Source organism: Haliotis cracherodii, unplaced genomic scaffold (assembly GCF_022045235.1).
Source record: "Haliotis cracherodii isolate W230 unplaced genomic scaffold, xgHalCrac1.p SCAF_18, whole genome shotgun sequence".
NCBI classification, from domain to species: domain Eukaryota; kingdom Metazoa; phylum Mollusca; class Gastropoda; order Lepetellida; family Haliotidae; genus Haliotis; species Haliotis cracherodii.
Window position 1 is genome coordinate 27,947,313 of NW_027266273.1, and position 72,089 is coordinate 28,019,401.

The following is a 72,089-nucleotide window of genomic DNA, read 5'->3' on the forward strand; positions in this document are numbered from 1 at the left end:
ATGGCGAAAAAAAGATATGCACCGAGTAGTACACATGATCCACCGAAAGGGACAACAGAAACCTCAAAGGCTCAATGTTAAGGGGAAAGTTATGAAAAAAACACAAACAACTTACTGTTAAATCTCATTATGAATAAAATCAAATATATTAAGTTTGTTTTTGTAAGTATTAACAACATTTGTGGGATTTTTATAACAAGCTGCTTTTGTCAAAATAGGGTTCATGATAGGTAGAAAAGCGGTGAGACCAAATGTATCAATGCACTCCGATGAAGAAATGTTGATGTTTCTATCCTAAACGATAAATAAATATATGATAGTGAATTTTAGATTGTAGTTAGAATTTCTTTTCATGCTAATAGTTAGTTTGCAATTATTTTAAGAAGAGGCCAACGTTTTCAAAATGTTTCAACACTGCGTGTACTTTGTGATGCATGTTATATATGACACATCTTTAGTAGAACAAAACGTAATTATAACATATGTCAATAAAAAATAATTTATAGAATATTAACAATTCCATTTATGCAAAAGTCGGGCGGCTAATGAATCGTGTCTTTGCAACCCTACATGAGCACCACAGCTGTGTCTAACGGTACTACCTCAAACTGCATGAACCTTACACCTCACTCTAGGGCAATTTTAATATAATTAACGTTTTTTTATGTGTTAATGAGCATAGAAAATGGTTGATAAGGATGATGACTTGAAGATTTTACGTGCGCTTGTCGTCACAATGCGTATTTCGCACACGGACCCACCGGGGTCTTTACTTTATTGTGGTTTGTTGTTTGTTTGTTGTTTAATGCAGTTTGTTTTCTGATTGATGCTTACTTCTTCTAATTTTAGTGCAGATTTAGTTGCTTTGTCGGTGTGTTCGTTACCAAACACACCGACGTGGGCAGGGATCCAAGGCAGGGTCTTTGCCTAGTTTCCGGAGATTGTCGTAGCTTTTATCTGAAGCATTAGTTATTTGACGTCTTTTTGTGTTTTTGTTTTTTATAGCCTGGTGCCCACTTAATGAGTCTGTTTGGATTAGGGTTTCTTGGTGTGTATTTTTTTTCTGGGCGCCGTGTAGGGCCGTTACTTTCCCCAATCGGCTGGGAGATTCATTGGTTATTCAGATTCTTTATTTCTCCACAGACCACCGACGGTGGTACAAGAGTATATATATACAGTGCATAGATATATATAATACGTACATCAAGAAGGCTGTGTGCATTTAGATTTAGCATTCCAAGTGGTAAATACAAATAATACATATTTTGATATTGGTTGTAGAAATAGGCTTTTTAATGAAAACACATTTGACCAAGTTAAATATCTGCTAGAAATAAGTGAAAGTCTTTTGTTATCAAAAGCTTGATACGAAATATATAATGAAATTCATCAGCTATTGTCGGGGAGTTACAGAGTGAACACACACTTTGTTCTCTGGGTACATTATTCCAGCGGCCGGTCTCGACTGGTAAGTTGTGGTTATTAGTGCGAAATTTTAAGAGCGGATAATAAACAGATTTAGGTAGATAGAGATAGTTTTCAAATAATGGCATTTCTTTAAGATGTTTATAATATACTGAACCAAAAAAGAAACGTCACCCCAAGTAACATTGCATGACAAGTTGTCATTTAAATATCTGGGTAATTTTTGTCAAAGTTTCTAAAATTTGACATTACTTTGTCCGGAAAAATGAAATTTGATGATAAAAAAACAAAGCAGATCATAATAAAACCGATCGCCCAAACGCATCACGGCAACGGCCATGGTAACCCGATGCACGCGAGTTCCGTGCAAATTGAAATACACATGCGTTCCCCCATTTCTTGCCCTATAAAAATCCACCCAGATCGCATAACATTCATTCCTTATTGAATTGCTACCACATGCCAAGATTGACAAGAAATCAGCGACACCAAGGCCTTGGACGATTGCAAGCTGGACAAACCGCCCGGCAAGTAGCCAATGCATTTCAAGTCCACGTAAGGACCATATACAGGCTCCAACAACGGTACCAGACCACCAACACTACAGATGACCGACCACGTAGTGGAAGACCAGGGTCACCACCCGATGTCAGGATCGTCAGATTGTGCGACAACATCTTCAAGATCGCCGTGTTACTGCAGCGGAAACTGCTCGACAGACCATGGGGACACACCAGCGACACATTAGTGCGGACACCGTGCGTCGACGATTGACAAGCAGACACCTCCACTGTCACAGGCCACACCGAGGACCCATTCTGACACCACTTCATCGCAACAGTGGGCAGCACAGCACCAGCATTGGCGCCACCAGCAGTGGAGAAGAGACCTCTTCTCAGACGAGAGCCGTTACTGTATCTCAACAGCAGATGGCAGAGAAAGAGTCTGGCGACGCCGTGGGGAACGTTATTTGGATGTTTTTGTTGTTGAGAGGCTCGTGGGGTGGTCAAAGCATCATTGTGTGGGGTGGAATTGGTCTTGCAAAGAGGGTCGACCCTGTGGTCTTCCAGAACATCGGTCCAGGGAGAGGCAATGGTGTCACAGCAGCTCCGCACATTGATCAAGTCTTGAGACCACACGCCATACCTCATTTGACACGTCGCCGCAACTACGAGTTTCAGCATGATAACGCCCGCACTGCGAGAGCAACAAGAAACTTCCTCCAGCAGAACGGAATCAGAACCATGCAGTGACCTGTCCTCAGTCACGACTTAAATCCAATTGAGCACCTGTGGGACGAGATTCAAAGACGGCTGAACGACGTCCGACCAAGGCCGACAACTGCAGCTGAACTGCGTCAGGCGTTCCTCAGAGTGTGGGCTCAAGTGCCTATGGCCTTCATCAACCGCCTCATCCATTCCATGTATCGACGTTGCACGGCAGTCATCAATGCACATGGCGGACACACGAGATACTGACTTGTGATTACATTTTCTCAGAGACTAGTGTTGTGTTTAACTTTAAGAACATTTGACACTTTTATTTCAACCTTGATGATCTGTTTTGCCAAGTTTAATCTTTTTAGTATGTCTCAAAGTATGTTTACAGTGTTTGGACAAATAAGGTTTCTCAAATATCAACCCATGGTGACGTTTCTTTTGAGGTTCAGTATACTGGGTCAGGCCACACGAGCTTAATAAACATTTTAAATTATATAACCAAGGGTGAATATTGGGGAGCCTATAGGATTTTGTTTCTTTGTAGGTTTGTTGATGTGGATGCCGAATCCCGTGTTTTGAGTCCGGATCAGAGGATCCGTCTGTGTATATGTGACACCAATTTGGCCATTTTTCGTGTATGTTTGCCACTGTGGTGGATTTAGCGGTGTTTGGGTCGGTATCTTCATTTAGTTTATTGGAGAAAGATATGTCGATTTAGGGGGTTTGGAGTTTGGGTATGAAAGAATTGTTTGGTGTTGTGTTTAATTTTAAATAATTGAGGTTTTGAGTCGATAGACATATATTTTATTCGGTATTTAAAGACCGAGATTAAAGACCGAGAACACATGGCCCAATGTATAGTTGACATTTTCAGTTTCATTTGTTTAGTCACGTGATATACATGGTAAATAAAAACTAACAGCGAATGTATGTTTCATCAATATGGCTAATGAACAGCCGAGTTCTTGGATCTTATAAGACTGATCATTAACATCTTGTTTTATGCCTATTGTTAAACATCGGAATATACCTCTTTTTTAAGATGTTCATACTTATCACATACTAATAAAACATGATATTCATCCTCAATTTCTCCTAATAGGCAGTTTTTACAGATACCCATTTCAACGTCCTTTTTTCACATCTACGTCTGAGTATTTAAGTAGTTGTGTTGAGAAATTGGTACTAATTGTGGTTATTTTCGAGCTTGTAGTTTTGGGCTTATGTTGTTTTTAAGCATTTGTTGTATTTGTGGGTTATCTTGGGTGGAGGCCCAGTAATAAATTGTAAGTTGTTCTCGGCGTAGATCCAGGGGGATTTCGCCTGTTGAAGTTTGCAGTGATGTGCGCGGTGTGCCCTGGGGTGTGCGCGTGATTAACCTTAGTGCTTGGTATTGATCGAGTTTAGTTTATTGTTTAATGTTGAGTTTAGGGTGTTGTATATTTGGCATCCATAGTCTATTTTGAATCTAATTAGTGATTTGTAAAGTGATAGCTGGGTTTCCTTGGAGGCCCCCAGTTGGAACCTGTCAGGCAGCGTGGTGTGTTGAGATCTTTAGTGCATCTATTTGTTAGGTTTTTAATGTGAGCACCCCAGGTGAGGTGTTCATCAAAGATTAGTCCTAGAAATCTAGTCTGGGTTTGGAAATTTTCGGGATTATTGTTGAGTTTTAGTTTGGGGGTGTTTGCGCATATATTTTATTTGTGTTTCAATACTATCCCTGTAGTTCTTTCGGCATTCAGTGAGATGCCCCATTTATTTGCCCATGTGTGTGTGTGTGTGTGTGTGTGTGTGTGTGTGTGTGTGTGTGTGTGTGTGTTGCTCAGTTTAAGGAGTTTTACATTATATACATGAAGTATGATGTAAAACATATACACTATATAATGACCATCAATCATCATGGAATATAGTAATATTTACTTCCATATCAAGGTCAGTGTGCTGTCAGTCATTTGATAATGGAATTCATCACATATGTCGGATAGTTTACAAAGTCATTTTCTTTCGGTTAGAGTTATTTTTCTCCATTCCCCAGTTTCAATAGGTAGATTATGAGCACCGATTGGGATGCAATCAACCAGCTCATCGAGTCTGACCACTCTCACGACAAGCATGGGTTACTGGGCACTTAGTCCCCACGGGGGATGCTGCGGGTGTTTTGGATGATTACTGCCGACCAGCTGAAGAACCGCCAATACATAAGTTTGCATGATCTAACCAGCTATAAAAAAACATATCCATATAAACAGTCGGGACTGAACGTATTGTGCATGCCAGCCTTATGTCTTATATGCAATACTGTCTTATAGCAGGCTGAAGGCGTGGGTGGGAAATTTAACGCCGCTTTGGGTAGTATTTCGGCCATATCACGACACGTCAGCTTACTGTGGGAGGAGAGTGCTTTGTCGGTTTCATATGCCCCTGCTTGTTTTGGACAGTATATAATGTCACAAAACGCCCCGGATTAATTATAGTAGTTTGAACGCCTCACAGGGGCATACGCTATAAACATTACTAGAGTGACTCAAATCCACACTATACTACAACTACCAAATGACACTAGCAACTCTACTAAACCCCTTAAATAACTTACCAACCTATTAAGCACTAGGCATTTATCTAATGAAAACAGGCCTACACGACCGCATTATAAAAACCCCAACCAAAACACAACAACAAACAAGCTATCAATAAAACATAAATCTATAAAACACACAACCACACAACCTCACAAACTCCTTCACTTTCCCCACCTTATTTGCATTGCATATTTCAAAATTCCTAATTTCCGCCAAAATTAATTAAGCGACCATAAAGCCCCTCCAGGTTGTCTTACCTTTCGGACATACGCTTCTCGACCACATCACTAAATGGCCTGGCGTTAAACTCCAAACTAAGTAAGTAAGCCACGTGAGTGTATGGCCTGGTGTATTACCATTTGCAGTGGAGTCCTGCTAAATGCAGGAACTGGGCGTGAAGGATACTCAACATAGTTTATAGTTCTGTATTTACAAACATGAACTTCATTTTTTAAAATATAATTTGATCCTTATGGCCATCCAGCACTGACTGTTGTTTGGGGCCTTATCATCTTCCCGAGGCAAGGGAGTTAACTGACTACAAAAGTCCTTTCCGTAACCTGCAAGAAGACTCGTCCCCCTATGGATGAATGTTATGTGCGAAAATACGACAAACCAATCAGAATGCGCTGCTTTTAACAGTATTCCAGTCATATTGCGGCGTGTCAGCTTAATGTGTGAGGAAAGCCCGAAGTGATGCAGGTCTCAGACGTTTACCACTTCGGTGAAACCCACGAGCACTGGTATGGTGCTGACAAACCTAGAAAGGTAATCAGGGATTCGAACCCACGATCATAGGTTTCTGGCGTGCCCAAGGGACGCAACTCTGCACAGCGAATCGCGGCGCCTTAGACGACTGGGCCACCCGTACCCCCCCCCCCCCCCCCCCCCCTAGGAAACGGGTGTAAAATATATGTTTCTTGCCTATGGGTGCTTGAATTTTTTTAAAAAAAATCTTAAAACATTTGTCTTCAAATGCAAGATAAATTTCTAGGGAGGACCATTCTACAATATAAACGGAAGTTGAATATTATAACATCCATGTTTTTCAGATTTAACCCGATATGAGAAGAATAGGATGACGTCACTGGACGTTTATTATCACAGTTTTGACAGAGGGATTTTTCATTTAATTTTTTTTTTTCAAACCAAATATGAGACTTGGTTAATTCATAGACCCTCCTTCCCCGGAACAGTGTGTTGACTGCAGGTGCACACAAAAAGTACACACCTTCATGGTAGCCCCATCGTTCCATCTATATGAAGGCGGCCTGTACAGGATGTACCCGGTAGTCTGGACCAGACAACCCAGTGCCTGATGTTGTGTGCAATGATCCACTGTGGGGTACAATGACACATGGTCAACCAGAGTCTGACCACCCGATCCATAAGTCGCCTCTTGTGACCATAGAACTGGTTGCAGTTACAACTGATCTGATCATACAGAAAAACTTTCCTCGATGAACGAAACAAACAAGCTAACTCAAGACATGGCAGTGAAATTTTCATATTTAATAAGCAAAGTCACCTCAAGTCTGTAAGATATCTGTACAAAAATATAACAGACATGTTCAGAATGATGGTTTATGTACATATTACAGTTTGTCAGCACCAAATCAACCCAGGTTTGTAGTAGAACAATAGAAACAAAGTCATCAGCTTGTTGGCAGCCTATTATCAATGCATTTTCTTAAATTATCACAATTGATACATATTTTAAATGTCTTGTTGACAAATCAGGTAACCACAAACTGACAGCCACCTGGTGGCCGTTCTATCTGGCATACTCAGTCATTACCTTTAGTGAATGCATAACTGGTGTTAAAATGTAAATAAATAGAGGTATATATTACATAATTCCCAGGAATATATGGGACAACAGCTGAGATTTCATACAATGGCTAACCGTAGGGATGTGTATTTGAGATTTAAAGTGCATCAGAATATTTTGCGATGTACAAGGCTGTATTGCGATACGTATCATGATATATTGTATCATTCTAAATTTTGACTTCAGAAGCAATCTGATACACTAAAGTATGAATTGACGTTCATAAATGGAACAAAACAAGATTCTTGTACAAAATGATGTTTACTCAGTCAGTAAATATGCAGCCACCGAAGGCATTTGCCAAATATATAACAATAAACACACAATAAAAATTGCTATTTGAAATCACCTGATATATCAAGCGTGACAAAATGATATCATGATACGTATCGTGGAAAGATTGAACCCCAATTTACCAATATTTCGGTAATACCGCATACCCCTAGTTAACAGCAGACAGAAGCCTGCCACTGATGACTGAAGACCTTAAAGTTAATAGAGAAACGTCTCTTGTCATGTCAGACACAGTACTGGAATCATAATAGCACTTTTATGCATAGTGTTCACAGTGCAATCCACCCATCCTAATCTGCCTTGATAAATACAATCTATGTAGATTGTGGCTTACTTGTGTGTATGAAGGAGATACAGAGATTAGTTTAATGATTACACAAGACAAAGATCAAACATTACTTTGAAATATTGAATGAGAATGAAACCCAACCCAAAAGCCCTGTCAGCTGATTTCTAGGATGTTCGTGTGCTGAACATATTGCTGTTTCAGCAAACTATATATTACTGTTAACAAATGACCTGTTCATATATTGAAATATTTCTTAAAATCCTAACCAAAACAACAAATTACAGAATTCATTGAGGAAGTGTAAGATATTGCTGGAGGTAAAATGGAGGTCATGCTTCAGGGTGTTAGCCGCTTCGGGTCACGTGGGAACAACGACGCTTTGCGGATGTTGTCAAGCCCCAAGTATAACATAGTGACCCGCTCCATACCTGGAAGAAAGCAAGAGGCATGAACCAAAACCGCAAGTGTGAGAGATTTGGCCTCAGTCATAAATACATGGTTCGAGGTTGCCAAATTACGACGTGAAGTATTCTATTCCACTACATATCAATAAACTAAAATTTGATTACTTTTATTGGTAGAATTATCTATTACCATGGAAACGGTCTATTGGCTACAACCAATAAAGCTAATAAAAAAAACCAAATGGCACCATGAGATCCTTTTGTTATATAAACACGATAAAGGTAAAGAATGATTTGAATTTCGACAAAAGAATGAAACTTGGAATGGCAGATGATGAGACCATCTCATTAGCATACATCCTGCCGACATTGTGAAGAATAAAGAAAAGTGAATTCTCTCAGGGAGTGTAGCAGTCTATGTCCAACTCACCTATACCCCCTCCGGCATGCGGAGGCGCTCCGTACTTGAATGAGTCGATGTACGCCTTGATCTTCTCAATGTCTGTAGAGACAGAATACAAGTTATGCAATTACTGTTTTTTTTATACAGTTATTACATAGAAGCCAATCCAAACAAGCTCTGAAGCATGTTGTTGAAGGAAGTTGCCTCACCTACACATACTTTATGATCGGTTCAGTTGTAGAATTAGGGCACTAACCACACTGGTGACCCAAGTGAGTAGAGGCTGTGTGCCCGCCCTTTCTGTTCGACATCTTGGGAGTCCACCTGTCTCAGTGACTCGGTTGATGACATGTTACCACAACCCACCTTCCCGAGGCAAGGGAGCTACCTGACTATCAAGTCCAGTTTCCACTGAACTAAGCTGATATTATCGAGTTAGATTTTGGCTGGATTAACGAGTCTATGCCAGGTCCAATCAAAATCGTACAATGAAAGCGGAATCTGGTTCATAAACTGTCATGCAGATTTCGGTGGATTGCAGGATTTGCAAAGCATGTGCACCACCAACTCGTTAACAACAGATATTTTCCAAATCTTTTCATTATATTTTAATCAAGGTGCTCATGTAATTTGATACCTCGCGATGTAAGACAATATATTTATGACTTGACTGGGCGCCGCCATTTTGTTGTAAGCAAATGCAAGTGATACGAGAGATGGAATCATATTGGTCCATAGCAGAGGTATAGAAGGGACATAACTCATAATAGCCACTGGTGGCGCTACGATCAAACCCAGGAATTCCAGCCTAGTTCGCCAAGGGTGGAAACTGGACTTTTAAAGTCAGTTAACTCTCTTGCCTCGGAAAGATGCCATAACACAGCAGCGATGGACACTGCACATGATATCAATCACTGGATTGTTTGGTTCAGGTGGCCGTCACACAGTTGGAATATGGAACATTGGCTCAGTGAGCGTGAAACGAACAGCCCCACCATCATCTGTTGTTGTTTCTGACTTAGTGCGCTTCCCTTCCAAAACCCTGGCTCTGCCTCTGACTAGTACCACATGGGAACGTCTTGTTCATGTCTAAATAATTGTAGACAAAAGAGCAACTGAAATACTGACCTCATGGGTTGTTTGGTTGGAGCCCGAGATCCGAGACTTTTCTTCAGTTTAAGAACCTATGGGGTTTGAATCTAGGACATTATTTTTGAACACTCACTTATTTCATGTTCCTTCGCCCTCTCCAACAGGAAGTCGGGGTCATGGATTCGCTGGGCTCCAGACAGGATCTCCTCCCCACGCATAAACATGTCGTACGAGTTTGACCACTTCTATAAAGGCAAGAGAAGTACTATTACAATGGAGTGTAGTCATTGGACAAAGGTCAAACATAGCACTACATAGGTCAAGAGTTTAACAGTTCTGTCTTTTTTGAACACACACAATATAAGGAGAGCATGCTAGAATGTTAGGGAAGTAACTATGCCTGATGTAAGGGAAGTAATTATGGCTGATGAAAAGGAAGTAACTATGACTGATGAAAGGGAGGTAACTGTGGCTGATGTTAGGGAGGTAACTATGGCTGATGAAAGGGAGGTAACTATGGCTGATGAAAAGGAAGTAACTATGGCTGATGTAAGGGACTTAACTATGGCTGATGTAAGGGAGGTAACTGTGGCTGATGAAAAGGAAGTAACTATGACTGATGTAAGGGAGGTAACTATGGCTGATGAAAAGGAAGTAACCATGACTGATGTAAGGGAAGTAACTGGCTGATGTAAGGGAAGTAAGTATGGCTGATGTAAGGGAAGTAACTATGGCTGATGAAAGGTAGGTAACTATGGCTGATGAAAAGGAGGTAACTATGGCCGATGTAAGGGAAGTAACTATGGCTGATGTAAGGGAAGTAACTATGACTGATGTAAGGGAGGTAACTATGGCTGATGAAAAGGAGGTAACTGTGGCTGATGTAAGGGAGGTAACAATGGCTGATGAAAGGGAGGGAACTATGGCTGATGAAAGGGAGGTAACTATGGCTGATGAAAAGGAGGTAACTATGGCTGATGAAAAGGAGGTAACTGTGGCTGGTGTCAGAGAGGTAACTATGGCTGATGAAAGGGAGGGAACTATGGCTGATGACAGGGAGGGAACTATGGCTGATGAAAGGGAGGTAACTGTGGCTGATTTGGAGATGAGGCAGTTTCCATGCCAGCAAATTCCCAAGGGGTAAAGGGGATGTGTATCAAGTATGAAGACAACCATCTGTCACAGGACATAAATGAAATGAATTAGGTGGCTGCTTTCAGATTCGTTACAGTACAGAAGTCAGAATGTCTGGGGCAACGTCCTTGTCTCACTCACCGTGTCCTCGGGGTCAGGCATGGTGTAGAAGGGCCGCACCGCCAGAGGGAACTTGTCCAGGATGAAGAAGTCAGTGTCGTACTGAAACACATCATACGACTCATTCAGGGAGCACACCAGTTGTCCTTCAGTGCACAATGGCAGTTATACCTCGGTGTACAATGGCAGTTATACCTAACTTGCTTGCTTACGTGCTTGCTTTGGAGATTTAACGTGCGCTTTCCGACTGATGCGTATTTCGCACACGGGCCCGGCCAGGCCATTTAATGTGTTTCCGAAAGGGGCGAGGGTGGTCTGTGCAACCCAAGAGGGGGCTTTAGGGGTTGCTTATATAGAATTTGGGAATTTTGAGATTTGGAATAGATGCCGATGGGGTTGGGGAGGAGAACTAAGGGAGCTGGGTATGGTGGATGATTGTTTGTTTATGTGATTTTGATTTGGTAGGTTATTATGGTTTTAGATGCGTTTTATTAGTTCCGTTTTGATTAAGAATATGCCTAAGGCCTTGAAGTTTTCTAGTTTATTTTGTGGGTTTAGTATTGATTCTAGAGTGAGAGCCTTCTTTAGATTGAGGGTGGTTTGTAATGCGGTTCGATGTGTTAGGTAGTGTGTGCAGTGGATGAGTGCGTGTTCTGGGGTTTCTGGTTGTTTGCAGTGTGGGCAGTTACCTGTAGTGTGTTTTTTAAATTTTTTTAGGTGGTTATTTAGGTTGGTGTGTCCTGTTTGGAGTTAAGTGATTACTCTGTCGATTTTTTTTGATGGATGGAGAATTTTTGGTTTGGTTAGTGGTTTGCTGAGCACTCTTTTGATTTGGCTATTTGAGTTTAGATATAGGTTATGCCATTTTTTTGTGATTTTTTGTTTGTTTACACTTTTAATTTCTGATTTTGAGATGGGTAAGTTTAAGCTTATTTCTGGGATTTTGAGGGATAGTTTAGCTGCTTTATCGGCGTTTTCATTACCGTATATTCCTACGTGGGCGGGTATCCACAAGAAGGTTATTTGTTTGCCTGCCTTAGTAAGGTCGTTGGAGCTTTTAAGTTATACCTTGGTGTACAATGGCAGTTATACCTCCGTGCACATTGGCAATTATACCTCGGTGTACAGTGTCAGTTATACCTCGGTGCACAATGTCAGTTATACCTCGGTGTACCATGGCAGTTATACCTCAGTGCACAATGGCAGTTATACCTCGGTGTACCATGGCAGTTAAACCTCAGTGCACAATGGCAGTTATACCTCGGTGCACAATGGCAGTTATACCTCGGTGCACAATGGCAGTTATACCTCGGTGCACAATGGCAGTTAAACCTCGGTGTACAATGGCAGTTAAACCTCAGTGCACAATGGCAGTTATACCTCGGTGTACAATGGCAGTTATACCTCGGTGTACAATGGCAGTTATACCTCGGTGTACCATGGCAGTTATACCTCGGTGTACAATGGCAGTTATACCTCGGTGTACAATGGCAGTTATACCTCGGTGTACAATGGCAGTTATACCTCGGTGTACAATGGCAGTTAAACCTCAGTGCACAATGGCAGTTATACCTTGGCTTTCACCAGCTTCCCTAGTAACTTCTCATTTGGTGTGCTGAGGTCATCGCCTTCTTCCATGTCCACTCCGACCTCCCGCAACATCTGCACGCCTTCACGGTAGTCGAGGCGTAAACTGGAACATGCAAAATTACCAGGTTAATCTCAAATCAACATGAGGTACTATCTAACACGCAAAGTTTTCAGTTGACAAAGAAATTTATCGCCAAATATTTACTTTTGCAGTTTCCTTCTAAAATGTCATCAATGTACATAATAACAATGTATAGGATTTCCAATATTAACAGACGTGACTACAGTGTCACTCCTTCTTACCTCGGCTCCAAAAACTTGAAAGGCTCGGCAGGAAACTGTTTATGGACAATTTCGATTTCCTCTGCAAAACTACAAGAAATCAAATAGATTAGTTTCTTCCAAACAATGTTACATTATCTGAAGTGTGGGTCAGTCAATCTTTCGCTCTCATCTTCGGGGAGGGGGGGATGAGTAGGATTGATGTGGTACAAGGGAGGTAACTCTGACAGCCAGACAAAGACTTCCAATGATCTGTTTACATAAATATTATTTCAGTTGATACAAGAATTTGTCTGAATACTTCTGTCTCGTTTCGATTCCTGCTTGGTTAGCTCAGGTCATGTGACTTGCAGGGCATGCAGACTTATGTCAGTCTTCGTCTCCCTCTTTTGAAATTATTTTATTCAATGAACGTTTCTAAACACTTGGACCTACTTCTGTTGGAGACCTTTGAATATTGCCACAAATAAATTTCCGATAACATCAAGAACTTCATGGTAGTGGTAGCTGAACGCCATCTCCAGATCCAGACCAACAAACTCAGTCAAGTGGCGATGTGTGTTGGAGTCTTCTGCCCTGAACACTGCAAGACAAAGAACTCAAACTGAAAACATTGCTCTGAAAACAACATCAGTTGAACCTCACCGGGTTGAACTCTGCTGGACAACTCTGCTGGTTTAACTCTACTGGTTCAAGCTCAAGTGGTTGAACTCTACTGGTTCAAGCTCAAGTGGTTGAACTCTACTTGTTCAAGCTCAAGTGGTTTAAATCTACTGGTTTAACTCCGCCTGTTTAAATCTACTTGTTCAAGCTCAAGTGGTTTAAATCTACTGGTTTAAGCTCAAGTGGTTGAACACCACGTCTATATATGGCTATTTGTAGTCATGTGACACCCACCTGCTCCGACAGTGAACACCACGTCTATATATGGCTATTTGTAGTCATGTGACACCCACCTGCTCCGACAGTGAACACCACGTCTATATATGGCTATTTGTAGTCATGTGACACCAACCTGCTCCGACAGTGAACACCACGTCTATATATGGCTATTTGTAGTCATGTGACACCCACCTGCTCCGACAGTGAACACCCCGTCTATATATGGCTATTTGTAGTCATGTGACACCCACCTGCTCCGACAGTGAACACCACGTCTATATATGGCTATTTGTAGTCATGTGACACCCACCTGCTCCGACAGTGAACACCACGTCTATATATGGCTATTTGTAGTTATGTGACACCCACCTGCTCCGACAGTGAACACCACGTCTATATATGGCTATTTGTAGTCATGTGACACCCACCTGCTCCGACAGTGAACACCACGTCTATATATGGCTATTTGTAGTCATGTGACACCCACCTGCTCCGACAGTGAACACCTTATCCATGTCTCCACATATGGCCATCTGCTTGTAGAGTTGCGGGGACTGGGCCAGGTATGCCTTGGTCTTGAAGTAGGTCACCTCAAACACATTGGCCCCGCCTTCTGATGCAGCTGTCAATCAAAGCATCAGTCATAAGTGACAAGTCATTGCTACACATCACAGCACATGACAACAGTATTCCCAGTGAAGACTCACAGATTACAATTATTGCTGGATCAACAAAATATAAATATCACAGATATATAGACCACTAGTTTACTACCAGATCATCGTAACACAAACTAGCCACCCCATCAGTTGTGTCGTAACACAAACTAGCCGCCCCATCAGTTGTGTCGTAACACAAACTAGCCACCCCATCGGTTGTGTCGTAACACAAACTAGGCCGCCCAATCAGTTGTGTCGTAACACAAACTAGGCCGCCCCATCAGTTGTGTCTCAACACAAACTAGGCCGCCCAATCAGTTGTGTCGTAACACAAACTAGTCGCCCCATCAGTTGTGTCGTAACACAAACTAGTCGCCCCATCAGTTGTATCGTAACACAAACTAGGCTGCCCCATCAGTTGTGTCGTAACACAAACTAGGCTGTCCCATCAGTTGTATCGTAACACAAACTAGCCGCCCCATCAGTTGTGTCGTAACACAAACTAGCCACCCCATCGGTTGTGTCGTAACACAAACTAGGCCGCCCTATCAGTTGTGTCGTAACACAAACTAGGCCGCCCCATCAGTTGTGTCGTAACACAAACTAGGCTGCCCCATCAGTTTTGTCGTAACACAAACTAGGCCGCCCCATCAGTTGTGTCGTAACACAAACTAGTCGCCCTATCAGTTGTGTCCTAACACAAACTAGGCCCCCCATCAGATGTGTCGTAACACAAACTAGGCCCCCCATCAGTTGTGTCGTAACACAAACTAGGCCCCCACCAGTTATGTCGTAACACAAACTAGTCGCCCCATCAGTTGTCGTAACACAAACTAGGCCCCCCATCAGATGTGTCGTAACACAAACTAGGCCCCCCATCAGTTGTGTCCTAACACAAACTAGGCCCCCCATCAGATGTGTCGTAACACAAACTAGGCCCCCCATCAGTTGTGTCGTAACACAAACTAGGCCCCCACCAGTTGTGTCGTAACACAAACTAGTCGCCCCATCAGTTGTCGCAACACAAACTAGGCCCCCCATCAGATGTGTCGTAACACAAACTAGGCCCCCCATCAGTTGTGTCGTAACACAAACTAGGCCCCCACCAGTTGTGTCGTAACACAAACTAGTCGCCCCATCAGTTGTCGCAACACAAACTAGGCCCCCCATCAGATGTGTCGTAACACAAACTAGGCCCCCCATCAGTTGTGTCGTAACACAAACTAGTGGCCCCAACAGTTGTGTCGCAACACAAACTAGGCCCCCATCAGTTGTGTCGTAACACAAACTAGGCCCCCCCACCAGTTGTGTCGTAACACAAACTAGTCGCCCCATCAGTTGTGTCGTAACAAACTAGTCGCCCCATCAGTTGTGTCGTAACAAACTAGTCGCCCCATCAGTTGTATCGTAACACAAACTAGGCTGCCCCATCAGTTGTGTCGTAACACAAACTAGGCGCCCCATCAGTTGTGTCGCAACACAAACTAGTCGCCCCATCAGTTGTGTCACAACACAAACTAGGCCCCCCATCAGTTGTGTCGTAACACAAACTAGCTGCCCCATCAGTTGTGTCGTAACACAAACTAGGCGCCCAATCAGTTGTGTCACAATCCAGGTGGACCAATGGTGTTGTTTAATGTGTGAAGTTCAGCTGTTTATTTTTCAGTGAATATTTGCAGTACCTGAAATGATTTTAGGTGTGTGAATCTCTACAAAGCCGATCTGCTCCAGATGTTGCCGGAAGTGTCTACACACGCCCATCTCAACACGGAACAGGGCTTGGTTGGTCTGTGTCCGGAGGTCGATGATGCGGTTGTCGAGACGAGTGTCCTGATTTACACGGGCCAAGTCCTGACGTAACATAGAGTGAGTGAGTGAGTGAGTGAGTGAGTGAGTGAGTGAGTGAGTGAGTGAGTGAGTGAGTGAGTGACACAATGGAAGTTGAAGTTGGAAGTTCAGAAAAGACATCAGACACATCACATCAGACACACCATAAATTTCAAAAGACATCAGTTTGAATCATTATTTTAAAACATACCAGTTAAGTTTGGTGAAGATTTTAGCTTTGCTGACTTCTGTTCACTGATATTGTAGCAGGTGTATATATTTGTCTTTTAGTCTTTTTGTAAATAAATCTATTTCAAGTTTTGTTTCTGTTGAACTTTATTCAACAGAGGTGTGTGTTTGTTTTTTATCCCATCATTCTAAGTCCAGGCCTCAGTGATCAATCACAACCCAAGCTCAACTACATTCTTTGTCCAGCCCTCTGCTGATCAATCACACCCCAAGCGATCCTGTGATTGGCCACATTCAAACTTTACCTTCTTGCTCTGACTAACTCCATATTGCCACCTTCACTATGCACTGCACTGGGAGTATTCATAGATCACCACAAAAGGTTAGTTGATAAATTAACGACTAATATCGGCAATCACAATTACAACTTTTCAAGATAATGACGAAGAATAACCAATACAGGCCATGAGAACTTAAGCATGTCCACATTCCGTCTGTCTGCTTACAACTGTTGTAAGTGACTGTAAAGTGTCAGGATGACCTACCCCTTCTGTGTCGGGTCGTGAGGCATCCTCTATGAGCAGGGGAAGTCTTGGTGCAGCTGAACTTATAACCCACACCTGTGCACAGACAACGGTTTATCGTCAAATACCTGGATCACACACCGACAAAAAATACAGGCGTTTAACGTTATTTGTATTACAATACAGGAAGTGTTGAGGCAAATAAATAAACTTGTTCATGGCTACATGCCACTGGACCTGTGAAGATCCGGGTTAGAATAGGCCTTCAACAACCCATGTTTGCCGTAAGAGGTGATTAATGGGATCGGGTGGTCAAATTCGCTGACTTGGTTGATCCATGTGATTGTATCCCAAATGCGTGGATCGATGCTCATGACATTAATCAATGCATTATCTGGTACAGACCACTGTCATATAGCTGGAATATTGCTGAATGTGGCCTTAAACAACAAACATACAAACATGTCACGGTGGTAAAGGGACACAACACCTCTGGTAATTACCCATCATGCCACACTAAGTTTGACCACCTGAGGAAAGCAACGAGGGAAACAATTCAGCCACGGCAGATCTAGAATGTGCTTTACATGTGTGCTTGAGTACAATCAAACCCACGGCAGATCTAGAATGTGCTTTACATGTGTGCTTGAGTACAATCAAACCCACGGCAGATCTAGAATGTGCTTTACATGTGTGCTTGAGTACAATCAAACCCACGGCAGATCTAGAATGTGCTTTACATGTGTGCTTGAGTACAATCAAACCCATGGCAGATCTAGAATGTGCTTTACATGTGTGCTTGAGTACAATCAAACCCACGGCAGATCTAGAATGTGCTTTACATGTGTGCTTGAGTACAATCAAACCCACGGCAGATCTAGAATGTGCTTTACATGTGTGCTTGAGTACAATCAAACCCACGGCAGATCTAGAATGTACTTTACATGTGTGCTTGAGTACAATCAAACCCACGGCAGATCTAGAATGTGCTTTACATGTGTGCTTGAGTACAATCAAACCCACGGCAGATCTAGAATGTGCTTTACATGTGTGCTGGAGTACAATCAAACCCACAGCAGATCTAGAATGTGCTTTACATGTGTGCTTGAGTACAATCAAACCCACGGCAGATCTAGAATGGGCTTTACATGTGTGCTTGAGTACAATCAAACCCACGGCAGATCTAGAATGTGCTTTACATGTGTGCTGGAGTACAATCAAACCCGGACCTCCCTGATCAGGGAATGCACCACCTACTGTGCTAACCCTTGTTCTGGTTGAGAAAAGAAATATTTTGTTTTACAGACGTACCTGTTCTGCGTGAAGTTCGACATCTTGTTGTGAGCAGGATTCAATCTTCTGTGGGACTGTCCTCACATACCCCTCCACATCGATAATGGATTCCTTGTTGATACTGCAACAGAAGTTTGGTGCCACTAAGATATGGGATTACTGAATAGAAACTGCTAAATAACGAATGTCAACAGATGCTATCATGATTCACTGCAGGCGACTAGTTTCCGTCTTTTGGTACATAAGAGCAGTATCATGTTCACTGGTTCTCACTATGGACCTGTGAAGATCCGGGGTAGAAAAGGTCTTCAGCAACCCATGCTTGCTGTAAAAGGCGACTTTGCTTGTCGTAAGAGGCGACTAACGGGATCGGGTGGTCAGGCTCGCTGACTTGGTTGATGCATGTCATCGATCCCAATTGTGTGGATCGATGCTCATGATGTCAATCACTGGATTGTCTGGTCCAGACTCTATTATTTGCAGACTGCCGTCACATAGCTGGAATATTGCTGAGTGCGGCGTAAAACAACCAACCAACCAACCTATCACCATTCATGACAGGCAACTAGCTTCCGTCTATTAAAGCACCTGAGTATAGCGACACTTTGACTGGTTCTCACTTTGCGATATACTTGACCATCTGTTTGCTGACCTTCTCCCCGACCGACACCAGCGCTTGGACTGTCCATTTCTGTTGTCTGATCACGAAGAAACACGATTTTCCTGAAAAACAGTATTTAGGCAAACTTTTTATTTTCCCGGTTCACAGCAGTCTTAAAAACAAGAAAACAGCATTATCACTATTCCCTCCCATGGGACACATTAGAATTTTATTTGTTCATATAGTATTTTATTTGTTCATATGGTATTTTATTTGTTCATATAGTAGTTTATTTGTTCATATAGCAGTTTATTTGTTCATATAGTAGTTTATTTGTTCATATAGTAGTTTATGTGTTCATATGGTAGTTTATTTGTTCATACAGTAGTTTATATGTTCATATAGTAGTGAATAACATGGAAGTAAATGTCCACTACAAAAAGGAAGAGCCGTATAAAGCCTTTAGAGGCTGTAGGCACTAGGGTCCCTTGTCATCAGAAATAAATAAATAATTATATGTGAAATAAAACACACACAAATGGCCCCTTCTCTGGAAAAAAGTAATTCATGGCACCAATTCTCAAACTCAATCTTGATAAGTATGTCTCAGATAAGCTTGCATACTTTCATTCATGTAACTCAAGTTCTTTTTTATAAAACATGTCCCCATTTCACACAGTAGGCAGTGCTAGGCACTAAGTTGGAAAACAAGGAGCAAGGGCCATAACTCTGTAAAAAAGAAATTAAGACACCTATTTGTTAACTTATTTCAAATCGTGACAAGTAACATCAGTGTGAAAATTTAATTTCTCAGCTTACATGGGTTTTGAGAAAATTTGTCCCCATTGAGAGTTGGATGGACGGACAAGCTCCATTCCTATATTCCCCCACCGCCCCACTTTGTGGCAGGGGATAAGAATCATCTGCAATTATTATTCTGTTCTTAATGTATCCATGTCATGTATGTGTCACATCTTGTAGTCTATTGTGTTCATGTATGTGTTGCCTGTGTGCAGTGTTAGCTACATGTGTCTTGTAGTCTATTGTGTTCATGTATGTGTTGCCTGTGTGCAGTGTTAGCTACACATGTCTCGTAGTCTATTGTGTTCATGTATGTGTTGCCTGTGTGCAGTGTTAGCTACATGTGTCTTGTAGTCTATTGTGTTCATGTATGTGTTGCCTGTGTGCAGTGCTAGCTACATGTGTCTCGTAGTCTATTGTGTTCATGTATGTGTTGCCTGTGTGCAGTGCTAGCTACATGTGTCTTGTAGTCTATTGTGTTCATGTATGTGTTGCCTGTGTGCAGTGCTAGCTACATGTGTCTTGTAGTCTATTGTGTTCATGTATGTGTTGCCTGTGTGCAGTGCTAGCTACATGTGTCTTGTAGTCTATTGTGTTCATGTATGTGTTGCCTGTGTGGAGTGCTAGCTACATGTGTCTCGTAGTCTATTGTGTTCATGTATGTGTTGCCTGTGTGCAGCGCTAGCTACATGTGTCTTGTAGTCTATTGTGTTCATGTATGTGTTGCCTGTGTGCAGTGTTAGCTACATGTGTCTTGTAGTCTATTGTGTTCACGTATGTGTTGCCTGTGTGCAGTGTTAGCTACATGTGTCTTGTAGTCTATTGTGTTCATGTATGTGTTGCCTGTGTGCAGTGTTAGCTACATGTGTCTCGTAGTCTATTGTGTTCACGTATGTGTTGCCTGTGTGCAGTGTTAGCTACATGTGTCTCGTAGTCTATTGTGTTCATGTATGTGTTGCCTGTGTGCAGTGTTAGCTACATGTGTCTTGTAGTCTATTGTGTTCATGTATGTGTTGCCTGTGTGCAGAGCTAGCTACATGTGTCTTGTAGTCTATTGTGTTCATGTATGTGTTGCCTGTGTGCAGCGCTAGGTACATGTGTCTTGTAGTCTATTGTGTTCATGTATGTGTTGCCTGTGTGCAGTGCTAGCTACATGTGTCTCGTAGTCTATTGTGTTCATGTATGTGTTGCCTGTGTGCAGTGCTAGCTACATGTGTCTTGTAGTCTATTGTGTTCATGTATGTGTTGCCTGTGTGCAGTGCTAGCTACATGTGTCTTGTAGTCTATTGTGTTCATGTATGTGTTGCCTGTGTGCAGTGCTAGCTACATGTGTCTTGTAGTCTATTGTGTTCATGTATGTGTTGCCTGTGTGCAGCGCTAGGTACATGTGTCTTGTAGTCTATTGTAATCATGTATGTGTTGCCTGTGTGGAGTGCTAGCTACATGTGTCTTGTAGTCTATTGTGTTCATGTATGTGTTGCCTGTGTGCAGTGCTAGCTACATGTGTCTCGTAGTCTATTGTGTTCATGTATGTGTTGCCTGTGTGCAGTGTTAGCTACACACGTCTAGTAGTCTATTGTGTTCATGTATGTTTGTTTGTTTTTTTCTTCCAGTTTTCTTTTTTGCATAAAAGAAAAAGGTTTAATCTTCACATATCGAACCAAATAATATCCTGACATTTCCTTGAATCAGAAAAATAACTGAGAATGCATTCAGCTAGGTCACGCCCACACAATTGTTCAGTGATCAGTACAGACATATTGATCAGATTCTAGCTGCATGTATCAATTATTGATCAACCTTAACCAGCTGTACAGACAGGTATCCTGTTTGACAAAATCATAACTTTGAAGGAGAATATCAATTAAATAAAATACTTTCAAAACAGCTTAAACATGTTAAAAACCATTCTTCTTCCTGTCAATGTGAGTGAGTGAGTGAGTGAGTGAGTGAAGCAATATCACAGCGTGGGGACACCAGAAGTGGGCTTCGCACATTGTACCCATTACCAGGAATTGAAATATGTGCCCACCTGGAGAAGGTGCTTGGCATACCACAAGGAAACAAGTTTTCACTACCTGCAATATTCCATGTACTTCTTTCCTGCAACTGTTTCTTACCTTTACTTCTACTGGTGTACAGTCGTCCCCTCAACCACACCTTCTGGTCGGCCAGGCCTGGGGTCAACTCACACACTTTCAGTAGCGTCCTGTCTGGTTTGTCGCGAGACTGGATCATGCGGACCTGTCCGTACAGGTCCTTGGCATAGTCCTCCTTCTCCTGCTCCACGGCCTGGGGCTGCCGAACAGAGCACAACAATATTCTATTGTGGATAAACATGTGATAAATAGGGCAACTTTCCAGGGCATAAAAGTGTTGAAGAAATTGTAACGTTTTACAGGGATAACAGCACATTTTAAATATACCGTATTTGACGTAATAAGCACCTAGGGCGCTCTCAAAATTAGAAATAGGGGGCTCTTATTAGAATATAATTTGATGAAAAAAACAACAGAGTTGAAAGATCGTAATTTTCTAGGTTTATGTAGCTGGATCTATGATGTCACAAGTGATGTGTTCATGAGCGTCAGTCAGATCACACAACATACCCGTTCATTCGTTTGTGTATCGAACTAATCTATCTAATATCCATTGAATATGAGTAATTCTTCATATACTGAACAACAAAAGTTCCTGTGACATTGAATGAGATTTAATGCAAAGTTATGTTTTTTACCAAATCTGAAACAATTTCGGTTTGTAACAGATAAAGACTCCAGTAAGTGTTCAAATGGTTTAATTTGCCATACTGACTTCAGAAAATGTGTGATTTCATAAAAAAATATATGAACATGCCAAAATGTCAATTTACAAATCAATAGCGTGTGTGCCCACCTCTGGTTGCGATGCAAGCAACACATCTTCGTCTCATGGAATGGACCAGGCGTCGCACAAAGTTCTGTGGGATAACTGTCCATACCTGCTGGAGCATGTTTTGAAGTTCCTGTGGTACATGTGGTTGACATCGAAGGCGCCAATCCATCTCATCCCACATGTGCCTGGGCCATGATGACGCAAAAACGGTAGAACAACAGGGCCGATGATCTCAACGCGGTAGGGCTCTCCATCTATCACTATCAAACGGGTCCTCTGTCTTGCTGTAATCCCACCCCATACCGTAACGCTGCCACCCCCGAACCGATCTTCTTCCATGACACAATGTTTGACGTAACGTTCACCTTGACGTCGGTACACTCGAATCCGTCCATCGCTGTGGCTGAGGTGAAAACGAGACTCGTCAGTGAATAGAACTTGTCCCCACTGCATGGCCGTCCAGCGTAGACGCTGTCTGCACCACTGTAGACATGCTTGACGGTGGTTTCCTGTTAAAATGGGACGTCTGGCGGGTCTTCTGGTGACAATCCCTGCACATCTGAGGCGATGACATATGGTTTGTGAAGATATTCGTGGAAGGCTAGGGATGCTTCTTGCAGTCACTGCTGGCTGGAATCAATTCTGTAGGTGTGTTGTTCAAATCCAGTTGTCTTGTCAATCATTGGTTACACTTGGCCTGCCACTCCGAGGATGGTCGCTGACTACATTCGTCTGTTGCCAACATTGCCATAAACACCAAACGGTGTTTCTGTGGACGTTAAATAGTCTTGCAACATCACTTTGACTCCTGCTTCAAGCATACCAATGGCTCGCAGGTGCTCATTTTCCGACAGTTGTGGCAATTTGTAATGTGGAATAATTTGTAATTTTGTTGTTTTTCCAAGTGGCTGTTGTAAGAAACGATTCTAAACAATGCATATGGAATCTCGTTAACGCACATGTTTTTATACCCACTCTTGGGTAGTGAAATGTATGGGGCTTGCATAAAAGTCAACTTTTGCATGGAATGCATGCTTTTCTGTAGAAGTTGCGTTTTTGTGACTTGATTCCATACATGTACTACAATATTGAAACTTTACTTGTTTGAAAAAATACACTAAAATATTGGTGTCACTGGAACTTTTGTTGTTGAGTCTATATTAACTCAACATATATGGTATTCACATATCTTTTGTCAGTCAGTACATATGTCAATATGAATGTCCAAGAATGCGCTCAACAAATCAAATAAAACAGTTTTTATCAAACAACCCCAACTGCCCCTTTCCTCAAAACCAACAACCAAACTATACTGTGAGTGAGTGAGTGAGTGAGTTTGGTTTTACCCCACTTTTGGCAATATTCCAGCAATACCACAGCGGATTACACCAGAAATGGTCTTCACACACTGCGCGAAATTGAACTGCGTGACAAGCGATAGTTTTAACCACGAGGTTATCCCACCGTCCCAAACCATTGTCCTGCATTAAATGTAAGTGGGCCGGGACTCACGTTCTGCGCCTGCTCCTGCTGTCTGTGGGCGGCCTTCTTGACGGCCTTCTCTGCATCCTTCTGCTGCTTCTTTAGGGCCTTCTTCGACAGGGGCTTGCCATCGGGGCTGCAGATAACACAAAGCAGTCGTCATTACTAGAAGCTCGGGTCTAACTCTCAAGAAGAAGAACTTAACGATTTGCTGACATAACTTGTAATGCTAAATTGGTTAGCTGGTATGTTGTTTAACTCAGCACACAGCAATATTCCAGCCATATGACGGCGGTCTGCAAATAATCGAGTCTGGACCAGGCAATCCAGTGATTGATATCATGAGCATTGATCCGCGCAATTGGGAAACAATGATATACATCAGCCAAATCAGCAAGCCTGACCAACCGATCCTGTTAGTTGCCTCTTACGACAAATATAGTCACCTTTAACTGCAAACATGGGTTGCTGAAGAGCTATTCTACCCCAGATCTTCACTGGTCGAACTCTCAAGAAGAGTTTCTGACGTAACTGAGGCACAAATGAAAGATTAATTGTGATGCTAAGTTGGTTAGCTGTTATGTGAATATTGAGAAGTGCTTTCTTCTCCTTGGGCAAGTTGGGAGTTCCTTGTTGTGAGTTGAAGGACACTGACAGGAAGTGAGCTGGCTGGCACTCAGGGTTTCAGAGAGGGGCACCAACTGACTTTTCCTTTCTTAACTTGCTAATTTATAATGATTTTTATAGACCTTTTACGTATCCATGATAACCTGTTCATAAATGGTACCATACACATTAACAAAAAAGAAAAAAAAGACTGTTGCCATAGTTACATTGAAATGAGTTCACGTTTTACTGCATATATATCAGAAATATCATTGGTGCCAAACTGAAATCAAGTAAGGGTCAAGTAAACCTAGTGGTTGATAGAATGAGCAACACGCCAGGCCACTTTGGATCCCAGACACAAAGTCTGCCTGGTAACCATGGTAACACTTTATACCATCTAAGCCTATTCACAGTTGTATCTAATACAATCAGCAAGGGTGGTTGGAACTTATCAGCCCTGTGACCACGGTAAAACGTTATACCACCTGAGCCATATCCTAGTTGTAGGTAAAGTAGTTGGAACTAATCTCTCCCACAAAGATCAGTGTGACATCCAGGAACCACTCGCAGTGCGTGATGGCAACATGGTGAACAAGGATGAATTTGTCAAATACTTCCAAGACAGTGCATGGAAACTACAGTGATTTCGTTACTTATCATTGGACGACTAAACCATCATGGTGAACTGCAGAAATACCTGCATCCTTGTCAGTAGGTTTAACTTACTGAGTTGAGTGCAGCCGTATCTTACCTGCCTTTACAAGGATATCACTAGGGCTGGGATGATACACCAACTGTGTAATCCGATAAGTATCACGATACCTTGATCAAGATCCGAAACTTATAGCGATACTTGCGTGTGCACTTATCTGTAGTGCGTAAGCCATCTTTTTCATGAACAGGATTGCCAAATACCTGGCACACTAATGATTAACCGTTAGCAGTGTCAAGTATGGTGCAATGGCTGAAAATATTTACATTTTCACTACTCATTTTCAATAGTAATTAGTGTTTGGTGTAACACTTATTCAAGAAAACATTTAAGGTAAGAATCGATACTTTTTACTTGGTGTGAGACTGTGATCGATACTTGTTTTCAGAAGTAAAAAATTGCGATCCACCGATGTATCGTCCCAGCAGTAGTTACAGCGGTAGAAATTAACATATTTAGTCCACTAGTCCTTATAATTATAATGTATAGGAAAAGCCTTAAAAATGGCAAATTTCTACTATTCCTTATGATACCTTAACTATTGATCAGTTGGGCAAGAACTACAGGACTAGTGCCAATTTCTAACGCTGAGTTACCACTATTGCAGTCTAGAATCTAACCTCACTTGTTGATTGACCATTGTATGTCAATGTAATGTTTTCACTGCTTTCAAGTGCTGCTCTTAATTCTCGACTAAGTGTTGTTTTTCTTCCTGAATCAACCTGATTGACCATGTAATGGAGAAATCATGAGAAACTGTGGATTCTACTCCCAGAATCAACAGATTTGAGTTATTTATCTGATCTAAACCAGGGTATGGTAAAATTGGTTGATATGAAATTTCTCTTAATTTGCATCAATTTTGTAGTCCATATTTATCATCCAACATCATTCTTCCGCTTTTTCAGTTTGTAGACAGTAATAAGCAGTGTCTTACATGTAAAAAGTATTGCTAACAGCTTCAGTAGCAGAGCCATTAGTGATGTCATTTGATTGTGATGTCATGGTTACCAATGACGTCACAATGTTCTGCATTGCTAATCATTGTTTAGTGGTTCCTACACCATGTAATAATTTATAGCAAGTGTGGCAATATATTTCAGGCGGAAAACAATTATTTAGACAGTGTATTGCAAAACTGAGCAACATCAACATGTGTTACTTTGGTGCTACTCTACCACGTACAGTGGCGCCGCATCTACCGTGTCACACTGTTTACACATACAATCTGTAGAGCTTTACGATGACGTCATAATCGTGCTGTGTACTTTTGAACCAAACCTCACAGTGCTTGCTTCATTTTCTCTAAGGATGTCAGTTTGATATATCGTGATATATCTGCCAAAGTAATTTTATAGTATCTCAGGAAAATGGTTTTAGTATTAGAGTGAAAATTAGTATGTGATTGAGAATATTTTTAGGCCACTTTTCGCAACATACCAGCAATATCAGGTGGGGTACACCAGAAATGGCTTCACACATTGTGCCCATGTTGGGAATCGAGCCCGGGTCTTGGCATGAGGAGTGAATGCTCCAACTACAAGGCTGCCTCCAGTGAAAATTACAGTTGGGGTGAATAAAGCAAACATATGCAACTGAAACACGATGTTCACCGATTACCGGATTCTTGACAACGGTATAAGGATCTATACTGAATCGTCGCCCTTTCTGTAAATAAAGACGTTGTTGTCCATAACTTGTGTCTACTTTGTCATCCGTCAACTTCTATGTCATGCCTATCAAACAAGTAATTTGTTTTGTCATTGTGTCATAGTAATATGGAGATAAACCAACTCCATTAATATAGATGCTTTCAACTTTGTGACACCTGTAACTTTTTCACATTGAAAACTTCACGCTGTCACGACTACCAGTGTGCAGATTGCCGTTGATGAGTTGGGTCGATATTGTGGTTTGTTGCCTGTTGCCTTAGATCAGCAGATATCTGGGTTTGATCACAATGATCCTTTGATCAAACTGTTTTTTACATTTCTGGTATGTCCATATTGTGGCTAGGATGCCTTTGAGATATCTCTGTTTTAGATATATTGCAGGGCTTGATTTAAGGAACTTGATTTAAATAGCATCAGGTGCACGTCAACATGAACAGCTAGGTGCATCTGACATAATTTATCAAAGTTGAAATATCGATGTATGAACTAGTCTAAATAAGTACCATCCCAGATCTCTGACCACTGTGTCATGAATTACACATAACACAGCCATTAGTGGTGTAGCATGGTCAATAGAGCTTAATGAAGGTACTCAGTGTGTTTAAATATATTTCTTGTGTGGACAAGTAAGGGTTAGTCAGACACAAATACTGAAATTTATTGACATGCTTTGTTTGTTGTTGAATGCCACATTCAGCTATTTTCCAGCAAAATGATGGCTGTCTGTAAATAATCAGGTCTGGACCAGACAATCCACTGATTGACATCATGAGCATCGATCTACACAATTGGGATACAATGACATGCATCAACAAAGTCAGCGAGCCTGACAACCTGATACTGTTAGTTGCCTCTTACGACAAGCATAGTCGCCACTAGCGGCAAGCATGGGTTGCTGAAGACCTATTATCTACGCAGATCTTCATGGGGGACAAGCATGGGTTTCTGAAGACGTATACTCTACCCAGAACTTCAAAGGTATTTAACATGCCCTTAGCACATCTAGACATAAATAGTTGGTTGCATTTCTCAATAATCGGTTACACTAATTCATGTTTTATACCAATCTAAGCCCTGTTGTGTACGGGCCTGATTGAGTTGATCTGTTTGATGAGCGTTGTGCAACATGGTTGTTTACATCTTAAGCTTCCCTAGCCACGCCCCTGAATGGTAGCACAACTTACAATGTCTGGATCCAGACTAGAATTAGAAATATCCACCAGAGCATGGTGCACAGTTTCCCTTTAAGTTTGTATAAATATTTACAATCTGAGAAAGAAAGGTCATTCTGCGAGGCATGCATCAATTCTACTGAAACAATAAAAATATTACTCTTTTACAAATTTGTTCGAACAACTCCACATGAAGATGTAAAACCTATCAAACAATGTTTTGAAGCACATAAGGAACACATAAATAGACCTGTGCGCTGGCTTCATCACTTTCCAGAAGACACAAAACATTGAATCATGCTTAAATCCCTGGTTGCAACATTGATCAACCTCAAATCAACATAACGAATTCTACCTGTGAAAACATGTTTAACCTACATTGTTTCAGCATCAAGTGTTGTTATATCGACCTAAATTATCAGTTGTCAATTAACATGATTAAGAAGACTAACTTTGATCTAGTTATGTATGTAATGATTTGTTTGTTTGTTTAATACCACACTCAGCAATATTCCATGGTTATGATTGAGGTCTGTAAAAAATCAAGTCTGGACCAGACAATCCAGTGGTTGACATCATGAGCACTGACCCACGCAATTGGGATACGATGACATGTATTAATGAAGTCAGCGAGCCTAACCACCCGATTCCCGGTAGTCACCTCTTACGACAAGCATGGGTTGCTGAAGACCTATTCTACCCCAGATCTTTACAGGTCGTACGTAATGTAATTAGATCTAAGTGTTGATTTACATCTTGGTTAGTGAAATTACACAAAAATATGCTATAAAAAGGACACAAATAAAATGATTAACAGTTGTAATTTAGTTTTGAAGTTAAACTTTATATATATCTAAATTATTTGGTTGACAATGTTTGTGTTCTTACCTAGACATGGTACACAATACAAGCTGCCACTGTTCTATACACTCTTCTATAATGAAATGAACTACCTGTGGTGTGTAATGTTTTATTTATGATGACTTTCACATCATTGCATCATGTCCTCATCACACTTATACATTTGTGATTAGATGATGAAAGTATATCCAGAGCAGTGTAACAAGGTCTAGCCTCACTAAATCACTGTGAGGGCACTCCTCTTGAGCCTCACATATACTGCGATAAACATGACTAGTCAAGCAATAGAGTAGAACAAATGACAAAACATTGCATCAGATTTTCTTTCAAATGCTTTTATCAACTTCAATTATTAAGTTGTTATGCCGATAAATTGAAGGAAAAAATAAATGAAAAAAAGAATTTCTCATGCAACGAAACCAATGGAAATCACAACTATTATAATTAGCCTACATGTCTTGCCATAAAAAAAACCCCAAACAAACCAAGAACATTTTGTCAACAGGTCCTAATTTTAAAGACGTTGTGATCAACTTGGTGATTTGGCATTAAGGTGCTCCCTGGAACCTAAGTCACGAAGGTCCTTGTCCAAATTCGCAGTCAATCAGTCATGATGACAAAAATCAATAAAATACAACAACCCATATACACATCCTTCCCGATTTACGTCAGCACGTGGAGCCGACCGTGGACCCACACCGGTAAACATTGCCAATGGTGGCGAATATACCCTGTCATGTAAATCCAGGTCACAGCATATGTTACACACCTCGACACTGAACGTATTGTTGCACGTTGATTGCATTTTCTTTCACGTTCAACGACAAACATAAATCTAACATACCCTAAAATATCCTCGGTTGGTCTGTCGCTCATTTCGTCTTTCCTCGTCCACGCACTGACTGCGAGCTCTCTGCTATTGACACGATGTCAGTTTCCTCTTTGCACGTTCTCACGCAAAGCGAACTCACCTCGCGCACACAGCACGTGCCTATCCCAGCATTCAGCGCTCAACATGGAGGGAGAAGGAACGGGAAGTCTGGGGCCTCACACATTTCAATGTTTATGCTCCGGAAAACGGTTTTGTTTACAAACAACATTGATGCAGTACTAAAGCTGATATGTCTAAGATGTCGAGGAGAAAACAATCGAAGCCTCAACACATCTCAAGTAAGTGTATTTTGTGTTTATTTATGTTAACCACCGACTTAACCAGTTGGGCGTGAACTATTTTAGCATGCATGCACTCCATTACGCGTGCGCGCGTGACGTGATGGCAGCGTGACACATTCCAGGGATATATGCGTGACTTTGTGAATACCTCAGAGACTAATGACTGCATAAGTAAGCAGTTTTCTTGCCGCTGCATTTCTCTAAAACCTGTCTATTTTGAGCTCAGCGCGAATCGACTCACGTCGAGAGCACGTAGCATGTGCAAGCACGGCTCGCGAGCGGCTGGAAGTGCAAGGCACGTTATCTAGGCTAGCCTGTTCGGGCAGATTTCAGATCATGGCTCGATGCGTGCATTAAACGAAACGTGCTTTCGAGGTCGGGTCGTGGATTGCCGACAGACCTGAGAATTCTGCTCAGCCTGGTTGTATTGGCGACACATTGAGAGTTGACATCTCAGAGAGTAGACCGACTTGGAATTACCGCCTCTGTCGCTGGCTCACTGAGGACTACTGACTGTACAGTAAGTCTTGAAATCTGCCCCTCCCACTCTGTCAGCTGGCGCATTATGTACACACCGGTTTAGTACTGGGCTCTTATATTAATTGATATCAGTGAGGAGAAGTAATACTTTTAGTAAAAAATATTAGAGTAGTTTAGGTCTATCAAGGAAGGGAATTGCCTTGATCAAATTTGATTGATCAAATATACCACTGGAACATTTATTAAATGGCAAGCAGAAGTAGAAATAATCAATAATGTGGTTGTGGATGAACTACTTAGCTGCCAAGTTGACATTATTTATTATAATAATTTGAATACCTGTTCACTGTTTGGGTACATGCACTCAATTTGGGCTTCTATTGTTAAAACTTGAATATGAATATCAGTGAAGAAAGTGTTATACTGTGTTTTACCAGACTGTTGATTATTCATATTGACAAATAATGATCAATATATGATGCAGCAGGCATTGAGCCAGTGAATATTAAATCAGGAATTTATTGAAATAGTATTACATCACAAGTTAATTTCATGAAAATTGCTTTTTGTGTTTTGTATCTCAAACTGGTAGCATGACTTTCGTTTGGTACATCATTGATTTTAGGTAGATTCACATGCTGTCTATAAATAGATACAGCCTAAGTAAACGTGATATGCCTAAGGCAGTGTCTGGCAGGGTACATTTATTATTTGCACAAGAAAGACAATGAATGGGCAACTCCAGTTCCCAATACCTTTAGACAAATGTAGCGGTCCAATGACCAAGTAGGCCCAGTTAGCTGTGTAACAAATACCCATGACATGCAATGCACATGAAAGCTTGGGGTTAATAGGTATGTAACGTAACAATTGATAAAGAAACAGGAAACAACATTGCTCGGTTGGTTGAACAGTAGGCTGTATTGTTCTGTAGGCCCGATACAGTGAGTTGGGAACTGCATGAAGTTACATGTTTTGAAATTTCAAAAAGATAATATGGTCATTATTGAATATTACCTACTTGAGTCTGTGATTTTTCACCTCAGAGCAACTGGTTATGTTTTCTGAAAAATGCCTAAATTCATTAAGTATTAATGGTAATTTCAAAAATGACTCGAGATTGTTGCTACAGTTTTGGATCAGTAGGCTGAATCTGCCACCTGTTGAATAAGTACAGGTTACTGTTGAATGTCTAAGGCCTCGTAATTTGCTGTGCAGAGGTGCGTCCCTATGGCGCACCAGCAGCCTATAATTGTTGGTTCAAATCCGCTTCATCCCGATTATGTTTCTGGGTTTGTCAGCACCGTACCCAGGATGATGAGTTTCACCGAAGTAGTAAACGTCCTAGACCTTCATCAATTCGGGCTTTCCTCCCACATTAAGCTGACACCGTGATATAACTGTAAAACTGTTTAAAGCAGTGTTAAACCAAACTTGCTCACAACTTGGGATAAATTAGCATTTAACATAATTTCCCTTTTAATAGTATTATAAATAATCTTTCTAAAACAGGATTTGCAGTTTTGCTTAAATTCCTGGAGTTTATCTAAAGGTATTGCAACTTGTTGAAGTGTTCATTCATGGGATATGATGTTGATGTCATTTCAACTCAATATTGATGAAGATATTTAAACAATTTTAATGACATGTAATTAGTTGATGAGATAATTCAACACCTTTGAGTATTTGTTGAATACTGTTCTTGATTTCCTCCCCAGTGTAGGATTTACCATGACTAACAAGAGTAGGGTTCTCCACATTTGTGTGTCGCGTAAACTCCTGCCAGTGTTTTGTGTCTCGGCTATTTCTGACTCTTTGGCTGTTAATACTCACCTGGGAACAATTAGGGAGCATGTCAAAAGTTTATTATTATATTAAAGGCTTACTTTGTGAAATTCTTAAACATACTCCCGTCGACGTGGTTGAAGAAACAAACAGAAACTATGGTACTGTTTCACAAAGCTGATTTTCATCTGACAATATGGCTATCAATGCATATAACCATTAACTGCTTTGCTAACTGAATTCAATCTCTAATATAAGACTTAAATATGTAGAAATAAAAGTTGTTAATTTTTTAGCATGTTAAGTTTACATTTCAAGTTGAAGCATATACAAGAATCTTAGTCACTGCCAAAGAATGACAAACTTGTTTACATTGGGGGAAATTAAAAAAAAAAAAGTTAAGTAGAAAACATTTGACGCTCTCATAAACCCTCATTACTGAAGTTTCAGTTATATGCTTGATATATAGGGTGATCACTAGTTGCCTCCCTGGTTTGATGAAAGAATGTCATGCTGATAATTTATTGGGATGTGTTTAATAAATTCTTATACATACTCAAAAGAAGTTAAGGACCGCCTAATTGCCATTACAGATTAACTATAGTGATATGAAAGAATCAGGTGGTACTTATTTTCATTTTGAAAGCATATAATGTAATTGGCCGCTGACAGGGTTTCAGATTGGTTCATTCAAGACCAACTTAATATTTTTTACAAGTTTTGTAAATGTGACGATATAGAAGCATCATGAATATGCCCTAATGCAATTAGTCCCTTGCAAAATCACTGCTGACTGTACTATTGTGAAATAATTTAGTGATTTTGAAATAATTTAGTGCTTTTGAAAAGTAACTATTAAGGGATCTAGTTTATTTCTTAGACAAGAACTGTAATGTGGTGAAACGACTCGAGTGTGTGTGTGTGTGTCTAATGCCTATTTTCAGGATGTGAGGATGGTTGATACTGAGAGAAGAACTAAGTAGCTGACGAGGGCCCGTGTTCTGTAGTGAAGCTGTATTCTTGTCATTCCTAAATGTAACAGCCAATTGAAAAATATTTTGAAGGAAAGGGGCTGACCATTTGGGGGAGGGCGAGGGGCTAGGAGTTTACCCAAAATATTTATTCTTCATATTGTTGGGGGAACAATAAAATTGTCTGCCGCAGAAATTACGTTGTTACCATGGTTACTATGTGTTATAAAATTTAAAAAAAAAATATATTCCTGGTTTTAATATATATTTGCTTTTGATCTTAAATCCCAGTGGTTGTTTTGTGTTAATTTCTGACATGGGGTAACCATGGTAACTGAGTTGTTAAAGCATTGGTATGTGAAGTCCATTTCTGCGTCTCTGCCTTGATGTTGTTGAAAGCAGTGTAGAACCAAACTCACTCTCTCAGTAAGTGAAGACATGACAGGTACTGATCACAATGCTTTCATGGAGAATGCCAGTCGGTTGCCTAGAACCTGTACTTTAACTTGTCATGTGACACTTGTCATTATTTACAGACCGCTGTCATATAGCTGGAATATTGCTGAGTGCGGTGTAAAACAACAAACCAACCAACCAACCTTGTTTGGAATGATCTAGTAGTTATTGGTCAGTGATGTCAAACTGTTCATGTTTTGACTTTATTTGGTTACGTAAACTTCCATTTTCAGGTGTCCCCCAGCTGTGATGTTGCTGGAATATTGCTAAAAGTGGCATAAACATACTCACTCACTCACCACTCAAACTTTGTGTATTGGGGTGACCTAGTGATTGAAGTGAACACCCATCACGCCGAGGTATGCCCATCATGCCCTCATAGATACAAAGTGTGAAGCCCATTTCTGGTTCCCCCCGCTGTGATGTTGCTGGAATATTGCTAAAAGTGGCATAAACATACTCACTCACTCACCACTCAAACTTTGTGTATTGGGGTGACCTAGTGATTGAAGTGAACACCCATCACGCCGATGTATGCCCATCATGCCCTCATAGATACAAAGTGTGAAGCCCATTTCTGGTTCCCCCCGCTGTGATGTTGCTGGAACATTGCTAAAAGCGGCGTAAAACTCCAACTCTTCCCAAGTGGAAAGTGTCATGATTTTGGATCAATGGTTGATTGATGGTAGCAGCTACTGAATCGCACAAACCAAATAAAGTGAGCTGAGTTGGACCAAAATATGCTTCATCTATCATCATAAGGCAATCATAGACCCTTGGTCTATATCAGATTGATCAACATTTTACATCACATGTCAGACAGAACACTGTTGCAGATATTCAATATTTCCATTCATCATTACACACCTATGTCAAGAGTTTGATAGCATTGAATACTGACGTCCTGAAATGCTACAGTATAAAAACCTTATGTGACATTCACATGATAAATGGTGGTTCATTTGTTGACAGATACGGAGACATATCTGTTTTAACTTCTGCTATCGACCTGGTCAGTGTGGGTATCAGTTTCAATTTAACCAGGAATGGAAAGTATGATTACGTTATGTTTTTAATTGTTTGATCGCCCATTCATTCCGAGGCGTGTCAAGTGGAATTTGTACGTCATCTCATTGTACTGATTTACAAATATAAATATACAGGGGTCAGAGCTACAGATCAGCTGCATACTTGCGAAAGTAGAATACCCCCCCCCCCCCCCATTCAAAACCCAATTACTTTCAGTTAACATGCATTCAGAAACGAGAAAAGCATTATTTAAATTAATAAAAACAGCATGAGTAAATACCCAATGAAGCTTTTTCAGCATGTGTACAAAGGAACTAATTTCTGAAACATATTTTGCAAGCTAATTTACTTTCCGAGTCAAGCCTATATTTAGAACAGTTTTATTTCATTTTTTTAAAAAAATCTTTAAATGTTCACCAACTATGGGAAAAGCCCAATAGAATGATGAATAGATGAGTGAAAAAATATTGGTTACCCAATGAAAAATGTAATAGCCTAATTCAAGTAGAAACCCTAGAGTAAAAACTCAATTGCTCAAACAGTTATCTGGAGCTCTGGCATCAATATTCCAGCTATATGATGGTGGTCTGTAAATAATCGAGTCTGGACCAGACAATTCAGTGATTGATATCATGAGAATCGATCCAAGCAATTGGGATCGATGGCATGCATCAGCCAAGTCAGCGAACCTGACCACCCGATCCCGCTAGTTGCCTTTTATGCCCGATACATGAAACAGTATCTGTTCAGAATAGGTGACTTTAGCCTCTCATCAAGAGACTCGACAGAATGTTTCATCTCTCCAAAGGACAGATAGAGAAATGTTCTGATCTGTCTGATCTCGGCCCTCATCAAAAAGTGCTGATAATGATTAATATTCTTTCATTCTTATTCCGTAAGATCCATGTTCCTGCTCAGCATTCAGTTTGTTCCACTTGCGTTTGATAACACTGTACGCTGAATCCCGTGGAGGATCAGCGTTAAACACTGTTAGTCTGAAGCCTGAGTCTAGTAACACTTCTGTTAGTCTAGCAATGTCTTGGGAGCTTAGCTTATAATCCATATCTGTATTCGAAGTTCAGCTTGATAATCCAGGGGTCCTTGTCGTTACCCTGTTTACGTTGAAGATTTGGGGGTCCCTCAAATCACATGCCGTAACATGTTGGAGGACCCCGGCCCCTTTGATTTGGAACACTGCATGGATCACGCTGACTCGATGCCAAAATAGAGGTTCAGAATAGTAGACTCAGAAGTATTTGGCACAGATTGAGCTTGCTCCCTAAACTCCCTATCTTCTCCCCTAGCAACATCCCTAGCAACACACTGAACCCAGGAAATGGTTCTTCATCATTGTGTAGAAAAAAGGAAGGGAAATCGGCTGTAAGGTTTCATACTGCTGCAGTACTTTCTTTCTTTGTTGTTTAAGCCACTCTCTCAGCAATATTCCATCTATATGACGTCCGTCTGTAAATAATCAAATCTGGACCAGACAATCCAGTGAATGATTTCATGAGCACTGATCCATGCAATTGGGTTCCATCAACCAAGTCAGCGAGTCTGACCACCCAATCCCATTTGTCGCCTCTAAGTCAAGTATAGTCGCTTTTTACGGCAAGCATGGGTTGCTGTGCTCGGTACTGTTGGATGATGGTACAACTTAGTATTGCAATGAATATCACAGCCGTGCTTCTGACTACAGTAGTAAGTTATCTCCACGAGACCACCACAAGGCATCACTCATCTTGTGTAGTAAGTTACAGCAACACTGTCAACATATGATCAGCTTGTTGATGGGCTGAAACCAGCTTAAATTGATGACCAAGGTGAAAAAGGCAGACAGTTTTCAAGTAGTAACAGTGTTTGGCTAGTTTTGAATGAGGTACATCTAACATCGCTGGAAGTGGAGAAATGCCTGCCCTAAGTCAACATGACGCTGCAGGCACTTGGTACATCGCAAGTGGTCGCACACAGGAATGGCAGCCAGTCCACACAGACTCTAGAAAACAATTTACAGTAAAAATCAATAGATTGCCCGAATCTGGGGCTGGTGCCTTCACTGCCGTCGTCGCTCGTTTCATGAATGCTCATGCATTCTTAGACCCGCAGACATTCTTAACACCCAAGTAGTGCACTTCTCAGTCCGAGCTGTGTCCTCCATTGCTCAGTCAGCAGGGACGATGACGGACCCGTTAATAATAATTCTGCTATTAATAGATATGCCTTGATTAATAGATGAATTTACTAGGTAATAAAGCATGGCTCCCATCAGTGTACTTGTAACATTATATCACATAAAGGTTGTGACATTACGGCTGAAATACTGCCGGCCTGGCTGTAATTTTTAACTCGCTAGCACATGAAGGGTTATATTAATTTTGAATGACTTACTTGGACAAAATGATTTCGTTGGCATATGTACAGCTGAAAATGAATTCTTCAGATTTACATGTATTATGTCCGGCTATTTAATAATATTGTATTGCAGAGGTAATTGAAAGGTTTCCAACTGAGAGGTGAAGTGGAGGTTAAACATGGTGGGTTGCAGAGGGTGGTTTTGTAGGTGGGGTTTATTATGAAATAGGGGGTTGAAAAGGGTGGTCATATAGGTGAGGTTTATTACGAAATAGGGGGTTGAAAAAGGTGAACGTGTAGGGGTTTTTTGTTATGGAAAAGGGGGTTGAAGAGGGTGGTCGTGTAGGTGAGGTTTATTACGAAATAGGGGGTTGAAGAGGGTGGTCGGGTAGGTGGGGTTTATTATGAAATAGGGGGTTGAAGAGGGTGGTTGTGTAGGTGGGGTTTGTTATGAAATAGGGGGTTGAAGGGGGTGGTCGCGTAGGTGGGGTTTATTACGAAATAGGGGTTTGAAGAGGGTAGTCATGTAGGTGAGGTTTATTACGAAATAGGGGGTTGAAGAGGGTGGTCGGGTAGGTGGGGTTTATTACGAAATAGGGGGTTGAAAAAGGTGGTCGTGTAGGGTTTTTTATTATGAAAAAGGGGGTTGAAGAGGATGGTCGTGTAGGTGAGGTTTATTACGAAATAGGGGTTTGAAGAGGGTGGTCATGTAGGTGAGGTTTATTACGAAATAGGGGGTTGAAGAGGGTGGTCGGGTAGGTGGGGTTTATTATGAAATAGGAGGTTGAAGAGTGTGGTCTTGTAGGTGGGGTTTATTATGAAATAGGGGTTTGAAGAGGGTGGTTATGTAGGTGAGGTTTATTATGAAATAGGGGGTTAAACAGAAGGTGGTTATGTAGGTGAGGTTTATTATGAAATAGGGGGTTGAAGAGAGGGTGGTTATGAAGGTGGGGTTTATTATGAAATAGGGGGTTAAACAGAAGGTGGTTATGTAGGTGAGGTTTATTATGAAATAGGGGGTTGAAGAGAGGGTGGTTATGAAGGTGGGGTTTATTATGAAGGTGGGGTTTATTATGAAATAAATGATGAATGGGTGTAAAACACTGCAGGGAGAATAAACCATGAGTCCGTTATTTTTTATATGAGACATCAACGTCATGTACTGCCTCTTTAAGGATGTTGATAAGATGTACAAGCTGTAATAATATTTACCCAAATTTAAATATTGATGACTCTCTGAATAGAATCCAACATTCTAGACACTTCCCTCTCTAAAATAACATCATCCAATATATGGTGTCGCATTGCGAGGGCATATTCAAATCTGCAGAATGTTTTCTTGTGAAATAAGCCACGCTTCCTATTTCATTGTTCTTTACGATTTATCACATAGCTCTCATATTATGAAATATATTATGAAATATGGGGTTAAGGGGCGTCATGAAACACTTCTCAAGGTGTACTTACATCTAATGACTCATGACTCATGTGAACAATTGCTGAATACAAAAACACAAGTTTCCACTTTCTACAACCAAATGTGTTCATGATAAGCAAGGGTATGTACGTGTTACTTTCTCAGCCTGTTCTTTCGTCAGTTTGAGGGCGTGTTGTGATACACTTGCTGTGATTGTGCTACGCATCTGATGCATCTGCTGTTAATTTCGTGCATTGATCCGCAGAAATACTATCAGATCAATCACCCTGATTTGTGTCTGGTGAGGTAATGAATGTTTCAGTCAACTTGAACCGAAGTCACATTGTTGTGAACGTTGCGACGGCTGTACGCGTGACAATAATGGCGTGACAAGATTAAGGCATAACTCCACAACAGTCTAGAGCAGGCTGACCAAGAGCGATTCATCAGGTTGCCACTTGTTGCTTCAGGAGAGGGGAAGCAGTAATGAAAAGACTTGCTGGTTTATTGATCAGGTATATCTACAGACACCATAGTGGGGGAGGGCTGGGGGTTGTGGCATCTTTCATACAGAACTAAATGTGCTTCATCTAGTGTAAATCTATAGTTATACCAAGCAGTATTAGATTGCAATTAATTCTATATGTGTCTATAGCGGTTCAGTTTGAAAAAAGGAACTTGGTAGCTAACAAATTTGGCCAGTGCAGAATAAAAATGGCGTTACCAAGTCAAGTTTCGCTTTGAATTATCTTGATTACTTTTTCAATACTAATTTTCATAACCTTACATGTTTGTTAGTTTGATAATATCAGAAATTGACGTATTTGTCACACTTGAATATTTCAGCAAAAATGTGCATTTATTATGCTGGGTAAACATAGAATAATTAAGAGGAACAAAAAAATGTCATGATTGTTGGTGTGAGATTATTGAAAACAGTTTCGTATGTACAAGACCCAAATGATTTGGTTAGCTGTAAGAAACCAGTGCATTTGATAGGTTGTATAGCATTAAGACCGTCTATTATGTCAACACCTCTGGTGTATAAAAAGATCTCAATGTGTGCGCTAGAGAAGTCCAAGCTTCCTCTGAACGATGTTGACTTGCGTCTACATAGAATGTCTCCAACGAGGACAGTGCGCGTCCATCCGCTCACACGCCCCACTAGCAATTTGTCCTTCTCCCCGACATGTACGAGCATTTGCGATCACACACAAACCAAACATTAGGGTTAAACAACACGGCATGTTTGAACATTGCATTCCTTCCCTTGTCTCGCGGCCTCCATGTCGTCGCTCAGACCCTGATGTGCGGTGTTGGTATGCCACTGGACTCAACTCAAAATACTTCACTGTGTTGTCTCGGCCATTACACAGCTTGAGGTATATTTCAGGTGTGACACTGTCCTTACCTCTATTGTAATGGAATTTCCTACCTTCAAGTGTGTGCTTGTGCTCAGGTAAGAACATTGTATAACTTTGTTATCACATCCCACCAAACAGGGAATATGGAAATCATATTGACCGGGGAGAAAATTTTATACAAATTCCACTCATTACGATATTTGCCGTGTTGGAAGTGATGGTTTCGACATGTGTAAAACCCAGCGGTGGGAATGTTTGTGTTCATCAAGATTAAGAGGAATTTGTATTGGGACTTTTTGATTGATTGCAATCTGTCGTTGTTTGAATATGATCATTCCCCTCCCCTCCCCGGAAGCCTCGGGTTGCTCCAAGTTGACTGGTGGTGTCTTAATGAGGACATGTACTTGTGATCAACGGGGACGGGATGTCATTAAACATCAGATAATGCTATGACACTTCTTGTGAAACAAGTCATGGCTGTGCATTTTCCGAGGAGGTAGATGATGGTTGTGTTTGTCCTTGGCAGGATATGGTTTCAAGTTTGAAAAAAATTGCTCAGGGTTAGAACAGTTGTTTCGTATTTGTCATCACTGGGAAAATGGAATTTGATGATGAACAGTCTGAAGTACTTACATGTGAATCTTCATGATATTGCATCTTAGAAAAACTATTTCTTTATGACATTATCTTACAATTACAACAGAACTATATCTCAATATGATCAGGGTTTCAGATCAGTTCATTTTCTAGGACATTGACTGATTGTTAGTCAAAATGTCCCATTATTTTTTTAAATTTTGATGACGGTATAGAAGAATGTAGAATGTAAATTTGCTATGATAATAAAATGTGCCTAATGATGATGGTCTCGGGCAGAATCACTGGTGCTGAGGTAGGTATTCTGAACTGCTTGATTAGACTTTGTTAACTGAATTCTGTACCAGCCTCGTCTCAGTACTTATACAAACAGTGAAGCCCTGTTAGTCAGGACCTTGCTTGTCAGGACACCATTAGTTAGGACCCTGCTTGTCAGGACCTTGATAATCAGGACATTGTTAGTCTGGGCAGTGCGGAATCTGTTAGTCAGGACACTGTTTGTCTGGACAATGTTAGCCTGGATAGTGTTAGTCTGGACCCTGTTAGTCAGGACCCTGTCAGTTTGGACACTGTTAGTTTGGTTACTGTTAGTCAGGACACAGGACCCTATTAGTATGGACACTGTTAGTCAGGACCCTGTTAGTTTGGACAGTTAATTTGGACACAGTTAATTTGGACCCAGTTAGTCTGGACCCAGTTAGTTTGGACACTGTTAGTCAGGACCCTGTTAGTCAGGACCCTGTCAGTTTGGACACTGTTAGTTTGGTCACTGTTAGTCAGGACACAGGACCCTATTAGTATGGACACTGTTAGTCAGGACCCTGTTAGTTTGGACAGTTAATTTGGACACAGTTAATTTGGACCCAGTTAGTCAGGACCCTGTTAGTCAGGACCCTGTTGGTCAGGACACTGTAAGTTTGGACACTGTTAGTTTGGACAGTGTTAGTCAGGACACTCTTTGTCTGGACCCTGTTAGTCAGGACACTGTTAGTTTGGACACTGTTAGTCAGGACACTATTAGTCAGGACACTTTTAGTTTAGACACTGTTAGTCAGGACACTTTTAATTTAGACACTGTTAGTCAGGACACTGTTAATCAACACACTGTTTGTCTGGACCCTATTTGTCAGGACCCTGCTAGGCTCCACCTTGTTGGTCAGGACCCTGCTCAGCTCCACCCTGTTGTTCAGGACCCTGCTAGGCTCCACCCTGTTTGTCAGGACCCTGCTAGGCTCCACCCTGTTTGTCAGGACCCGGCTAGGCTCCACCCTGTTTGTCAGGACCCGGCTAGGCTCCGCCCTGTTTGTCAGGACCCTGCTAGGCTCCGCCCTGTTTGTCAGGACCCTGCTAGGCTCCACCCTGTTTGTCAAAACCCTGCTAGGCTCCACCCTTTTAGTCAGGACCCGGCTAGGCTCCACCCTGTTTGTCAGGACCCTGCTAGGCTCCACCCTTTTAGTCAGGACCCGGCTAGGCTCCACCCTGTTTGTCAAAACCCGGCTAGGCTCCACCCTTTTAGTCAGGACCCGGCTAGGCTCTGCCCTGTTAGTCAGGACCCTGTTAGATCTAAGTAAGTCCGGTCATCATTATTGTGCACCATGACAGGTAGAATTCCATTTTCCAGACGGTTACCATGGTTACAGTTGGGATTGTCTTCAATACAGTTCACATAATGAATGAAACATTACTGCTTCCCGTGATTCCTTATTCTGGAAATCTGTAAGCTCAAAATGATTTTGAAATTGAGTTACAGTATCAAAGTCCAGATCAAGAGGCGTACACTGTATATCGTGCTTGGTGGCATTGTGGTCTCGGGATTAGTAAGGCTTCACTGTATGTCTGGGTGAGAAACTATTTATTTCCACTAGCTCGCAAAAAGTATCTGCGACAGAGTTGCCATCTAATTAGTAGGGGCAAATGTGGTCGTCCACAACCACAAGGTAATGTCTCGAGTTTTACTAGTCTCAGGACCCATGAAGATCCGGGGTAGAATAGGTCTTCAGCAACCCATGATTGTCGTAAAAAGCGACTACTTGTTGTAAGAGGCGACTAACGGGATCGGGTGGTCAGGCTTGCTGACTTGGTTGATGCATGTCATCGTATCCCAATTGTGTGGATCGATGCTCATGATGTCAATCATTGGATTGTCTGGTCCAGACTCGATTATTTTCAGACCATTGTAATGTAGCTGCAATAGTGCTGAGTGTGGCGTTAAACAACAAACAAACATTACTAGTTTCAGACAAGCGGACTTAAGTGAATTTCGAGCCATGGAGTCTGACGCCCACTGTTCTAAGGAATGATTGTTTACAGGATGCGTGATCTGCCTGGAAGAGTGCTTAAAACATGATACAACATTCACTCTGTACCGACTTCAATGCAATATTGCTATGAGTTATTCAGAGTCCTCAATGTTTTCTGTCAACTCTGGACAAGTTCTCTCCACCATGCCACTGTGATAGCAGGCCTCTAGCCCATACTAAACATAACAGCTGTAGAAACTACACTCTCTAGTCCACTAGTCCTTATAATGATAACATGTAGCAAAACCCTTAAAGGGGTCAATTTCTGCTAGATACCTTAACTATTGGTCAGTTTGACAAGGATTACGACTACAGGACAATCTTAATTTTGGATAATGTTGTGTATTTGCAGATGGCTCCGATGAAGAAGATTCTCCTAGTACTGCACCGAACTTGAAGGATGAGCATAAGGACCCCAACAGTGGTAAGCCAGATTCCAAGTCTGCTGACCCAGTCGTCAAGTTCGTCAGAGTAACACGAAAACAGGCCCAGCTCCTTAAAGCCAAAGAGGGGGATGATACTGTGACCGACCTTGAGGACCACAAGGTGAAGGCCACGAAGGAAACTAACAACAACGACAAGACTTTTAGTGAGACCGAAGCTGAAGAGAGTGAACAAGAAGACACCGCCACGGAACTCCCCGAACTAGAACCATCAGCACTGACTCCCAAGACGACCAACCATCAGCCAATGACAACAGACCACCCAAGACTACGGGACCGGACCTGTGAATACTGTGGCGCCGTCAAACCAACTCCCGCTGCTCTTGCCAGACATCTACGGAAACACACGGGAGAAAGACCGTTTGTGTGCCAGGTTTGTGTTTCAGAACAGTCACAATACATTCTTGGCTCCAGGCTAGATTCTGTACACGGTTACTGTACGTGAATCTCCCTTCAGTGTCTGTTGTCATGGCAGTCATACTCATAGGTTATAAACAGTCCTGCATCCTTTCAATCTTTCCTCGCACATGATAGGACTGAAATACTGTTCAAGGCAGAATTAAACTTCTACGCTCTTAACAGCCATGAAGATTCTGGGTTAGAATAAGTCGTCAGTAACCATGGTAACTTATCATGGTAATGTTTGAAACAAATGGATCAGATAGTCAGGTTCCCTGACTTTTTGATTGCGATTCATTGTACCCAAATAATGTAGGAGATTGTTGATTGTATCAGTAGCTTCCTGGCCGACTGCGATGTAGCTGAACTACTGCGGACAGCAGCATTCTACCAAGGATTTGTCTTGCCCTGCAAAGAGGCCGAAATTTGGCATCAAGTCTGGATCAAAAGTCACTAAAAGTTCAAAAATTCATGAAAGCTGTCCCAGTTGATTTTGTTATAGATATGACTAGTGTTATTACTTGTATTCCACAGGATATAGATAGGACTAGTGTTATGACTTGTATTCCACTGGATATAGATAGGACTAGTGTTATGACTTGTATTCCACAGGATATAGATAGGACTAGTGTTATGACTTGTATTCCACAGGATATAGATAAGACTAGTGCTATGACTAATGCTATGACTAGTGTTATGACTAGTGTTATGACTTGTATTCCACTGGATATAGATAGGACTAGTGTTATGACTTGTATTCCACAGGATATAGATAGGACTAGTGCTATGACTAGTGTTATGACTTGTATTCCACAGGATATAGATATGACTAGTGTTATGACTTGTATTCCACTGGATATAGATAAGACTAGTGCTATGACTAGTGTTATGACTAGTGTTATGACTTGTATTCCACTGGATATAGATAAGACTAGTGCTATGACTTGTGTTATGACTAGTGTTATGACTTGTATTCCACTGGATATAGATAGGACTAGTGCTATGGCTAGTGTTATGACTTGTATTCCACAGGATATAGATAGGACTAGTATTATGACTTGTATTCCACAGGATATAGATAGGACTAGTGTTATGACTTGTATTCCACAGGAAAAAAGAGAAGAGGCTTTACTGTTCAGTTGGACATTACTGCAATGTTAATATACCTCAGTATTTAAGAATATAAACTATCAGTTTTTGACAAACTAATATTTTCTAACTTGCCTGTCAAGAGCATTTAGTTTGGAATCCAAATACTTCCCTGTAGACAAGGAGACCAAACCTGAGACCCAACATTATACTGCCTGTTTCAAAGCCTACATGGCCAAACCAAACCTAAGACTATACTGCCTGTTTCAGGGGTGCAACAAAGCCTACAAGGCCAAACGAAGCCTCCAGCTCCACCAACTGACGTACCACCCTGAGCTGGTGAACAAGCCGCCACCCCACCAGCCCGGCGCGGGGGTCTCCCTCTGCACGTCGTCTCTGTTGCGGGAAGCCCTAGAGAGCCGCATCAAGCAAGACCTCACAAACTACTCAGGACCGCACCTGGATGAGACAACAGGGGAGTTCATCGAGGACGCCGACGGACAGGAAGTGAACCACGTCGCAGAGCCCCCGGAGAAAGACCGGGAGAAAGAACCTGTCTCCATGATCGGAGCACTGCTGTCCAAGACGGTCGACATGCCCACGGTTCACAAGATTGCGTATGCAGCGGAGGGGCAGAAGTACGATGAAGAAGAAAGCGCTGAGAAGCTGAGCAACCGAACCTGTAACATTTGTGGGAAAGTGTGCTCCAAGCCATGTGACCTCAAGCGGCACATCCTCATGCACACTGGGGAACGCCCATACAAGTGTGAGGTAGGAGCAGTGTCCAATGACATGCACAGGAATGATTTTTGCCAAGAAACTAATAGACATTGACAAAGTTCAATACAAACCCCCTATAGGATCGACCAAACTTTGACATCATATTTCTCCTACAGATAATATATATTTATATATTACACCAAGTAGGGTATATTCATCAGATTTTCCCTCTCCACCTCACATATATTTAAGATTTTTGGCCTAGTAGTTGTAATTTGCTTGATTGTCTTAAAACGGATCTGTTCAAATCTAGAATCATTCCAGAGATTGATATCCGATTGCCTTTATCCATGGCTGGTTAGTATTAATTCAAGTCTTGTTGATATCTGTGCATGTTGGATTCTGTGTTCACTAGAAATAGGTAATGAGCTAATGTCAGTTTGATCTGTGGCAGGTGTGTGGGAAATGTTGTTACTTAGGTAACGATCTAACCTGAGTTTGATCTGTGATGTATGTGGGAAATGTTGCTAGGTAACGATCTAACCTGAGTTTGATCTGTGGCAGGTGTGTGGATGTTGCTAGGTAATGATGTAACCTAAGTTTGATCTGTGGCAGGTGTGTGGGAAATGTTTTCTAGGTAACAATCTAACCTGAGTTTGATCTGTGGCAGGTGTGTGGGAAATGTTGCTAGGTAACGATCTAACCTGAGTTTGATCTGTGGCAGGTGTGTGGGAAATGTTGCTAGGTAACGATCTAACCTGAGTTTGATCTGTGATGTGTGTGGGAAATGTTGCTAGGTAATGATGTAACCTGAGTTTGATCTGTGATGTGTGTGGGAAATGTTGCTAGGTAACGATCTAACCTGAGTTTGATCTGTGATGTGTGTGGGAAATGTTGCTAGGTAACGATCTAACCTGAGATTGATCTGTGACAGGTGTGTGGGAAATGCTTCAAGGCCAAAGCCAGTATGCTCTACCATCAACGAGCAGCACACAACATGGCTGTCGAGTTGAGCCAGGGACTGGAGGAACGGTATTTACGACTGAAGAATCGCGCTCTCATGAAGTCGCTCCACGTACAAGACCAGATTCTGGAGCGGGAGCGAGCGCTGTTGGCTGCTGGGAGTGGGGGTCAGGACGTGGAGGAGCTGGACGATATGGAGGAAATAGATTCAGAATTGGCGGAAGTAAATTCTAGTTCATCCTGTAATACTGATAAGTGGATAAAATACAACGATGATTTCACCCAGAATATTAACCGACAGATTTCTAATACAAGTGAAGGTTCAGTGATAGATGAGGACAGTTTGTTAAATGACTCTTTAGAGAATGGTCACGAGGGGACTATTGTGGACGATGGCGAATTTACGTGTAGTAAGTTACGTATACGCAACGAGACTGTAATTGTAACCAGACTAGATGGCGTTAACTCTGTGACAGGGAAGGAGGTCACCATGTTTAAATGCTATATATGTGGGCGAATGTTTAGCTCGCTCAGTCGCGTTCAGTGCCACCTGTCGATGCACTTTGAGCTGGAGATCACGACCTACCAGTGCAAGTACTGTGATGCGACCTTCAAACACAAGTCACTCATGGTGCAGCATGTTCTCAAACACAAGATTAAGGGGGAGAATGTGGACGGGACTGACAATGCTATGTCGGATGAAGAAGACTATCACGTAAAGGACGAACCTACCGATACTCAGAATGATAATTCGGGCATTAGCCCATCTTCAGAGTCTGACAATACGAAAGTGAGAAGTGACGGATCAGAAACCTCCCCAGATTTAAACCAAATGAAGCCAAACAGGTTTAATGGTGTACATGAATGTAAATTTTGTCGTAAAACATTTTCCCGTCAGTTTCTGCTGCAACGACATGAGCGAATCCACACAGGGCAGAAAGCGTTCTACTGCAAGGAGTGTGGAAAGGGATTCAGTGAGTCGGTGAATCTGTCACAGCACATGAGTCTCTTCCATGCTGACTCCACCCTGAGTAAACAAGGGACCAGAGGTTTTAATAGGGCCAAACATCGATCTTTGCTCAGAATTGCCTACTGGGACAAGTTCCCAGGTCGGGCCCCTGATCAGGAAGGGGAGGTGGACGACACAGAACCAGCCCCTCCAGCTACTCCACCAAAGCGTCCCGAAGAAGAACAGAACCAAAAGGACATGGAACAAGCCAAAGAGATGCTGGAGAAGGATGGGATCAAGGAAGAGGTAACCGTGGTGATGCCGTCTGCTCCACCAACAAACACCAGCGATCCACCACCCACCAACCAAACCACTGAGCCTCCATCCGAGACCAAAGCTGAAGAGAAAGATCCGGAAGAGAATTCAAATTCGGAGATTATGACGGCACCAAAGCGATCACTCATCTCATTTTGCAAAGATGGTCCACCAGTGAAATCCAGAAGAAAGTCTGCTGCTCCAACAAAACTGGGGAACTCGAGTCCAGGCTCCAACACTGCTTCCACTGCAAAGAGTTCCTCTCCTGACCTTGACCTGAAGATCAAACAGGAGATCTTGGAGGAGAGTGAAGGTGAAGCATCAGCTCCTCCCCCTCCTCACTCGGTGTCCAGCGGCGACGAGATGAGTGTCGCCTACTCCACAGCCTCCATGATAGCTTCCATGAACCCACTGCTTCTTGCCAACCATGCGGCCGGGCCGTGTCTCCTCGGGGCCGGGCTCCTCCCCCGGCTCCCCTCGGCGTCTAATCTCAGTGTTAGTGCTATGATGAACCTGCCAATCTCTGTCCAGGTCCCCAATGAGCCTCCCACCACTAAGAGCCCCTCCCCAACTCAATCCTGCTCCTCCAACTCCCAAGCGTCACCAGCCGATCCAGACATGCTTGTCGGATGTCCAAGGGTGCAGTGGAATGCTTCGTCGGGGGCGGACTCTCCGCCTCTGTCATACGGCAGGGATTCTTCAGATCGGAAACCTCTTCCCGACTGGCATCCGTTGTCCAAGCTGGCGCTGAATCAGATCGTCACCCATGATGGTCGTAAGGTCACTTCTCTGTCACGCACACATTCCAGGTAGGTCCCGAGTCATTCTTGCATGGACTGTGCATGTATTTTGTTCAAGTTTATTGTGCAGCCAGTCATGTGGTATTGTGAAATTTTAAAGGAATGAAATGTGTTAATTTCCATACAGTAATTGACTAATGCTAATGGATGGTCTGATTTTGCTCTCAAATAATGTGGTAAATACTAAAAAATATATATTGTGAAAGGTGAAAAGATCGATTTAGACATGTTGGAAGACTGTGAAAAGACAGTAGCATGTTAATTGTTATTTTGCTCAGAAAACTATGTAAGCATTTTTAACTCAAGTAATTATGTTGTCATTACAATGTTACTGCTACAGATTCATTATTATGATAATAATAAGGGCGCCATTTCACAAAGCCATCATTGCTCTGCAGCTGTTGTATGTCCATTTATGACTTCAGACAGCCTTAGCACAAAGATGGATTTGTTATATAGGGCCCAGGTCTTCCACAAAACCATTATAGACATACTGTACAACTGAGGGTGGGATGGGGGTAGCCTAGTGGTTCAATTATTCAGGCCGAGAATACAGCGTGAAGCCTTTTTGTTGTGTTATTGCTGGAATAGTGTTAAAAGTGGCGTTAAACCCAACTGACTCCCTATGACAATCTGCGTTGTCTAAGTGAATTCATTCTTTGTGAATGAAACAGTTATCAAAATCAGTCTTTTCACCTGACATGTCTTGTTTTCTCGTTTACTTTCTACCTGTATCTCCTCTTTATTTGTAGATAATTGCGTTCTGCTGTCATTGTTGTGCTTGTAGAAAAATATCTACTGATGGTTGACCCAGAGTTGTGCATCATTCATAAACTAATAAATGCATTTGCAGCAAAAAGGTAAAATGCAACAGCTGTGAAAGGAAAAAACTGTTCAAGCTGTCGGCATTTTAGACTCTCCTCCACGTGAAGTGTGTGGTCTGTGTTGGATGTTGTGTCTACTGCATGTCTCATGGTTGACCAGGTCTGTCTAGCTACCAGCCACAGTATTGTGTTACCATGGTTACAACTAACCAAACTTGTTTTGGAGTCGAAAATGTCTTAACCCATTTTGGAGTGTTTCTACATTCTGCAGTAGTAAAAATGTTCACTAAGAGCCTAGGGCAGACTTCCAAACACTACACGCCCATTGTCACCTGTAGTCATAGTGACTGATCATTGCTCATCATTGGACCTCTGTCGCTCATTCACTCACCGTTACTAAACTGGTAATTTAGTTTGGAAAAAAGCACCAGCATGCTATCATTTATATATATTTTTTAGTGCGTCGTAATGAAAATAGTGAAGCTATTGGAAATATCTTGCAGCCATTTACATGATTGGCCGTTAGCAAAGTTGTTGATATTTCCTCAGGCCTTTTGTGATTAAGTGATCAAGTATAAAATCTATCATCATGATCATGGCATCCGGCTATGTATAGATAATGTTTAAGAGATGCTGATTGGGCTGTGGAACCATCTGTTAGTGTAACTTGCCTTTGGACGGACATCGTCGAATATGTCTAGTGAACAGCGTCCGTCTCTCAAACACATTTCTTAATATCGGCTCATGATGACAGCTTGTAGATAGTACTCACATTTGTGTTCTACTTGTAAGCAGGGCAGAAATATTTTGTCTTTCTCAACTTCAAGATAAAGCTACTTGGTGAAAAAATTGAAAACAGTAGTCGTACAACTCGGTACCTTGACATAACCTAATCCATGAGTAATGTGGTGATAACTCTAAATGGTGTCTATGTCGTAGGAATTCAGAAAATATTTTTCGTAATTCAAGATGCAATTTCAATTAAATCTCAACAAAACAATTCAATAAGTATTAAAGTTCTGTCATACAAAATATCTGCTGGTTAACTCACCAAAATCAACTAGGACTAAACAGTTAAGAGATTCAATTAATCATGTGTGTAGCATGTGTTTAGAACAATGTTATTTTTGTGAACATAATTATTGGGATGTGTTCAGATGAGGGGAGATAACTCTTGATCAGATTGCAGTTTTGGTCAAGACATAACAATTTTTTGGCATGATGTGTTAGTGTGTGTGGCATGATGCTGGCCTACTGTGCAGTTTCTTTGTCAATTCTCATGTTTTCCAAACAAATTCCGTTTGTAAATGTTCATATATCTTTATCAATTCGAGATAATTTTTCGATTTTGCATTGTTACTTCTAGGGAAGTAGCATGAATACAAAAAAACAACACCTGTAACATTTAAAAATTCTCGTATCTGAAGTGAATTATCATATTTCAGTAACATGTCATAAATGTACTCTTGATATGAATGTATCATAAAAATTAATGTCCCTAAAATTCAGAAGTTTATGTTGATACATGATTTATCCGAAAATGATTTGTATTTTTATTTGAAATTAATATTACTTTTCTCTGTTGCAACAAACACCAACTTGAAGCCATTGTTTTACTGCTGCTGTCATCATCATCATCATCATCTTCACTCTGGGTCACAACTTATCAGTAGATTAATTTTTCTTTTATTTTTAATTCAAGAAAATTTTCTGCCAGGTTGCATGTAGTCAACCAACCAGTTGATAGGGAACAGGTTTGCAAACCCACAATCCTGGCTGATGGACGCACCGTCTACCGATGTGTTTTCTGCTCCAAGGACTTCCTGTCATTCTCCGATATCAACCGACACATGGACTTCCACGAGGGTAGGAGCTCTTCTCTCAGTAGCATCCCATAGCGTTTTCAACATTAAGAGGGGGCAAGGAGGGCCCAAGGCGCCGTGATTCTCTGTGCAAAGTTGCATCCCTTGGACATGCCAGAAATCTATGATCGTGGGTTTGAATCTTCATTCGCCCCAATTATGTTTCTAGGTTTGTCAGCACCATACCTGTGCTCGTGGGTTTCACCAAAGTTGTAAACGTCTGAGACCTGCATCACTTCAGGCTTTCCTCCCACTTTAAACTGACACTCCGTGATAAAACTGGAATACTGTTAAGAACGGTGTTAAACCCAACTCACTCACCCACTCATTATAGTAAGATATAGGAACCTTTCTCTAAGTAGATTCCTATAGGGTTTTAAAAATTACGATATAGGAGCTGTTCTCTCAGTGGCATCCCATAGGGTTTTTAATATTACGATATAGGAACTGTTCTCTCGGTACCCTTCCATAGGGTTTTCAACATTAAGATATAGGAGCTGTTCTCTCGGTACCCTTCCATAGGGTTTTCAACATTAAGATATAGGAGCTGTTCTCTCGGTAGCCTTCCATAGGGTTTTCAACATTTAGATATAGGAGCTGTTCTCTCGGTAGCCTTCCATAGGGTTTTCAACATTAAGATATAGGAGCTGTTCTCTCGGTAGCCTTCCATAGGGTTTTCAACATTAAGATATAGGAGCTGTTCTCTCGGTACCCTTCCAGAGGGTTTTCAACATTTAGATATAGGAACTGTTCTCTCGGTACCCTTCCATAGGGTTTTCAACATTTAGATATAGGAGCTGTCTCTCGGTACCCTTCCATAGGGTTTTCAACATTAAGATATAGGAGCTGTTCTCTCGGTAGCCTTCCATAGGGTTTTCAACATTAAGATATAGGAGCTGTTCTCTCGGTACCCTTCCATAGGGTTTTCAACATTTAGATATAGGAACTGTTCTCTCGGTACCCTTCCATAGGGTTTTCAACATTTAGATATAGGAGCTGTCTCTCGGTACCCTTCCATAGGGTTTTCAACATTAAGATATAGGAGCTGTTCTCTCGGTACCCTTCCATAGGGTTTTCAACATTAAGATATAGGAGCTGTTCTCTCGGTACCCTTCCATAGGGTTTTCAACATTTAGATATAGGAGCTGTTCTCTTCAGTAGTCTTCAATAGGGAACACATTGGTCCCTGTGGGTATGGGGGACAGCGTTAAGAGGGTGTTGAGCAGAGGCAGGTGGGAGGAACACTTATACATGTAACTGGTGTGGCCTCATGGTGCTGCTCCTTCTGTGTCTAGGACAAAGAAAAGTTTGCAAGGAGAATCCTTTTTGACAGTATTGGTGTTTTCATAGTACATTGTTGATGTTAAAAGTGTTAGTGTGGGTACTTGCAAAGTAGACACAATGTATGGATAACAACTTTATTTACTGTAAAGGCCATTGTTATCCAAGTTGTTATCCAATCCATACATTGTGTCTACTTTGTCATCCGCCAACTGCTTAGTAATGCCTATCAAACTATTTATTGATACTTTGTCTTACCACCGTATGCAGACTGTGTATTCCAGATAGCCTTGCGGAATTGTTGTAATATTATCATGTGACATTGTAACCATGGTTACAGATATCCGGCCATACAAGTGTCAGTACTGTGACTACTATGCGCGAACCAACAGCCAGCTGAAAGTCCACATGATGCGACACCAGGGTGAGTCCTCCTCCACATCCAGCTGCCGACTGGCTTCCTTCCCACTGTTTGAACTTAGTATTAATGTTGGGGGACCTTGGAGATGTGGTTTCTTGTGTCAGTAGCTATACCAATTTTAAAGTTTTGAAGTTTTTTTAAGAGTTATCAGCCCTTGCTTTCGCATGATTTCTGCAGCAACTTACTTAGTTATCTGCCCTTGATCCAGGGGTATTATTTAACAACTTACGTAGAGTTATCTTCCCTTGTTCTTTGAGCAATATTTAACAAGTAGTTATCAGCCCACGATTGAAGAGAGTACTGCAACAAGTTATGTAGTTATCTGCCCTTGATCCAGAAGCATTATTTAACAACATACATAGAGTTCTCCTTCCTTGGTCCAGGAGTGTTATGCAACAAGTCTTCAGCGTTAGAAACTAACTGTTTTAGTCCACAAGTCCTTATAATGATAACATATAGAATAACCCATAACAATGGCAAATTTCTACCAGTCCTTATGATACCTTAACTATTGGGCAGTTTGGCAAGGGCTACAGGACTGGTGCCAATTTCTAACGCTGGTGTTTAGGAGAGTTCTTTGACAAGTTACGTAGAGTTATCTGTCCTTGTCCCAGGTATCCGTGAGTTCTGCTGCAAGCTGTGCAACTACAAGGGTGTGACTCAGTCGGACCTGAACCGGCACATGAAATCTCAGATACATATGCTCAAGTCTCGCAACGAGTGCCAGCGCTGTGGTGAAGGCTTCGTCACTCCCAAGAACCTGGAAAAGCACCTAGAGGGCAACTGCCTGACCAAGGTCCACAAGTCTGAGAGTTTGGACAGCGGGGAATATAACGACTCTGTCTGATCTGTCCCACCGCCGCCTAGCAGGAGCTCCACAACTGCGTACAATGTTTCCTCCTACCATTTCGTTGCATCTTTTAGTACGTTTTACAAAGTTTATTTACAGAGTCTTTCAGTTCACAAGTCTCATCTATTTGCATTGTGTTAGCATCAAGAAATCACAGTGAATTTTTAACAGCATGTGTCCTTTTATGACATCCTTTTTCATACATTATCATCACGAGCAGATAGGAGTTATTGCCCTTTGTTTAGAAGTGATTGTATTGTGTGTAATCAAGCCAATTTTGGATAACTTCATCATAGCAGCAATCTCACAATTAGCCATCTCAAGTAGCTAAGAATGGTAGTACTTGTTATGTTAAGGTACATATGGATTCAGCCGGAGAGTAATATTCACCTCACGATTCATCGTTCCACATCATATCAGTACACCACATGGAGGAAGCATTGTACTCGTTAGTTTCTGGGCTGTTGTTGTTTATAAATCGCAGTATTGGTAGAGACGTTAGATCTTTGTGAATTACAGGCAGGTAGAATTTATCATTTTTCTACAGCAATAATGTTATCAAATCAAAATGATGTATATTCTGTTATATTGCTGCAATGTGTATGATATGTTATATCGCTGCGATGTATATAATGGCCAGTTTCCTTGTTACATTCACCCATCAATCATTGTTATCAATATCACATGAGAGTTACCTCCCTTTAGTTACATCTGCCTGTGTGTATCTGAAGGGACATTCTCCCTCAAGTGCTGTAAGTGCTGTACATGTGAAGTGTTTCAGAGTTGTACAAGTGATAGGCACTGTTATTGCTTGAATTGAGGTGTTGTAAACTACTGCCTCAAGCTGTTGTAAACAATTGCCTCAGGGTGGTGCAATGCAGCTACAGGGAGGTAACTCTTGCAAGACTATCATGTTGAAATGTGTATATCTGCTCCGTTGTTGAGAAGTTGTTTGTACAGAACCAGTTTGAGGAAAATGATTACAGACCAGAAAATCCAATTGTGTACTTGGACCTCATTGATATTTTATTAAATATTTTTAAATTATTTACACAAATAAATTTGTTTGGAAAAAACATTAAGATGATTGATACACCGTATGAGATGGGTCTCTAGCACAGTGGGTGGTGTGATCTCTCATCACCTAGGTCCTAGGTTCTACTCCCTACAAGTCGATTCTCGTTAGGTAGTCTTTCCACCACGAGGAAACAACTGGATTCTTTCTTTGGGTCCTACACAAGTTCTTAATATTAGATTTTATTACTCACAAGAAGTTAAAGAGCATCCAATTCTTTCATCGACTCTACATAATCTGTCATGGTTTAACCAGGCATGAAATAGTTGCAAAAGCAAATCAGGCCCAAAAAATGCTTACTGCTTACTTTTAAAAATTGTGAACTAGGATTTATCCTAAATCTTAATTTGATTTAAAAATGTTATTGTAATGTTATTTGTTTGAAGCGTTGAATTTTTCTGAGTGAATTGAATTTGGAAGAAGACACTTTTGATTTCCACTTAACGAGGGTCGACTGCCAGGACCGTCTTCCACTGTTTGAAAAGTCGCTAGGTGTTTCCGTGAATCCTTCAAACCAGTCTTTGACTCCCCCATTCTCCTTCCTGAACATCACTGCAACAAGCATGAGGCCACGACTTATTCCTTCCACAAGACAATCTTGAGGTTGTATATCTGAATCCCCATGGCCATGACATGAACAGGAGAGACAACGTTGCCAGTGGGAGGGCTTGAGGGGGAGTCGGGAGATCTCCAGGTACAACATAGCCTTGGTCTGCTGAAGGTCAGGAGACGACGGTGTTTAGCAACACCATCGTTTGTTACGTCAAAGATGATATGTGATGGTTACCGTGGCAACAGTTTATGATAAGATTTAGTATAGTTCATTTGAATGTGACACTGTTTGTGTTGAAGGTTGTTACCCAAAATGTTATGTTCATTTTGATTGGCTGGCAAAATGTTATCCTCATTTTGATTGGCTGGCAAATGCATGTTGTTATTCTGTTGCCATGGTGAATGATGATAGATGAATGAAAAAGTATTCTAGGTATCGCAGTGACATATTGTTCAGTTGTGAATCGAGAGAAAATGATTCCATTATTGATGTTTGTTTACAGAGTATAGTTTTAGAGTTGTTTTACCTTCCATGATTGTGATAGATCATTTCAAAAGTTTTACTGGGGTGGCTCCTGTCATGTCGGCCAAGTGGATGTTGCCATGGATACGAATCATAGCAACCATTGAGACAAATGAAAGTAATTATGGAGACACCATAGCAACCAATGTTGACAGACAAAGCATTTGTATGTTAAAAATATAAGTGATTAGGTTTCATTTGTATGTTAAAAATATAAGTGATTAGGTTTCATTTGTATGTTAAAAATATAAGTAATTAGGTTGGAAGTGTTGTGTTCTAGTCACTTGCCTGTTTCTCACTGTGACATAAGTCTACTGTAGCAAATATGTTAGAGAATCTTGCTTCTGAACATTTGATGCTTTTGGCAAAGGCTTGACTAGATTGTTGGTAAATTGGAATATATCATGTTTAATGAATCTAGATGAAATATAGAGATGTTTTGTGTCTAAACCTTGCTGACGATAGCTTTTGTGGTCCACGGACTGGCCAGACACGATGGAAGGAGCCGCTGGGTTTATACTGCCTGATATTTTTCCACATTTTGTGATAGCTGGTGACGAGTTGGGAAGCATCAAGTGTCTGTGAATATGGAATTTGAGTGTGACCCACACTGGGTGGCCAGTACTGGGTGGCCCAGTGGAGGGGGTGTTTGCTCGTGTTGACAACCTTCGTTTGATTCCCTGAATACACCTCATTATGTCAGCATTAAAGTAGATATTGGATGAATATTTGAAACACAAGGTTGATTTCCTCAAATTAATCAGAGATATTGGGTTTGTGTTTATTTATCTTTTGTTTACATTATTTGGAAAAGAAAATGGTAACTTTTTCAAATGGTATGGTTTCTGAGGATGGAAACACAATTCCCACTCAGTAATTGCCGCAGGGACAAACTAATGATATTCGAGAACAGTTTTGCTGCTCAATTATTCACAGAGACTTGATGACCTGAAGTGGACTTTCATTTAACTGTGGATTGTGGGGACTGTTGTGATCGGAGGCCGACATGGCGGGCTCCACTGTGGGCGTGGTGGACCTGTTGTAACAGCCTAGAGTTGTAGTGGAAATCCATGTTGAGTTGTACAGAAGTATGTAAATGAGATTTAATCCTGTTATTGTTTAGATAGATCTATGTTCCGTGTGGTGGGCATATGGATGTACATGAATGTCAGTGACTGCTATTACATGTATATTTTGGAACAGCAGTTATATTGGAGACTAAGTTTTACAAGCCAGACTTGATGTAAATCTGTTTTAGTACTTATGTAGAGTTCTGTTTAACAGACTGAAGATTCTTGAGCCTGTCCTCACGTTTTCCCTGTCCTGCTCTCCTCTCTCCTGTGTTGTCAGTTGTCTCCCCTTCATCTGTAGGTCTGTCTGTGTGTCCATCCTGTTGTTAACAGGCACAAGTTATCTCCCTTTTATGATGAAGTCGTTTGAACTGAAAATTTCAGATCTCTTTGGCAGGCTTACTTTTACTGCGCCATAAACAAAGTTGATCAAGAGAAAAAGCAAGTGACATGAAGATGTCAGTTTTCATGCTTTTTTAATATTTAATAACTGCAAATTGATCTTTACATTTTGGTATGGGCGCCATTCAAAAGGGAAGTAGCATTTTGCCTGGATGTGTCTTGACTTGACTGATAATTCTTCCTACTCACAACTTGTTGAAACGTAATTGTATATATTGAGAATTTGTTAAGAATTATCTAGTTCGGGGATATTTAGTGATGATTTGTTGATGTTTCTCAAATTTTACTGTCTGTTATGTGTACCGTAGAATGTATGACCAGGTCTTTTGCAAAGGTGACACATCTATTAATTCCCTGTTACCATGGTTACAAGAGGTAGAATTTTCAGCTGTCAGCTGTTGTGGATACCTGTTTCTGTAGAGAGGTACTTAGTGTATGTAGGTAGATAGAACTGATTGTGAAAACAATGAAATAATCAAATTCTGTAATTCCTTGTTGGTGTATAGGTTTAGAGGCGTTTCAGACATTAACAAACCTTGAACTGATGATGCATTTACAAAATAGGACTCTTTGAGTCATGTAGTCAACAAACTGTATCTGTGTTGGTAAATACGACCTCGCTCACTGTTATGAGCACTTGTAGGGCAATCATTGTGTGTCAGTCACATTTAGATCTATTTTCAGCAGATTGTCCTGTTGTATTCTGTAACACACATGTGATATTGTGGATGCATGATAGACTTGTTATGCTGCATTCACCCACCTTCCACTTGGGGGCCAAGCTTGTGTAAGAGTAACTTTATATGGTTGTATTTGATGCTTTGTTTTGGCACATATATATTTCCTTTAGTTTAACCAGATTGTATTTGTCCGAATGTATGTATGTATGTAAGTCTGTGTCTTCTTTTCATCCAAGGTGTGAGAGCAGTGTAGATTTTGAATTTTTATTACAATTTTAGCATTTTTATTATTCATATACATAGTGTACATTGGGGCAGGGAATCGGAACTGTATTTGCGTATATCAAACTCAATGAAGTATTATTGGGTCCCAAGATGCTTCCTGAAATTTCTTATTCTATTTTGATTTCGTTTGTGTGTGAATTAATGTATGCAGAAGTTGGCTAACAAGATTTTCTTAGATGCTCTGTTAAAAACATGACCTCTACTTTTGATGGCACTGTTGACAGTGAGATAGCGTGGTGGTCGTTTGTTACACCTAAGACCCAAGTTAGATTCCTCAATTAGGTGCTGTGCATGAACCCAGTACTTCTTGTCCCCAGCAGAGACATGGCTGGAATATTGCTAGAATGGACATTAAACCATATTCAGCATCTCCAGGGGGGAGGAAGAAGCATCGGTGGCCCGTGTTCTGAGGCACCATCGGCCTCCCCTTGGACCCAGCTGTTCAGGGGTTCGAGGCCAGAGTTGCCTCCCCTTGGTCCCTGCCGTTCAGGGGTTCGAGGCCAGAGTTGCCTCCCCTTGGTCCCTGCCGTTCAGGGATTTAAGGCCAGAGTTGCCTCCCCTTGGTCCCAGCTGTTCAGGGGTTCAAGGCCAGAGTTGCCTCCCCTTGGACCCAGCTGTTCAGGGGTGCAAGGCCATAGTTGCCTCCCCTTGGTTCCAGCTGTTCAGGGCTTTAAGGCCAGAGTTGCCTCCCCTTGGTCCCAGCTGTTCAGGGGTTCAAGGCCAGAGTTGCCTCCCCTTGGACCCAGCTGTTCAGGGGTTCAAGGCCATAGTTACCTCCCCTTGGACCCAGCTGTTCAGGGGTTCAAGGCCATAGTTACCTCCCCTTGGACCCAGCTGTTCAGGGGCTCAAGGCCAGAGTTGCCTCAGTTATGATGTTTTGGTCCCATGTTCGTGGGTTTTCCCACTGTGGTAACTGTGTAGGACGGCATTATGTTGGGCTTTCCTGCCCTAGGACACCTGGAACAAAGATGTCATACACACAAAACACATCCATTCTACTCACTGCTGCAGTGCTGAATCGGCCTCTTGGCTGAGCATGTCTTTAAGTCTAGCCATGTCCCGGTAACAGTCAGTCTTGTCCCAGAAGTCTCCTCAATTAGGTCAAGTAACTATGTAACACTAGTAACACTCCCTACTGCTGCCTTGCATGCTTATTAATCATCTGCTAGTGGTAGAAGTGGGGATGTGATGGTGTGAGACTACTGCTAGTGGTGGAAGTGGGACGTGATGATGTGAGACTACTGCTAGTGGTGGGACGTGATGGTGTGAGGCTACTTCTAGTGGTGGTAGTGGGATGTGATGGTGTGAGACTACTGCTAGTGGTGGAAGTGGGATGTGATGGTGTGAGACTACTGCTAGTGGTGGGACGTGATGGTGTGAGGCTACTTCTAGTGGTGGTAGTGGGACGTGATGATGTGAGACTACTGCTAGTGGTGGAAGTGGGACGTGATGATGTGAGACTACTTCTAGTGGTGGGACGTGATGGTGTGAGACTACTTCTAGTGGTGGTAGTGGGACGTGATGGTGTGAGACTGTACTGCTAGTGGTGGTAGTGGGATGTGATGGTGTGAGACTGTACTGCTAGTGGTGGTAGTGGGATGTGATGGTGTGAGACTGTACTGCTAGTGGTGGTAGTGGGATGTGATGGTGTGAGACTGTACTGCTAGTGGTAGAAGTGGGATGTGATGGTGTGAGACTGTACTGCTAGTGGTGGTAGTGGGATGTGATGGTGTGAGACTGTACTGCTAGTGGTGGTAGTGGGATGTGATGGTGTGAGACTGTACTGCTAGTGGTGGTAGTGGGATGTGATGGTGTGAGACTACTTCTAGTGGTGGTAGTGGGATGTGATGGTGTGAGACTGTACTGCTAGTGGTAGAAGTGGGATGTGATGGTGTGAGACTGTACAGCTAGTGGTGGTAGTGGGATGTGATGGTGTGAGACTGTACTGCTAGTGGTAGAAGTGGGATGTGATGGTGTGAGACTGTACTGCTAGTGGTGGTAGTGGGATGTGATGGTGTGAGACTGTACTGCTAGTGGTAGAAGTGGGATGTGATGGTGTGAGACTGTACTGCTAGTGGTGGTAGTGGGATGTGATGGTGTGAGACTGTACTGCTAGTGGTAGAAGTGGGATGTGATGGTGTGAGACTGTACTGCTAGTGGTAGAAGTGGGATGTGATGGTGTGAGACTGTACTGCTAGTGGTGGTAGTGGGATGTGATGGTGTGAGACTGTACTGCTAGTGGTGGTAGTGGGATGTGATGGTGTGAGACTGTACTGCTAGTGGTGGTAGTGGGATGTGATGGTGTGAGACTGTACTGCTAGTGGTGGTAGTGGGATGTGATGGTGTGAGACTGTACTGCTAGTGGTGGTAGTGGGATGTGATGGTGTGAGACTGTACTGCTAGTGGTGGTAGTGGGATGTGATGGTGTGAGACTGTACTGCTAGTGGTAGAAGTGGGATGTGATGGTGTGAGACTGTACTGCTAGTGGTGGTAGTGGGATGTGATGGTGTGAGACTGTACTGCTAGTGGTGGTAGTGGGATGTGATGGTGTGAGACTGTACTGCTAGTGGTGGTAGTGGGATGTGATGGTGTGAGACTGTACTGCTAGTTGTGGTAGTGGGACGTGATGGTGTGAGACTGTACTGCTAGTGGTGGTAGTGGGACGTGATGGTGTGAGACTGTACTGCTAGTGGTGGTAGTGGGATGTGATGGTGTGAGACTGTACTGCTAGTGGTGGTAGTGGGATGTGATGGTGTGAGACTGTACTGCTAGTGGTGGTAGTGGGATGTGATGGTGTGAGACTGTACTGCTAGTGGTGGTAGTGGGATGTGATGGTGTGAGACTGTACTGCTAGTGGTGGTAGTGGGATGTGATGGTGTGAGACTGTACTGCTAGTGGTAGAAGTGGGATGTGATGGTGTGAGACTGTACTGCTAGTGGTGGTAGTGGGATGTGATGGTGTGAGACTGTACTGCTAGTGGTGGTAGTGGGATGTGATGGTGTGAGACTGTACTGCTAGTGGTGGTAGTGGGATGTGATGGTGTGAGACTACTTCTAGTGCGGTAGTGGGATGTGATGGTGTGAGACTGTACTGCTAGTGGTAGAAGTGGGATGTGATGGTGTGAGACTGTACTGCTAGTGGTAGAAGTGGGATGTGATGGTGTGAGACTGTACTGCTAGTGGTGGTAGTGGGATGTGATGGTGTGAGACTGTACTGCTAGTGGTAGAAGTGGGATGTGATGGTGTGAGACTGTACTGCTAGTGGTAGAAGTGGGATGTGATGGTGTGAGACTGTACTGCTAGTGGTAGAAGTGGGATGTGATGGTGTGAGACTGTACTGCTAGTGGTGGTAGTGGGATGTGATGGTGTGAGACTGTACTGCTAGTGGTAGAAGTGGGATGTGATGGTGTGAGACTGTACTGCTAGTGGTAGAAGTGGGATGTGATGGTGTGAGACTGTACTGCTAGTGGTAGAAGTGGGGACGTGATGGTGTGAGACTGTACTGCTAGTGGTGGTAGTGGGATGTGATGGTGTGAGACTGTACTGCTAGTGGTGGTAGTGGGATGTGATGGTGTGAGACTGTACTGCTAGTGGTGGTAGTGGGATGTGATGGTGTGAGACTGTACTGCTAGTGGTGGTAGTGGGATGTGATGGTGTGAGACTACTGCTAGTGGTGGTTGGGGACTCTCCTGCTTCTGCCTGCGCCATCATCAAACACAGTAGACACAAACTACAGCTATATCCTACATGATTCATTTGACTGCTTGTTGATCAGGAGTTTGTTCCACAGTTATTCCATGTTTCAATGCCAAGCTACTTTAATTGACAAAATTGACATAGAATGAAATTTCTCTACCACTTTGTTAAACTATATAACACTGTTACCACTGACAAATATTATTGGTTTGTATATTTTGCAAATGTTCCAACAGTTAATTGTTATTGAGAACTAATTAGTTAAATCTTGCACATATTAGTTGCCATGGCTATATGATGGAACATACTGATGACCAGGAAGATAGTATCTTGTCAGCACCCACAACAGAGAATAGTCTTAAGAGGAAGATTACAATAGGCATTTTGTGTTGATGGTCGACCGAGACAACGTGTACCTCGTTCTTACTTACGTATTATTATTATTATTATTATTACATTGTTTTATAATGACTACCTCTATGTAAAGGCTCCAGCCGACTACGCTTTACATACTAATATGGAATAAAACATTTCATGGTTAATGCCCCTGCTGTTGTTCCTCTGTACACACGACCGCCTCCGTGGTCTAGTGGTAGTGTCTGCCCGGAGAGCGGAAGGTCCAGGGTTAGATCCCTGGCTGCGTCATACCAAAAGACGTCAAAAGATGGTACTTGTTGTTACCCTGTCTGACGCTCAGACGGCTTGGTGTCACTAAACTGTGTCTGAATGGGATATTCATGTTAAACTGTGGCATGGTACCTTGGTGGCCTAGAACTATAAACACTGCATTTGTCTGGACAAGTACCAGCAGCCACACACACACACGTGCATGCATGTTGCTATATAAGTGCAATAATCTAGGATCTGACGTTAAACCCCATTTCACCTCACCTCTTCCGTTAAACTATGAATGATAATGAATGTGAGGTGATTGCAGTCGTGTTGATGGTTGAAATGGTAACGTGATGTGAGGGTTGGTTTATGTGGTCAGAACCCTGTGGGAACTCTAAGATACAATTGGTTTTGTTTTTTGTTGCTAAACGTCGCATTCCAGCTATATGATGGTTTGTAAATAATCAAGAATAGACTACCCAATGACTGACATGAGCAGCGATCTATGCAACTGGGATACGATGACACGCATCAGCTTAGTCAGCGAGCCAGACCACCCGATCCCATTTGTTGGCTCTTATGACAAGCATAGTTGCCTATTAAGGCAAGCATGGGTTGCTGAAGACCCGGGGGTTATTGTACAAAGCGAACTTATGTCTGAGGTGATCGTAACTCCCATACCGTGACACCTATGTAAAACACCTGAAACAATCCAAGTGATCAGTTGAGAAATGAACACGGGTTATAATATCCCTAAACGATATATATCTTTTAAAATATTTGATTGTTACTGAGACACGTGACATCGAATAAGTTTCTTTGTACAGCTGCAGACAAGTGGGATATTGTTCCTTTGTGTGGATATTCACGGATACATTCCTCGAACAAGGAAGCTGCCTAAAATTGATACATATAAATTTGGTAGGTTGTAATTATGATATTTGCATTTTGTTTTCCTTCATTTGAACCGATTCGTTCTTGTTTCTCTAAGTCTTGGTTGGGAAATTCTTCAATGAGCGATATACGTTGTTTTCACAGGTCTTTTCCTTTGTAAGCGTGTATATATTACCGTCAATTTGTAAAATGTGATTCTCTCAGGCAATTTATAAAATGTGTAAATAATTCAGTCATTTGGACTAAAAAATCTGTCCAGATTGATTAAGACGATCAAAAGGGCCTACAAACATCACAACAGATTATTATGTAGGATTAGAAGCCAAACAACATAGAAATGTACTTTTCAACGTAAAAATTTCAGTCTCTTGGTGATGACATTAAACATCAAAATGTTTGGAATTTGTAATTATAATAATACAGATGGAAATGTTTTTCAGTCACTTTGTAAAATAACTGAATATTTAGACGTTTAATAAATTTGTTACACATTTGAAAGTAAAAAAATATACACACTATAAAAAAAGCAATGCTCAGGTGAAATATTTACTTTGTGTTGCAAGACAAAATAGTGTAAATGAAAATCGCAAAATTACCAAGCAAGTAACTTATCAAAACTTCGTCACCATTACCGATGCTACCAACAAAGATACCTACATTTCCTTATTATCTCGAAAACTGTATTTCATTTTGTTGATCAATATGACCATACGCCCTTATTACTACCCATAAAAGTGACTAATGCACTTACGAATGGCGCAGCAGAGGTCGCGAACTAGTCTAGATTTCTGCTATACATCCGGGTACTCACTGGGGAAAAACAATAACAAAGGCAACAACCAGTCCCGGGGAATTGCGTTAGATCAGTGCCCCTTTAACATCGACTTACGACTGTTGTACTGCTAAGGTTGTCTTTTACAACAGCTCCCAGTTCATAAACTAAATATTCACAGGAAGATACAATTTGTCCCAAGGAACCTACTCTGTTGTAGGAAGTCACTGAAAAGGATCAATGGTTAGTCTCGGTTACTTACTTTATAACGTGTTATCATACCCTGATAGCTTGACTCGTAACAACCACTGGGTAAGGTGATATAGCTTGGACATTGCTGACTGAGTCGTAAAACAACATTACTGACTATGGGTAGGGTAGTGTCCATGGTGTGTGTGAATGATCTTTAAAGCCTGGACGTTTGTTATTGCCAGGTTGTGCTCTTTATGGTCCGGGAGTGGTCTCTGGTGCGGGGAGTGGTTTCTATGGTAGGGGAGTGGTTTCTATGCACAGGGTGTGGTCTCTATGCACAGGGTGTGGTCTCTATGGTGAGGGAGTGGTCTCTTTGGTGAGGGAGTGATCTCTATGGACTGGGAGTGGTTTCTATGGTCCGGGAGTGATCTCTTTGGTGAGGGAGTGATCTTTATGGACTGGGAGTGATCTCTATGGTCTTGGAGTGGTCTATATGGACAGGTTGTGGTCTCTATGGTGAGGGAGTGATCTCTATGGACTGGGAGTGATCTCTATGGACTGGGAGTCATCTCTATGGTCTGGGAGTGGTCATTTGGTGAGGGAGTGGTCTCTATGGACGGGGAGTGGTTTCTATGGTCCGGGCGTGATCTCTATGGACAGGGAGTGGTTTCTATAGACTGAGGGGGTGGTTGTTTCTATGGACAGGGAATGGTCTGTATGGTGGTGGAGCGGTCTGTGTGTTGGGAAAGGTAGTCAGGACAGGGAGTGGTTTCTATGGACTGGGAGCGGTCTCTGTGGTGGGGGAGTAGTCCCTGTGGTGAGGGAGTGGTCTCTATGGTAGGGGAGTAGTCTCTATGGTCAAGATTGGTCTCTGTGGTTCAGGGCCGGTCTCCAGAGGTGAGTGATCTATTGTCACAAGGTGATATCGGGAGTGTTCTATGATCAGGGAGGGAGTGTTCTATGATCAGGGAGTCTTCTATGATCAGGGAGTGTTCTATGATAAGGGAGTGGTCTATGGTCAGGGAGTGTTCTATGATCAGGGAGTGTTCTATGATCAGGGAGTGTTCTATGATCAGGGAGTGGTCTATAGGCTCAGAGAGTGGTCTATGATCAGAGAGTGGTCTATGATCAGGGAGTGTTCTATGATCAGGGAGTGGTCTATGGGCTCAGGGAGTGGTCTATGATCAGGGTGTGGTCTATGATCAGGAAGTGGTCGATGGTCAGGGAGTGGTCTATGGGCTCAGGGAGTGGTCTATGATCAGGGAGTGGTCTATGGGCTCAGGGAGTAGTCTATGATCAGGGAGTGGTCTATGATCAGGGAGTGGTCTATGATCAGGGAGTGGTCTATGGTCTCAGGGAGTGGTCTATGATCAGGGAGTGGTCTATGGGCTCAGGGAGTGGTCTATGACCAGGGAGTGGTCTATGATCAGGGAGTGGTCTATGGGCTCAGGGAGTGGTCTATGACCAGGGAGTGGTCTATGGGGTCAGGGAGTGGTCTATGGGCTCAGGGAGTGGTCTATGACCAGGGAGTGGTCTATGGGCTCAGGGAGTGGTCTATGGTCTATGATCAGGGAGTGGTCTATGATCAGTGAGTGGTCTATGGGCTCAGAGAGTGGTCTATGATCAGGGAGTGTTCTATGATCAGGAAGTGGTCTATTGGCTCAGGGAGTGGTCTATGATCAGGGAATGGCCTATGATCAGGGAATGGTCTATTATTTGGGAGTGTTCTATGATAAGGGAGTGGTCTATGATTAGGGAGTGGTCTATGATCAGGGAGTGGTCGATGGTCAGGGAGTGGTCTATGGGCTCAGGGAGTAGTCTATGATCAGGGAGTGGTCTATGATCAGGGAGTGGTCTATGATCAGGGAGTGGTCTATGGTCTCAGGGAGTGGTCTATGACCAGGGAGTGGTCTATGATCAGGGAGTGGTCTATGGGCTCAGGGAGTGGTCTATGACCAGGGAGTGGTCTATGGGGTCAGGGAGTGGTCTATGGGCTCAGGGAGTGGTCTATGACCAGGGAGTGGTCTATGGGCTCAGGGAGTGGTCTATGGTCTATGATCAGGGAGTGGTCTATGATCAGGGAGTGGTCTATGGGCTCAGAGAGTGGTCTATGATCAGGGAGTGTTCTATGATCAGGGAGTGGTCTATTGGCTCAGGGAGTGGTCTATGATCAGGGAATGGCCTATGATCAGGGAATGGTCTATTATTTGGGAGTGTTCTATGATAAGGGAGTGGTCTATGATTAGGGAGTGGTCTATGATCAGGGAATGGTATATGGGCTCAGGGAGTGTTCTGTGATCAGGTAGTGGTCTATGGGCCCAGGGAGTGGTCTAGGGGCTCAGGGAGTGGTCTATGATCAGGTAGTGGTCTATGATCAGGGAGTGATCTAGGGGCTCAGGGAGTGGTCTATGATTAGAGAGTGGTCTATGATTAGGGAGTGATCTGATCAGGGAGTGGTCTTTGGGCCCAGGGAGTGGTCTAGGGGCTCAGGGAGTGGTCTATGATCAGGTAGTGGTCTATGATCAGGGAGTGATCTAGGGGCTCAGGGAGTGGTCTATGATTAGAGAGTGGTCTATGATCAGGGAGTGGTCTATGATCAGGGAGTGGTCTATGGGCTCAGGGAGTGGTCTATGGGCCCAGGGAGTGGTCTATGGGCTCAGGGAGTGGTCTATGATCAGGGAGTGGTCTATGGGCTCAGGGAGTGGTCTATGATTAGGGAGTGGTCTATGGGCTCAGGGAGTGGTCTATGATTAGAGAGTGGTCTATGGGCTCAGGGAGTGGTCTATGATTAGGGAGTGGTCTATGATCAGGGAGTGGTCTATGGGCTCAGGGTGGTCTTGATATGTGGACTTTATGGTCAGACGGTTGTCTCTATGATCGGGGTGGCGATCAGTGGTTAGTTTCTATGAATGGGATGTGTGTGTGGTCTGGTGGCTGACATCGTTAGGCGGGACTTGAATAACGTCGTCGTGAGTTGGCTAGTATACAACTGGGTGCTGCGATACTCAGCGTTTACACTGACAGCATTATTCCTGACATGGCCATCCACAATTTGTCTTGACATACAAACTCACCCTGCATCAGCACTGATCAACTGCATATCGATTGTATTGATCAGGGTCACGTGACACTGTTGCTTTGAATGGTTTCAGACAATAGGTGAAATATATATACAGCCATACACATCTCTATGGCAACTAATGTGAACTGTTCCGAGGACACCTGGGGAAGGACAGGTGTCAGTGTTTATTGACATGCTGATTGTCTGACGGACGCGCTGCATTCTTGGCTGCTTCAAATCTATACGAGGTGAAATGGCAGTCAGTGTAATAATTATGAGGTGAGGTGAAGTGGGGTTTAACGTCGCGTCCAAGATTATTGCACTTACATAGCGACGTGCATGAACGTCTGTGTGTGTGTGTGTGTGTGTGTGTGTGTGTGTGTGTGAGAATTGTACTAGTTCGGACTCATGCCGATTTATAGTGCTAGGCCACTGAGATACCATGCCGCAGTTTAACATGAATACCCCACTCAGACACAGTATACTGACTCCGAGCCGACCAGTCCTTGTTTTAGCCCCTTAATGTGAACGTCAGACAGGATAACAACAAGTACCATCTTTAGACGTCTTTTTGGCATGACGCGGCCGGGGACTGAGCCCCGGGTGGACGCTCTACCACTAGACCATGGAGGCGGTCCAGGTAGTAATTATGGCAGGTAGACATACTTCGTGAAAACGCCCCGTGAGTCATATGCTGACCGATGTCATGTAACGCAGTCTGTACTACTAAACACAAGTCGAGACGTAAACAATCCGTTTTTGACCGTACATGCTTGGAATACACCATTTTTCAATACATTTCGTTGAGGTTAAATGGGGTTTAACGTAAGAATTTTTGACTTATAGAGCGACGTCAAGCACGTGTGTGTGTTTTTGTATCATCCTCTTTGTGCTAGGGGTTCCAGGGACGGTGACAGCAATTCCATCTTTTGACGTCTTTTGGTCTGACGCAGCTGGGGATTGATTCCCCCCCCCCCCCCCCCGACCCTCCGCTCAGACAGACAGACGCTCTATCCACTACACCACGGAGGCGGGTTCATATTCCAAGTAAAGTTACGAATAAAGAAGGTGATATTGGTATACACATATGAGTGTTTGTTGTTTAACGCCGCACGGGGCAGCATTCCAGCAAAATTAATCGAGTCTGGATCAGACAATACAGTGATTGATATCATTAGCATTGCCAACGCAATTAAGATTGAGATTGATATACAAACTTTGAACCTCGTCCCACCAAGACACGAGTCGGACGTACTATGCGAGCGAAGGAAGGAGCCCGATAGACAAAACAGACCAGGACCTTCTGTAGTTCTTGGTTCGAGAACTCTGGGGGTCTCAACATGGTCATAGACCGCCTCCGTGGTCTAGTGGATCGTGTGTCTGACCGGAGAGAGGAAGGTCGGGGTTCGATCCCATAGTCGCGTCATACCAAAAAGACGTTGCAAGGGGATACTTGTTGTTACCCTGCCTGGTGTTCAGCATTAAGAGGATAAAACATGGACCGGTTGGCTCGGAGTATAATGTGTCTGAGTTAGGTATCCATATTAAGGCGCCATATTTCATGGTCGTTCGGCCAAACCTCCGCATGGCGTCTTGTGTTCATTGTTCCTTTGATTAAGTAAATATATGTGACCCTTGACCTCCTTGTGCAACAATACTGGTAAACATTGTATATCAAACAATAGCGTTTCGGAGAGGCATTTTCTGAGCGCTGCCTCGTTATAGCGCGTAACCAGGTCAGTCAGGTGGACAGAGAACTGACCTCTGAATCTGGAATCGTGCATTCATATCACTGAGGCTAAACTTCACAACTGGCTTTGATAACCGATTGATGAAAGCCTCTTTGAAAAGTGTTCCTGAGATATCCTGTAAGCTTGACGTGTGAGGAGTGAGCGAGTATGGTTTTACGCCACTTTTATCAATATTCCAGCAATATCACGGCATGGGACATCAAAAATGGCTGTGGGAGGAACGTGATGCAGGTGATAGACCTTTTACCACTGTGACTGAACAAGCCCATGGTCACAGGTATGTGGTTTTGACCAAGGGTTTAACAAGGTTAACTCACGATCTACGGATTGTGGCACGTCAAAGGGACGCAACTCGAGGCACCCTTGTCTTATGAACCGCCCGTGCCCTCACAAATACAAGTGAGTGGGTGTGTGAGTGAGTGAGGTTTAGGTCGACTGTAGGATTTAGTTAACAATATGGCGGCGGCTTCACACATTGTACCAACGTGGGGAATCAAACGGCGAGCGAACGCTGTACCCACTGGGCTACCCCATCGCTCCTGTCGCCTCTTGTAAACCCCTTCCGTTTGTAATTCAGATTTATACAATTTGACAAAATGTGAAACACACAAACATATCACTTGTGTCTCACACATCATTTCACTAACTGTCTCCATAACACATATACCTGCAATTAAAATAAAACAACTCGTAAAGTGACTGAGTGATTTGCAGAAACAGAAAATATACCGACGTTCAATATATATTAATTAAAAAACTGTATCAGCGTTCAATATATAATAACAAACACAACTGTACCAGCGTTTAATGTATACTAACGAACAAAACTGTACCAGTGTTCAGTATACACAGACAAGACTGTACCAGTGTTCAGTATACATAAACAAGACTGTACCAGTGTTCAGTATACACAGACAAGACTGTACCAGTGTTCAGTATACACAGACAAGACTGTACCAGTGTTCAGCATACACAGACAAGACTGTACCAGTGTTCAGTATACACAGACAAGACTGTACCAGTGTTCAGTATACATAAACAAGACTGTACCAGTGTTCAGTATACACAGACAAGACTGTACCAGTGTTCAGCATACACAAACAAGACTGTACCAGTGTTCAGTATACACAAACAAGACTGTACCAGTGTTCAGTATACACAGACAAGACTGTACCAGTGTTCAGTATACACAGACAAGACTGTACCAGTGTTCAGTATACACAAACAAGACTGTACCAGTGTTCAGTATACACAGACAAGACTGTACCAGTGTTCAGTATACACAGACAAGACTGTACCAGTGTTCAGTATACACAACAAGACTGTACCAGTGTTCAGTATACACAGACAAGACTGTACCAGTGTTCAGTATACACAAACAAGACTGTACCAGTGTTCAGTATACACAGACAAGACTGTACCAGTGTTCAGTATACACAAACAAGACTGTACCAGTGTTCAGTATACACAGACAAGACTGTACCAGTGTTCAGTATACATAAACAAGACTGTACCAGTGTTCAGTATACATAGACAAGACTGTACCAGTGTTCAGTATACACAGACAAGACTGTACCAGTGTTCAGTATACACAAACAAGACTGTACCAGTGTTCAGTATACATAAACAAGACTGTACCAGTGTTCAGTATACACAGACAAGACTGTACCAGTGTTCAGTATACACAAACAAGACTGTACCAGTGTTCAGTATACACAGACAAGACTGTACCAGTGTTCAGTATACATAGACAAGACTGTACCAGTGTTCAGTATACACAGACAAGACTGTACCAGTGTTCAGTATACACAGACAAGACTGTACCAGTGTTCAGCATACACAGACAAGACTGTACCAGTGTTCAGTATACACAGACAAGACTGTACCAGTGTTCAGCATACACAAACAAGACTGTACCAGTGTTCAGTATACATAGACAAGACTGTACCAGTGTTCAGTATACACAGACAAGACTGTACCAGTGTTCGGTATACACAAACAAGACTGTACCAGTGTTCAGTATACATAAACAAGACTGTACCAGTGTTCAGTATACACAGACAAGACTGTACCAGTGTTCAGCATACACAGACAAGACTGTACCAGTGTTCAGTATACACAGACAAGACTGTACCAGTGTTCAGCATACACAGACAAGACTGTACCAGTGTTCAGTATACACAAACAAGACTGTACCAGTGTTCAGTATACACAGACAAGACTGTACCAGTGTTCAGTATACATAAACAAGACTGTACCAGTGTTCAGTATACACAAACAAGACTGTACCAGTGTTCAGTATACACAAACAAGACTGTACCAGTGTTCAGTATACATAAACAAGACTGTACCAGTGTTCAGTATACACAGACAAGACTGTACCAGTGTTCAGCATACACAGACAAGACTGTACCAGTGTTCAGTATACACAGACAAGACTGTACCAGTGTTCAGTATACACAAACAAGACTGTACCAGTGTTCAGCATACACAGACAAGACTGTACCAGTGTTCAGTATACACAAACAAGACTGTACCAGTGTTCAGTATACACAGACAAGACTGTACCAGTGTTCAGTATACACAAACAAGACTGTACCAGTGTTCAGTATACATAAACAAGACTGTACCAGTGTTCAGTATACACAAACAAGACTGTACCAGTGTTCAGCATACACAGACAAGACTGTACCAGTGTTCAGTATACACAGACAAGACTGTACCAGTGTTCAGTATACACAGACAAGACTGTACCAGTGTTCAGTATACACAAACAAGACTGTACCAGTGTTCAGTATACACAAACAAGACTGTACCAGTGTTCAGTATACACAAACAAGACTGTACCAGTGTTCAGTATACA

At 42.2% G+C, this 72,089-nt stretch overlaps 2 protein-coding genes across 4 annotated transcripts; one reads left to right on the top strand and one right to left on the bottom strand.

The window, feature by feature from the left end:
* Positions 1–6,700: 6,700 nt before the first annotated feature.
* LOC139465957 (aspartate--tRNA ligase, cytoplasmic-like) lies at positions 6,701–29,839 on the bottom strand. Of its 2 annotated transcripts, none has more exons than XM_071247972.1 (15): positions 29,667–29,839; positions 23,826–23,931; positions 21,560–21,737; positions 18,658–18,760; positions 18,056–18,158; positions 16,766–16,840; positions 15,887–16,055; positions 14,033–14,167; positions 13,099–13,246; positions 12,685–12,753; positions 12,364–12,484; positions 10,813–10,893; positions 9,671–9,782; positions 8,473–8,544; positions 6,701–8,066 (listed from the first exon to the last, which is right to left on the bottom strand). In XM_071247972.1, exons 1-15 carry the CDS (start codon positions 29,696–29,698, stop codon positions 7,975–7,977), a joined length of 1,596 nt encoding a protein of 531 aa, XP_071104073.1. In that variant the 5' UTR covers positions 29,699–29,839; the 3' UTR covers positions 6,701–7,974. The 2 variants fall into 2 exon arrangements, with proteins under 2 accessions (XP_071104073.1, XP_071104074.1); XM_071247973.1 differs by lacking the exon at positions 29,667–29,839 and adding an exon at positions 28,850–28,905.
* LOC139465956 (zinc finger protein 91-like) lies at positions 29,836–59,488 on the top strand. 2 transcript variants are annotated; one of them, XM_071247969.1, is made up of 7 exons: positions 29,836–29,992; positions 43,099–43,562; positions 44,948–45,448; positions 46,332–48,433; positions 50,951–51,114; positions 52,732–52,815; positions 53,427–59,488. In XM_071247969.1, exons 1-7 carry the CDS (start codon positions 29,944–29,946, stop codon positions 53,657–53,659), a joined length of 3,597 nt encoding a protein of 1,198 aa, XP_071104070.1. In that variant the 5' UTR covers positions 29,836–29,943; the 3' UTR covers positions 53,660–59,488. The 2 variants fall into 2 exon arrangements, with proteins under 2 accessions (XP_071104070.1, XP_071104071.1); XM_071247970.1 differs by having other exon boundaries at positions 50,966–51,114.
* The last annotated feature ends 12,601 nt before the right edge of the window (positions 59,489–72,089 follow it).

Excerpts from the sequence above, each read along its gene's own strand:
- LOC139465956 (XM_071247969.1), top strand. The coding sequence starts at position 29,944 with ATGTCTAAGATGTCGAGGAGAAAACAATCGAAGCCTCAACACATCTCA. Across the intron at positions 43,563-44,947 it reads AAAGACCGTTTGTGTGCCAG|GGGTGCAACAAAGCCTACAA; the intron begins GTTTGTGTTTCA and ends TGCCTGTTTCAG. Across the intron at positions 51,115-52,731 it reads ACACATGGACTTCCACGAGG|ATATCCGGCCATACAAGTGT; the intron begins GTAGGAGCTCTT and ends CCATGGTTACAG.
- LOC139465957 (XM_071247972.1), bottom strand. The coding sequence starts at position 29,698 with ATGAGCGACAGACCAACCGAGGATATTTTAGG. Across the intron at positions 21,738-23,825 it reads AGCAGGAGCAGGCGCAGAAC|CCCCAGGCCGTGGAGCAGGA; the intron begins GTGAGTCCCGGC and ends TCTGTTCGGCAG. Across the intron at positions 10,894-12,363 it reads GGAAGCTGGTGAAAGCCAAG|TACGACACTGACTTCTTCAT; the intron begins GTATAACTGCCA and ends GATGTGTTTCAG.